General features: G+C 38.9%; 1 long non-coding RNA gene across 1 annotated transcript; it reads right to left on the bottom strand.

Moving 5' to 3' along the window:
* Positions 1 to 12,753: 12,753 nt before the first annotated feature.
* LOC101151154 (uncharacterized) lies at positions 12,754 to 69,742 on the bottom strand. The gene is made up of 4 exons (XR_174202.4): positions 69,576 to 69,742; positions 50,131 to 50,231; positions 15,781 to 16,117; positions 12,754 to 14,198 (listed from the first exon to the last, which is right to left on the bottom strand). It is a non-coding gene; the product is annotated as an uncharacterized lncRNA (long non-coding RNA).
* Positions 69,743 to 72,089: the final 2,347 nt, after the last annotated feature.

Genomic DNA, 72,089 nt, shown 5'->3' with positions numbered 1-72,089 from the left:
TTGGCTGGATATGAAATTCTGGGTTGCAAATTCTTTTCTTTAAGAATATTGAATATTGGCCCCCATTCTCTTCTGGCTTGTAGAGTTTCTGCTGAGAGATCAGCTGTTAGTCTGATGGGCTTCCCTTTGTGGGTAACCTGACCTTTCTCTCTGGCTGTCCTTAGCATTTTTTCCTTCATTTCAACTTTGGTGAATCTGACAATTATGTGTCTTGGAGTTGCTCTTCTCGAGGAGTATCTTTGTGGCGTTCTCTGTATTTCCTGAATTTGAATGTTGGCCTGCCTTGCTGGATTGGGGAAGTTCTCCTGGATAATATCCTGCAGAGTGTTTTCCAACTTGGTTCCATTCTCCGTCACTTTCAGATACACCAATCAGACACAGATTTGGTCTTTTCACATAGTCCCATATTTCTTGGAGGCTTTGTTCATTTCTTTTTATTCTTTTTTCTCTAAACTTCTCTTCTTGCTTCATTTCATTCATTTCATCTTCCATCACTGATATCCTTTCTTCCAGTTGATCGAATCGGCTACTGAGGCTTGTGCATTCATCACGTAGTTCTCGTTCCATGGTTTTCAGCTCCATCAGGTCCTTTAAGGACTTCTCTGCATTGGTTATTCTAGTTAGCCATTCATCTAATTTTTTTTAAAGTTTTTAACTTCTTTGCCATTGGTTCAAACTTCCTCCTGTAGCTCGGAGTAGTTTGATCACCTGAAGTCTTCTTCTCTCAGCTCGTCAAAGTCATTCTCCATCCAGCTTTGTTCCATTGCTGGTGAGGAGCTGCATTCCTTTGAAGGAGGAGAGGTGCTCTGATTTTTAGAGTTTCCAGCTTTTCTGCTCTGTTTTATCCCCATCTTTGTGGTTTTATCTACCTTTGGTCTTTGATGATGGTGACGTACAGATGGGTTTTTGGTGTGGATGTCCTTCCTGTTTGTTAGTTTTCCTTCTAACAGACAGGACCCTCAGCTGCAGGTCTGTTGGAGTTTGCTAGAGGTCCACTCCAGACCCTGTTTGCCTGGGTATCAGCAGCAGTGGCTGCAGAACAGCAGATATTGGTGAACCACAAATGCTGCTGCCTGATTGTTCCTCTGGAAGTTTTGTCTCAGAGGAGTACCTGGCTGTGTGAGGTGTCAGTCCGCCCCTACTGGGGGGTGCCTCCCAGCTAGGCTACTCGGGGGTCAGGGACCCACTTGAGGAGGCAGTCTGCCTGTTCTCAGATCTCAAGCTGTGTGCTGGGAGAACCACTATTCTTTTCAAAGCTGTCAGACAGGGACATTTAAGTCTGCAGAGGTTGCTGCTTTTTGTTTGTCTGTGCCCTGCCCCCAGAAGTGGAGCCTACAGAAGCAGGCAGGCCTCATTGAGCTGTGGTGGGCTCCACCCAGTTCGAGCTTCCAGGCCCTTTGTTTACCTAATCAAGTCTCGGTAATGGTGGGCGCCCCTCCCCCAGCCTCGCTGCCGCCTTGCAGTTTGATCTCAGACTGCTGTGCTAGCAATGAGCGAGACTCCGTGGGCGTAGGACCCTCCGAGCCATGTGCGGGATATAATCTCCTGGTGTGCTGTTTTTTAAGCCCGTTGGGAAAGCGCAGTATTAGGGTGGGAGTGACCCGATTTTCCAGGTGCCATCTGTCACCCCTTTCTTTGACTAGGAAAGGGAATTCCCTGACCCCTTGCGCTTTCTGGGTGAGGCGATGCCTCGCCCTGCTTCGGCTCGCGCACAGTGCGCTGCACCCACTGTCCTGCACCCACTGTCTGGCACACCCCAGTGAGATGAACCTGGTACCTCAGTTGGAAATGCAGAAATCACCCTTCTTCTGCGTCGCTCACGTTGGGAGCTGTAGACCGGAGCTGTTCCCATTCGGCCATCTTGGCTCCTCCCAGCAACAAAGACTTTTTAAAGAGGAAAAAAACACTGGCTAACTTATCTAGATTTTTAAAAACTTAAACATTAGTAAATCAATTAAAGCATTATATTTTTTAAAATGCATCATGATTAAAGGATTTATTCCAAAAAACCAAGTTTGGCTTAACATATCAGAATGTCCAGACAGGGCACGGTGGCTCATGCCTGTAATCCCAGCACTTTGGGAGGCTGAGGTGGGCGGATCACAAGGTCACGGGTTCAAGACCATCCTGGTCTTGGAACCCTGTCACTACTAAAAATACAAAAATTAGCCAGGCGTGGTGGCATGCGCCTGTAATCCCAGCTACTCAGGAGGCTGAGGCAGGAGAATCACTTGAACCTGGGAGGTGGAGGTTGCAGTGAGCAGTGATCGCACCACTGCACTCCAGCCTGGGTGACAGAGTGAGACTCTGTCTCAAAAAAAAAAAAAAGAATGTCCGATGTATCGCACTAAATTATAGATTAAAGGAGAAAAATTATATTATCAAGAAAAAGCAAAATATTAACCAAACGCAAAAATCTGTTCCTGATTGAAAAGAAGGAAAAAACCTTTCCACAAACTAGGAATAGAATGAACATTCTACAGTCTAATAAAGACATCTATGCCTTTATTAGGCATAATGCATAATTAGGCATTAAGAAAACAAAAAGCTTGTGTTTTCTTAATGGCAAAATATTAAATGTTTTCTCCCTAAAATTGGGAACAGGGTAAAAATGTCTGCTCTTATTGTTTTTATTCAACATTATGTTTGGGTTTTGGCTTCCTTGAGCAGGGAGCTTGCTCTTGAGAGAAGTGACTTCAGCTGAGGCATTTCCCGCAGTGTGGACTGAAAGCTGAGGGTTATTTGCTGGCAGTACTCCCAGAACTTGGTAAGAGCTTCACTCCTGAGGGAGAATTTAAGTGCCTCATTACTGTGTCCATTACATATTTTGTTTCTGAATCATCTACATGACCTGTTGAACACAATTATAAAATGAAAAAAATACCCAGAAACAGTGCTAAGAAAGCCCCTCAATAGAAATTGTGGGCAAATGTCCTTTGTAGCTTATGAAGAAGGTTGTCCCCATCAGAGGGAAAAAATATGGCTGCTGAGTTTTAGAACATTTATTTAAAGATAGACTTTTGTCTATTTACTTCTATCAGAAATTATCAGTGTGTCTATGACTCAAACTTCCTCTAAGTTTTTATGTTCATACATTCATATTCTCTGAGTCATTTGTTCAACAGTAAAATCATCTATAAAGTTAGTCTAATCCTAGCAAAATTTCCACCACAGCTTTCTTTTTTGAAACTTTTCAAACTAATCTCAAAGTGTTTGTGGAATAAAAAATTTGCAAAAATAACCAAAAACCTTTTTTAGAAAGAAATATATAAATGGTGTGGGGAAACATGCCTTACCAGGTATCAAAGCACAAAATAATGTTACAGGAATTCAAGAAGTATATATCTGCCCTAAATTTAGCAAAAAGATGAGTGGACCAATATAGAAATTACAAATAAGACTTATGAATATAAGAATTAACATTTTTGACAAGTAGTAAAATGAAGGAATGTTCCATAAATGTTACTAAAATATATCTAATAAATGCATTATTTTCCAACTCTATCAAAATAAAAAGTTCACAAACACTTCACATTTACCTAGAATGGATAACAGTGGATATTGACTATATACATTTACCGGATCACCTAGGCATCCATCAGAGCAACAGAGGGTAGAGGATAAATCCTACAAATATTCAGGGGCCTGTCACATCAATAAAATTTTTAGGGGGCTAGTGGCCTGAAGTATGCCATGATGTTACCTCCTAAGTAGAGGACAGATTCTTGTACTTTGCACCTCCCACCAAGAAGGAATACAACCCTTAATAGACTTGTTCAAGTTCTGGAGATAGTGTATTGCATATCTAAGATATTGGTTCTACCCATTCACTGGGATACATGAAAGGCTTCCAGCTTTGAGTAGGACCTCGAGCAGAGAAAAGCTATGAAATAGGACTAGATTCTGGTGCAAGTGACCCTGCTTTTTAAATTATATAACCAGTAGTCATTATTGCATTAGAGACATCATTAGTGGGGAAAGATGTTGTGCAAAGTTTATGACAAACACTAATGAGAGAGCAAGATTATGCTCCCTGCAGTGGAGAATTATTCAGCTTACAAACGACAGATTCTGCTGTTCCACTGAACTCTAGTAGAGATGGAGAGTTGTTCGTGGGACATCAAGTGGACAAGTGGCCAGAACTACTGATTGTGAGCTGTCAGATCCACAAAATCATAAGATCAGATGGAACCAGAAGCAGGCCATTAAAATGTGCAAGTGCCACATCTGGGAATTCGCATGAACAAAGCCAGAGAGTTCAAAAAGGACACACGAGCAACTAGCCTAGATCTGCATGTCATTGTCATCCACCACTACTGCACCAACTCATATATATGGTCACATAGCAATTACCATGTGACTAGCTCACTATGATCATTTTATGTGTCAACTTGACTGGGCCATGGGATGCACAGATATTTGGTCAAATATCATTCTGAGTCTTTTCATAAGGATGTTTTGGGATGAGATTAATATTTAAATCAATAGATTAAGTAAAGCAGATGATCCTCCACAATGTAAGTGAGCCTCATCCAATCAGCTGAAAGCCTCAATAGAAAAAGACTGACCTCTTCCAAGAAAGAATTCTCCTGCCTGACAGCCTTCTAACTGAGACATGAGCTCTGCAGATTTTGGACTTGCCAGTCTTCAAAATCGTGAGTTGATTCCTTATAACCAATATCTTGAGATATACATAAATCTTTTAAGAAATAGGTAAATAGATTATATAGGTAGATAGATAGATAGATAGATAGATAATAGATAGATAGAGATAATTAATTCAGCTTCTCTGCAGAATGCTGACTAGTAACAGATTTTGGTTCTGAAAGTGGTTCCAGAGGAACAGAATCTGCAGGATGAATTTTCTGAATTGGTTCTAGAGTTTCTGAAATTGGCTCTCTAACCTGGCTAGTTTTAAAGATACTAGTGACTCTATTTCCAGTAGTAAAAAGAGCATTGGTAGTCCCTAGCATGATCTGGACTATCACGAATAATAGAGGTACACAAAATATTACCACTGAATACTCCCAACCAAACACTTATAAGAAGCAAGCATCTAGTGACCATGTATATAATATTTTTGAGCATTGTTGTCAAACTAACAAGTATAATGAGATTGCCTGGTTGTTCCTTGTCATTGAACAAAATGGAGAAAGAAAAGGATGAGTTCAAGCATTCAAGTTTTTTGCATAAATGACATGAAAGCTTCTATATCTGCCCTAAGACATTTATCTCCTGTAGCTGCAGAACTGACGCAACTGAAAACCATACCCAAGCTCTGTATCCTGTGACTGAATTACAATGCAAATTACTTTCCCAGCCTATCATGTATTGTTTTCCTTCTTGATAGGAAGTACATAGTACAATAATCTGCCCTTTATTTTGGAAGTAATGTCCTGGCATGCTCCAGGCCACTAAACCCCTAAACATTTTATTGATGTGATAGGACCCTGAATATTTGTAGGATTTGTCTCCTATTCTCTGATATTCTGAGGGATGTCCAGGTGATGAAGGTAAATATATATAATCAATATCCACTGTTATCCATTCTAGGTAAAGATGAAGTATTTGTGATTCTTCATTTTGCTACTCATTAAAAGTATTACTCATTCATATATGCATGAGTCTGATGTGGAATCTCTATTTTGGTCCACTCATCTATTTGCTTATCTGGAAGCCATAGACATACTTGTTTTGGGTGTTTTGTTTTTTTGGTTTTTTTTTTTTGTTTTTTAAGAGACATGTTCTTTTTATGTTAACCAGACTGGACTCAAACATGTGGCCTCAAGTGATCCTCCTGCTTTGGCCTCCTAAAGTGTTGAGATTACAGACATGAATCACCGCACTCAGCCTGAGACATACTTCTTTAATTCCTGTAACATTATTTCATGCTTTGATACCTGGTAAGCCATATTTGTCAACACCATTTATATATCTCTTTTTTAAAAAGTTTATTTGGTTATTCTGTCCACTGATAGAGTGAAGGTATCGATTAGGAAAGAATGGGATCCTGAAGTTGCAATGGGAATATGTGGGAAGAACCTAATGGAGCGAGGGACAAAAATCCTCCAAATTCTGATGAGTCTTCTTTGTCAGTAGAAGCAGGCTCTCCACCCTCATCTATAGGGATTAACCCTGCATTGTCTGAGGAAAAGGTAATGGCCTCCTCTGACTCCATTGCCTAACAAGGCAATGCTGATTCTCCTCAGGACTTATCCCCAAAACCCCTTTGAATTTTAAACTTATACCTAGACTCAAGTCTCAGCAGGACCCCAATGGTGAGGTACAAAGTGTGACCCTTGAGGTGTGCTACACTCCAAAATAACTACTTGAGTTTTCTAATTTGTACAAACAGAAATCTGGGGAATATATGTGGGAATGAATATTAAGGGTGTGGTATAATGGTGGAAGGAACATAAAGTTGGATGAGGCTAAATTTATTGATATGAGCCCACTAAGTAGAGATTCTGCACTTAATGTTGCAGCTCAGGGAAATAGAAAGGGCTCTAACAGTTTGTGTGGTTGGCTAAAACGTGGACCAAAAGGTGGCCCACAGTGTGTTAGAAATGCTGGACTTGCCTTGGTTTAATGTAGAGAAAGGGATTCAAAGGCCCAGAAAGATTGGAATTTTGGAGTAAATTTGTCATTTAAGGTCTACTCACCCACCCTGGCAGGGTCCAGAAAACATACCTTTCACCACAACTGTGAGAAATACATTTTTGAGAGGAGCTCTAACATTTGAAGAGCTGTACAATCACTCTTCTCTGTAGACCAGATCCTGCAATGGGAACTGCAGCCCCTGAATTGGGAAATCTATTTTTTTTTTAAATTATACTTTAAGTTTTAGGGTACATGTGCACATTGTGCAGGTTAGTTACATATGTATACATGTGCCATGCTGGTGCGCTGCACCCACTAACTCGTCATCTAGCATAACGCCGCATACCTACAACTATCTGATCTTTGACAAACCTGAGAAAAACAAGCAATGGGGAAAGGATTCCCTATTTAATAAATGGTGCTGGGAAAACTGGCTAGCCATATGTAGAAAGCTGAAACTGGATCCCTTCCTTACACCTTATACAAAAATCAATTCAAGATGGATTAAAGATTTAAACGTTAGACCTAAAACCATAAAAACCCTAGAAGAAAACCTAGGCATTACCATTCAGGACATAGGCGTGGGCAAGGACTTCATGTCCAAAACACCAAAAGCAATGGCAACAAAAGACAAAATTGACAAATGGGATCTAATTAAACTAAAGAGCTTCTGCACAGCAAAAGAAACTACCATCAGAGTGAACAGGCAACCTACAACATGGGAGAAAATTTTCACAACCTACTCATCTGACAAAGGGCTAATATCCAGAATCTACAATGAACTCAAACAAATTTACAAGAAAAAAACAAACAACCCCATCAAAAAGTGGGCGAAGGGAAATCTAAATACAACAGTAGTAATTGGATCCCAGGGTGGCAGAAGCCAAGCGGCAGCCCTCAGTAACCACCAAAGGCAAGGTGAGTGTGGTCACCATAATGAAGAGCAGAGACAAAGCAGTAATCATCCTGTGTGATTGACTAAATGATCATGGTGTTCCTACAAGCTAAAGAGATAAGAAGCCTACTAAATTCTTACTTCATCTATGTAAGCAGAAAAGATCTAGGTCAAGTGAACCGAATTCTAAAGTGAATCAAAAAAACAAAGGAGGCACAGGCCCTCAATTAACCCTCTGATGAGCCAATTTACAGATCAAGGACCCCTTGAATAAAGGGGAAGCTGGTTCCCCTTGAGGAAGGACATAGCACACTGCCAAATATTTAGACTGTTAATCTTTCCCCCAAAGAGATCTATAGTCTTTTACAAAGGTAAGTATGTACTGAGGGGAGGGGGAAATCAGACCTTTCAGGGACTACTGGACACTGGCTCTGAACTGACACTAATTCCAGGACCCTTCAAACATCACTGTGTTTCATCAGTCAGAGAAGGGGCTTATGGCGGTCTGCTAATCAATGGAGTTTTAACTCAGGTCTATATCACAGTGGCCTGGTATGCCTCTGAACCTATCCTGTAGTTATTTTCCCAATTCCAGAATGTATAATTGGAGTAGATATACTCATCAGGTGACAGCCTCCCCACATTGGTTCATTGACCTATGGTATAAGGGCTACTACAGTAGAAAGGGCCACTACAGTAGAAAGGGACAGATGGAAGCAACTAAAACTGCCTCTATCTAAGAAAATAGTAACCAAAAGCAATAACACATTCCTGGAGGGATTGCAGAGATCAGTCCACCATTAAGGACTTGAAAGATTCAGGGGTGGTGATTCCCACCATATCCTCATTCAACTCACCTATTTGGCCTTTGTAAGAGACAGATGAATGACAGATCATTGTGAGATTAGTACAGTGACTCTAACTGCAGCTGCTATACCAGGTGTGGTTTCATAACTTGAGCACACCAACATATCCCCTGATACCTTGTATTTTCCTGGTATTTCTTGATACCCATTAGTAAAGACCACCAGAAGCAGTATGCTTTCAGCTGGCAGAGCCTGCAGTACATCTTCACTGTCCCACCTCAGGGATATATCAACTCTTCTTCCCTATATCATAATTTCATTTGCAGGAATCTTTTTTTTTTTTTCCTTTTCAGACAGAGTCTCACCCTGTCACCCAGGCTGGAGTACAGTTGTGCAACCTTGGCTCACTGCAACCTCCACTTCCCAGGTTCAAGCAATTGTTGTGCCTCAGCCTCCCAAGTAGCTGGGATTACAGACGTGCACCACCACACCCAGCTAATTTCCTGTATTTTTAGTAGAGGCAGGTTTTCACTGTATTGGCCAGGCTGATCTTGAACTCCTGGCCTCAAGTGATCAGCCCGACTTGGCCTCCCAAAATGCTGGGATTACAGGCATGAATGACCATGCCCAGCTGTTTCCAAGATTCTTAATCACTCTTCTCTTCCACTCTTCCCTTCCCTTCCCTTCTATTCCACTGATCAAACACATTGATGACTTTATGCTAATGGGGTCTAGCGACCAAGAAGTAGCTACAACTCTAGATATCTTGGTAAGACATTTGAGTGTCAGAGGGAGGGAAATAAATCCAAGAAAAATTCAGGTATCCACCTCAGTGAAGTTTCTAGGGTTCCAGTGGTGTGTGGCAAGTTGAGATAGCCCTTCTAAGGTGAAGGGTATGTTGTTGCAACTGGACACTTATATGACCGGAAAGGTGACAAAACAACTAGTGAGCCTCTTTGAATTCGAAGGCAACATATTTTTCTTTTGACTATGTTACTCTGGCTCGTTTGCTGAGTGACCCAAAAATGCAGCCAGTTTGAAAAGGGTTCAGAACAAGAGAAAGCTCTACAACAGGTCCAGGCTGCCATGCAAGCTGCTCTGGCACTTTAACCATAAGATCCAGCAGATCAAATTTTGCTTGAAGTGTCAGTGACAGATAGGAATGCTGTTTAAAGCCTTTTGCAAGCATCTGCAGCACAAGCCCTTAGGATTTTGGAGCAAAGACCTGCCCATCCTCTGTGGATGACTACTCCTCTTTTGAGAAACAGCTCCTAGCCTGCTACTGGGCCTTGGTGGAGACAGGATGCTTAACCATGAGCCACCAACTTACCATGCAATCTGAGCTCCCCATTATGAACTAGATATTATCTCGCCTACCAAGCCATAAAGTTGGGTGTGCACAGCAGTACTCCATCATCAAATGGAAGTAATATATGTGATGGAGCCCAAGAAGACCCTGAAGGCATAAGTAAATTACATAAAGAAGTGACCCAAATGCCCGTGGCTCCCACTTCTGCTATGCTAACTTCTCTCTCCCAGACTGCACCTAGGGCCTCATGGGGAGTTCCCTATGATCAACTGACAGAAGACCAGAAGACTTGGGCCTGGTTTGCAGATGGTTCTACATGACATGCAGGCACTACTCGAAAGTGGATGGCTACAGTACAACAGGCCCTCTTTGGAACATTCCTGGAGGAAAGTAGTGAAAGGAAATTTTCCCAGGGGGCAGAAATCTGAGCAGTGCACCTGACTGTTCATTGCTTGGAAGGAGAAATAGCCAAATAGTTGATTATATACCAGTTCAAGGGCTGTGACCTATGGTTTGGCTAGATGGCCAGGAACCTAGAAGGAATGTGATTGGAAAATTGTCTTCCCACATAAGCTACCATGACCCCGTAAAGAATCATGCTTGCTTTTGCACCAATGAATCCCCCAACAACCGAAGTAATATCTGATGCATGTTCGGTACTCAAAGAAATATGTGTGAACGTCATGAATCAGTTAATGGACAAACCCACTCTAATCTGGCTTCCTTCCAAATCATGCACATGAAACTGTTCCGTGTTTCCAAATCCAATAGACACATTTCTCTATACATGTTATTCCATTTCCCAATTAGTCCACAATTCACTCTTTGAAACTCTCCTCTTTTGGCTTTCATGAGACCACTCTTTCCAGATTTTTCCCTGGTTCCACTGTGTTTTCTTTTATTAGATACTCTTTATAGGCTCCTCATTGTTTCGATATGATTACATTTTGAGTGGCCCAGAGATGGATCCTGGGCATTCACTCTCCTTAGGCAACCCATGCAATCTATGCCAGGCTTGACATGTTGCTTCAGTATAGAAACTGCCATGAACAAATCAGTTAGAGGGTGGGGACGATTTCTGACTTTTCCATTTCAAATGAAATTTCTGGTTAGATACTTGAGACTTCAGAATAGATGAAATGATTTATTCATGTGCAAGGTAGAATACTGGGAAACCCCATATCAAGTTCATAGTCTTGCCTTAGGGACTTTGTGATATTCTCAAGCTGTAGTTGCCTGCCCTCCTAGCCTGAATATTGTTCTTTTTCTCTGCCCAGTCTTGCCACCCAGTCTTCCTCTGATCTGTCACTTGCCCACTCCCAGTGCCTTTGTTCTCACACTACACCCTCTTTGTACCTCCTATCTGCAAAATCTATTATGTACTTTCTGCAGGCACACACAGGCAGTGTACAGCAACAAGGTAATCATGCGTGAGAAACAGAAGCGCAATTAACATCTGCACATTTTATCACATGGCCACAAATCACCTCCCTGAATGGACTCAACTCGCATTTTTTCTGTCATTCATTCACCACTTCTGCATGCTCCCCTGCAGTAGCCACAGTGCCCTTTATTCAGAGGTTAGCCAAAGAAACCAGACTTGCCTCTGTGATGTACCATGACAGCAATGAAAAAGGAAGACCAACAGAAAACAAATGAGCTATAGTATATCCATTTCTCACACTCTCTTTCTGGCCAATTTAAACACTGCTGGATCTATAAATCAGGACCACATTTTGTAAAGTATATCATCTTAAAACACAGGGAAAAAAATTAAAGGCCAACCCTCCAGACAAAAATATTCAACTAGATGTTTACAGGCAGAGGATTCCACAGGTTTAAGACTCCCAAACATTTTTTCTTGGTAACAGATGTATTTTTCCCTATGCCTAATACCATCTCTCTATTAGTATAGTTAACAAGTGAAGGCAGGAAGAAATAAAAAGACTCTTGAGTAATTAATCTAGTTATTCTTTGTCTAGGTACCTGCCTGAGTAGATGTATCTCTCATAATTAGGAAGCTGATGACTTGGTGAGATGTGCCCTCGCCAATTTAATCAGCTAACACCCTTAGGATTTACAATCTAGAAAATAATGGGTAGTAATTTTTAAATGACCTAAATTATTATTTTATTTACTACACCATTCCTGTTCATGTTTGTTGCAACTTATTCTGAACCACCTTAGCAGAAAGAAATGTAAATTATTTGCAAGTTCTGCTTGTGTCTAGCTCAGCTCCTGAAAACAAGGATATATAGCTCAGGGAGCTGACTTATGCCCTTCCTCCTACTTTAGCACTTAGTACAGAGAAGGATTGTTTTATGATCTGTTTTTCCAGATGGATAATGCAGGGCCAAGCTGCACCATGTTCCTAAGAGAAAGCCGAGAACATAAGTCACACAAGCCCTCAGGAAGAGAAGGAAAGAATGAGTGACAGTAGACCGCAGATGTGAGCAAATTCATGGAGGATGGAAACTGAATGAGGGAATGGTGGCTGGCTTAACTTAATAGAGGAAAGTGCATTCTAAATACCTATCATAAAAGCAACAAAGAGAATAAGCCTATCCACTCCACACGTTGGAACTGCCTGTTTAAAAGTTGATCCCCGGGCCCCATCAAGTCTACAAGCCCCACCTCGAGGACAGAATGGAATCTGTATTCATTGAGGGGCTTTTAATTGACAAATAAAAATTGTATATATTTATCCACGTATAATATGAAGGTTTGAAATATGTATACACTGGGGAATGGCCAAATCAAGCTAACATCTGCATTACCTCACATACTTATTTTTTGTGGTGAGAACACTTAAAATCTACTCTCTTAGTAATCTTCAAGAGTACAATATATTGTTATTAACTATAGTCACAATGTTGTCTAGCAGACCCTTCTCAGAATCTAACAAAATGTTTGGCTAGTAATAGGGGCTCAAAAAGTATTTGTGAGTGAAAAGAGTGAATATATTAATTAATTCGTTAATGTATTCACTGGCAGGTGTATTTACCTAATTCAGTCTTTAAAATAATGTTCTATATTCCAAGTTTTCCTTAGGGAGTTAACCCAATATTATAGCTTGATTGTTTACACAAGACCCATAAAACAAACTATAATAGCAATAGTCAACAAAGAGATGATATTGGCATAATATAATGCTATATTGGTTTTATTGTGCTGCCATAACAAATTACCAAAAATTTAGTATCTTAAAACTACACAAAGTTATTGTCTTTTGGTTCTATAATTCTATATAATTCTATAATGTCTTATGGTTCTATAATATAAGGTCAGAAATTCAAATATGAGTCTCACTGCACTCAAGTTAAGATGTTAGTAGGAAGCCAGATGTGGTGGCACATGCCTGTAATCCCAGCACTTTGGGAAGCCAAGGCGGGAGGATTGCTTGAGCTCAAGAGTTCAAGACCAGCCTGTGCAACATAGTGAGACCTCAATGCTACTAAAAATAAAAAATAAAAACAAAGATGTCAACAGGGCTGAGCTCCTTTCTGGAGGCTCTGGAGGAGAATGTTCCCTTGCTTTTTCCACCTTCCAAAAGCCACCCACCTTCCTTGGCTCCTGGCCCTTCCCTCCATCTTCAAAGTCAAAAACAACTGGTCAAGCCCTTCTTACAGTGCATCTCTCTGAGCCTGTTTTCATCATCACATCTCTCTCTGACCCAGCTAAAAAAGGTTCTTCTCCTTTAAGGACTCATGTGATTAGCTTGGACCCAACCAGATAATCCAAGGTAATCTCCTCATTCCAAGGTCCTTAACCTCAATCACATTTTCAAAGTTCTTTTGATGTGTAAGATGACATATTCACAGATTCCAGGGATTAGGACCTGGACATCTTTTGGGAACTTCATCAATGGGACTAGACTTCCAGTCCAGAACTATTGTGTTGTACCAGGTAAATGTCCTTGTCACCTCTTGGAAAGGTCCAGTTCCCCTGTAGCAATTTCAGTGTCAGTCACGCTGATCTTGGGAGGGAAATTCTCCCACAGCTAAATCATCAAATATCACCTCAGGGTAAGCCCCCAAATATTCCCCTCATAACAAGGCTTAATCTGTCTTCAATCATAATCACCTGACGGATTCTTTCATCCAGATGTGTCAAGCTGACCCATTTTTTTCAAAGAGGTAAAGAAACTAACCATGTAGAACAATACACCTGCTAAAACACACTGAAAATGAAAAAAAAAAGAAAAATGTAAATTAGCTTTCAGAAGAAATCCTTTCAATTCATGCTTCATTGGAATGGTATCTTTCCACTACTAAAGGTCATTTATCAATCCAGTTTTTGTTATAAAGGTTTTCTTTTCAATTTGGTGATGGTTATTTGTCTCACTTCTGCCCTTGGCTTTTCTCTTATCCCACCATGCAGAAGGAGCTGGTGGGCTTTTATTGTTCTGTCTTCCACCATTATTGGAGAATATTACTCTCAATCCCAACATTCCTGGGAGTAAATTCGTCTTCCCTCACAACCTGGTCTTCCTTGCCTTCTATATCTCCACAGCTCCTGCTGCTGTAGGATTGTATTCAGACAAGCCCTGGTTGGTTGAGTTATTGTTACTGTTCCAACATCATGACACCTGCAGTCAAAAGGGGGCCCAAGACATTTATTAATGTGCACCTCTGAAGAAATAGCACCAGAGTGTTTTTCAAATGCCTATAAGCTTTACTTGAGAATTGACTGTTTATTCCAAACTAAGGTTCTTTCTTTGATTCTTCAAGGTTTGAGAGATCATATTAAAGCTCACGTTAGATTGCTCCATGACACATTGTTCTTATCTAGGATATGCTGCTGCTCAACCTTCTATGAAACTGAGTTTTAGCAGCTGTAAACAATTAAGGGGACATTTCCAGGGAGAAGGGGGATGCGTAATTCCAGAATAAAACTTAAATCACTCTATTTGTTATACTAATTTTCCCAGGTAAACAGTATTATGAAATACTGCCAGTTGGAAATTTTCATTTCCCAGCATTGAGAAACATTCAAAATATGGGACAAATCCTCCTACTAGGAAGTTTATTAACAAAGTTTTATTAAGATGTTTAAATAAAATTCCAAATTATCACATAAGTCAAACATTAAGTGACAGTTTACAAGTAGATGCTAAAATTTCCTGGGTAACCTTAGTGCTAAAACCAGTGACTCATTCTTCCTTTCCCTGACAGACACACAAGATCTGGGTCCTCTCAGCTTTCTCCAGACATTGCTGCAAATTATATATTTGTTCCTCTCCCACACTCAGCCACATTCTTCACTTGGTAGCTGTCCCACTCTTTCCATAGAACACCCTCTGGCACTCCATATACTAGACCTTGGAAGTGGCCAGGAAAACCTCCCTCGAGCCCCTCAGCTGCACACTAACTTTCCTCTCCACTAACAGTGACTCTGGCTTCAGTTGCATAGGTTTTGATCTTTTCCCTTCCCAGATACTAGAAGGGCATGGGTCACCTACTGATTTTTGCTTACCATGCTTCCTTTCCACTGGAGGCCCTCATCACTTACATTCCTTTCATTGTAACCATCAGAAAGGCAATTTATTCATAATTTCTTTCACTGGTGGTCACAGTTTTGTTTCTCCTCCTCCACCATCCTGCCCAATAATATGTAATTCTATGCTTTCATCAGTGACTTTCTATCCTGTTTCAATATTTTTTTGATCCACAGTCTCATTTTCCTGTTACATCTCCTACATTCATGGCTGTGAGCTTACGCAGGTATTATGGTAGTATCACATAGCAAATAATGATAGGCACAAAATCCATGCTGAAAAATAGAAAGTTTTAGTTGCTATAATTGCTGCTGGTTGTGCAGAAGGGTAGGCACACAGAAGACTATTTACCTTTACTTCTAAGCAACAACTAGAGCATCTGTAGAGTCAATCAATGTCTTATCTTACTCTTAACTGGCTTGCAATAACAAGACAATATTTCAAATAGTGAATAAGGCAGCTCCTTTTTAGGCCCACTGAAATATGGATCTAAAAAGCTATAAAGCTCATTAATTAATCACAATTATCTTCACCTTTTCTATTCATGCAGCGATTCCTTGTTTGAAGCCTTTAGCATGTGTCGTAAAACCAAAGCCAATTTAAAAATAAAAGCATGTTGTTCATTACTACAAAATTTCTAGGAAATACGTGATTGATAACCTATAGTACTTACCACTGTGCCTAACACAGAGTGAGCTTCTCAATAAATGGCTATTGAATGGATGGATGAGTTAATGTGGGAAGAAGGTAATAAAACTTATTTCCATATACTGTACATGACAGTTCATCAATTACTTCAAAGTCAGAACATATATGCTGTTTCTTGAATGAATGCCCAGCATTTAGAAAAGAAGTAGATAACTGAATGTAGATCAAGGTAAAATCCAGCAGTGATGACACACCTCCATGCCATTTGGCTCCATTTTTCGTCTGCCTGTCACAGCTCCCAACCTTCGTGTCAGAACTCATTCTGTCTTCCTTATTGAAACTATTATTCATAGTCAAGGTATCTGCAACAAAAAACAAACAGGGAAATCAAATGTTTTGCATTCATTCCTCTTGGAGACAGCTCACAAGTCAGTCTTCCTACTTTCACCTCCGCAAACTCTTTACCAATCAGCACCTCTCCCACTGTGCCTTAGAAAATCTTTTCCCACCCTGACTTGGAGAAATACAAATCTCAATGTTGAATGGAATACCAAAGGGCAAAATAAATACAGCTCTGATTCTGTATGGGGTGGCATCATACTTTTTTTGGCTTCATAAATTCTCTCAACTGCAGAGAAGCAGCAGAACCAAAGCTTCACAGACTTGAAATTCTCTGTCTTAACTCAGGTATTGACCCTATTTTAGAGAGGAAAGTCCAGAAGCTTCGGTCAATTTGTCATCATTTGCATTCTTGGGAGAATGGGGGAATCCATTTCGCATAGGCATCCAGGGACTTGAACCTTCTCTGTGGAAATGTGGTGGGTACAGTTTGGGCCAGAATCCCAGGTTCAAACCAGTAAGTCTTACTTTTAGATTCGAAATCTTCCTGTTTATAACAGTAATAAGAAATGATGGGGATGAGTGACAATATCATGTTATATGACCCCCCTCCTTACTTGAAACTGTGTCTGGGTTAGACCTAATCTAGATTTTTAGATGCCTGCAATAGGTTATGCGGAGCTGGTTTTTATAACATTGATTCCACAACACTAATTGCTTCACCAAGCGTCATAAGGATAAGGCCACTTGCTTGCTTCTTTCTCAATCCACAACATGCAACAAGAATGCCCCTGTCCTGTCCTCCAACTAAACTATGTACTCTAATAATGTAAGAAAGATACATAAACATCTCCTATAAAAGGTCAGATGAGATAAAGACAGTTTGTTTCAGTTTAGCTAGAGTCACCATCAGTTTTAGCTCATCTAAGGACTAAAAACCAGAATGCTTTTACAGCCTTTCATCAACAGCAAAGAACAATTTAGTCTGAAGAGACACAATTTACAGATTGTTAACTGCAGTTTCACGTAATCTTTTTGAAAATTTGCAAGATTGTAGCAGAATAAAAGTAAATAACCCTATGATTAAAGTTAAATTGCCAGTGTTTGATTCTAAACGGACCAATGTTCAAAAGCTGCTATGGATCCCATGCTGGAAGGTGAGGTACTCAATGTACAAAGCACTTCCCTCTCCCCTCATCTCACCACCATCACTAAAATACCCAGGATTATGGGTTGGCCTCTGTGGCTATGAGCAAGCCACCAGCCCAACTGCTGCCATGTTCTCTTCTGCAAAGGAACTATCCACAGAGACTAGCACTCAGTGTACTTCAAAAATAAAAGGATAAAGTTAGCCTTAGGATGCCTATCCACATGCCAGGCTGGGAACACCCACACATAAATCATGCTTCCAAATCAGCATTTCACTCCAGTGTCTGCATGCCCTTTAATTGTTCCTGACTTCTATCCTTCAAATCTGGTGCAGCCTCATATGCCTGTGGGTGGTAGAGTTTTTCTATCTCCGCCACAGCCAGAGCCTCTCAGAATATTAGACCAAATCTGGCCAGTGGGTTATTGTTCATGGAAAACAACTATGCGTCTCTGAAGACAAAAATCACAAGCTATTTTCTAATCACTGAATAAATTGAGGAAAAGTAACAGCCTCTCCTAGATAAATGCAAGTCATCTCCCTAACAGCTCTGGGAAATGCTCCATCTCTGTGCAGAACTCAGTCTTTACATGCCACACAGTATGTGATAACCATAGGGAAAATGTAAAAAAAAAAAAAAAAAAAAAAAAGACCACATTCCTCTGGGTTGCTAGTGCCTCCCTCAAAATTCTCTTTCACCTGCTACTCCTAGGTCTCTATGGTCAGCTAATAGTTTTTTAATCCCACTCTTGAATGGCAAACATACAGCTCCCAGCCTTACTTTATGAACTTATATTTACAGATATATTTTGTCTTTCATTGATTTTCTACACACAAGATTCTCAGAAATAAATGCAGTCAAAGAGGTTCTGTAACTTACCTACCGCTCAAAATTAGTCAGTTTTTAATAATGGGGAAATCTACTTCTAAACTCTTCTCTTAAAGTCTACTTCAGAAGAAGCCCTCTGTATTAGTCCTTTCTCACACTGCTATAAAGAACTGCCCAAGAATGGGTAATTTATAAAAGAAAGAGGTTTAATTGACTCATAGTTCTGCAGGGCTGGGGAGACCTCAGGAAACTTACAATCATGGCTGAAGGGGGAGCAAACACATCCTTCTTCACATGGCTGGACAATACACTGAGTGCAAGCAGGGGAAATGCCAGACACTTATAAAACCATCAGATCTTGTGAGACTCACTCACTGTCACAAGAACAGCACAGGGGAAACCACCCCCATGATCCAATTACCTCCACCTGATCCCACCCTTGACATGTGGGGATTATGGGGATTATAATTCCAGATGAGATTTTGTATGGGGACACAGCCAAACCGTATCACCGTCTCTGTCACCAAACCTTCCCTTCTTCACGTACCAACTGGCACACCACCAGGAATTTGAAAAAATACATAGAGTGAGCGAGGGCTGATCCTTGCTGAGAATGAAGATCATAGATCCAGAAGAGAGATTAAACATGCAAACCCAAATTTCCAAGATCATTGGGGTTTCTGCCACAGTATTCTAAAGACGGCACAGGCGGAGCCAGGAAGCTGGGTCCCCTGAAGCTCTAGTTTCTTACTTCCCAAGGATGTCTACTAACTAATTAGAAGTAAAGAGGATAAGGCAGGAGATTGGAGCAGAGAGTCATAGCCAGGAATAGCCAAGGTAGGGCCACCAGCGTGTTTATAGATATCTAAAGCAATGGTTCCAGAAGTAACTGCTGTGTACGTTACCAGAGGCAGGGTCACACCCTGGTGATCACAAAGAATTTTACATTGTTTTGATGCATTTACTCCCATTGTACTCTCTAATTCTAAAGAAACAGAGCATCCAAGGAATATTAAGCACTTTTACCAAAGATATTTTATTTTACTAATACTAGCCCTTTAGAATTTTAATCAGTACTAACACAACTATTTTTACATAAACCAGCCTGGTTTTCTGTAGTATGTTTCTGACAATGGTATAGAAATTTAGCAATAATGTATTTGACCTGGTAGTCTAGGACCCTGGTTTCTCTCAACCCAGACCCTCCCATAGTTATTTGGTTAGCTATCTGTCAGGCAAGTAATAAACAAACCACTCCTTTTATATCTTCACCCATACAATGGGGTGGTTAGATTAGAATAGTCTAAATTCCAGCTAATTCTAAGGTTCTTCCATCATTTGGTACATCTATTGAGCTCTCTAAGTACCTAGCATTATTGGAGACATGGTGGAAACACACACACACACACACACACACACACACACACACACACAAATATATTTTTAAATGCTTCCACCTTCAAGGAGTTTAAAACTTAATTAGTTAATACTCTGGATCAAACTACACTATGATTTCCTTAAGGGCTTGTATTGGGCCTAATTTATTTCTGTCTCCCACAGTGTTTAGAGGAGTGTGTATTAAATAATTAAATAATGCATGAATGAGCAAAAATGCACATGCCTAAAGCCAACACCTGTGGGAGTATAACACTGAAAGTAAGAGAAGATCAAGTTTAGAAAAGGTGTGATTAGCGTCAGAAGAAGGCAGTGAAAAGCAATGCACACCAGCCTCTGAGGATGTGATAATTCCAAAGACAAATGATACAAAAAGCAAGAGTCTCCAGGATGCTGAGAGACTTGTGATTACCGTGCCCTGGGATGTTTTCAGGTTTCCCGCTTTCCATCAGGTAAAACTTCCCAGTAATAATGCAGCCTGACCAGCACCCAAAATAGGATGGAATTTGGATAGCTGAGGAGAAAGTAGAAAATTCTACAAGGAATTATTTAGAAAAGAAATAAATTTAACATGTTTGAGGGTAGAAGTGATCAGACTTACCAATAAATAAATAAGATTTCATGCTAGAGAGTGTATCCATTCATTTGTTCAACAAATATTTATAAATATTTACATAAATATTGAGCACATGCCTTGTGCCAGTTACGGTTCTGGGAACTGGGGAGACAGCAGTGAACAAAACAGACAAAATTCCTGCCTTGATGGAGCTTTCATTCTACTTGGGGGAGACAAAACAAAAGAAAAATATAGAATGTGTCAGGTAGGAATAACTGGTATGGAGAAAAATAAATCAAGGAAGGGGGAAATGCCTGTCAGGAAAGGCCTTAGTGCTGGTTTAAGGAATGGAAAAACTAACTTATACGTGGTCTCACAGCCCTGTATCTCTTCAGCTGTCTCTCCTTTGTCTAATTCAAATCTACCCTGCAGTGGCATAATCCCATTTTTACTCCTCACCTTCCCATTTCATGTGTGATAAGTACAACAGAGACCACGTATTTATCTGAAATTTGTACCAGGCTACTTAACCCAGGTCTCTGACTGGGTTGCACCAAGTCTCTAAATTTGCACCAGGTCTCTGACTTCAATCATTGTCTCCAACTTTGGTGGAGCAGTGAGACAGCTCAATACGAAACTTGAGAAATCCATATGTGTGAGGTGACAGCCGCCTTTATAACACTCTCCATCTCCTTCTTATCGAGCCTACCTCTCTGTAGGCCACTCAGGATCCATGGTCTCCCCTTTAGGCTATGGAAAGCAATAAATGGTTTCATAGTAGAAATAATGTTTGGAGAGTCTCTATCTAGCAGTAGGAAGATAAGGTAAGAGGTTATTGTTTGAGAATGTGAGGTTTTAAAGGTGACAGTAAAAAGGGGAAGGAAGATAAAACAAAGTAAGTAAAGAACTATTTCAAGGAAATTGTATAGGATGAGGTAATAAATGTTTTTAGGGACTTAAACGATTTCAGTATTACACAGATAAAACTGGGAGAAACTTAGGGAGGTTTTAAAGGAAGATAAATTCAGGCTTGGACACAATGATTTCTGAATGATTTCATAACAACGAAGGCATCTAAGAAGGCAGCTAAAAATAGTGTTTGAACGCAGGTGAAAATTGGGGGCTGGAGAAATAGAGGCAAGCATTATCTACAGAGAAGTAGGAGTTGGGATCATAAACTAAACCTATTCTCCAGGGAAGAAAGAAAGCATAGAAAGATAGTAACATAATACTTAGGGCCAGCTTAAGAAGCTCCTTCAGAGGCTGCATGACCTTGTAGCAATATTTTAAGCAGCACTCAAAGCTTCTAGCATAGGCATCTTGGTATGGTGAAAGGAGCCAACTCATAGCACGTACTTTCTCCTGTGTGCAGAAATTTAAAAACTAAATAAGTTTTCATGTCTTGTTCTGTTTTCATCCATATGTTTATTGTACTTCGCACTTCCCTGCTGAGGTGATTTTTTATTTTTCTTTTTGGCCCTCCTCCATCACTTCAAACTACAATGCTCCCCCTATTTCTGAAACTCCCACAACCCTGTTTAGCCTTCCACCTATGACAATGGTCAGTCTCCCACAGGCCTTTGGTTGATTTCTCTCTCTCACCTTTTTTTTTTTTTTTTTTTTTTTTTGTAGTCAGTCTCACTATATTACCCAGTATGGTCTCAAACTCCTAACCTCAGGCAATCATCCCACCTTGGCCTCCCAAAGCACTGGGATTACAGGCATGAGCGACCACACCCAGCCAACTTTGGTTGATTTCTAAATGCCCTTCCTGGCTCACATTTTCCTGTGATGAAACTGAAACTTGTTATTACTGATGACAAGCAACTGACTCTTTACCAATGAATACAGCCAAAAAGCTGTGAGACACTATCTCTGGGTCAGGCTTGATCTCTGCAAGCACAGTTGTCAGGGCTGGGAGAAAATATTATCTCCTCAGAAGCATCAACATCACCACTTCAACACTAGAGACAAAAGGGGTACCACTATGAGAACACCACCCTTTGAAAAATGACCCACCTTGGCACCTGTGCTCAACTAGGAGTCAAAACCAGACTCTTACTTTAGTCACTAGCCAGACAACACTCTAAGTCTCTAGAAACTACAGCATCATGTACAATAAATTACCTTTTTCCTTATGGGACCCATTTCTGTGTTTCTGGGTATGTGTGTGTGTGTGTGTGTGTGCATGTGTGTGTGTTTAAGGATTCTTTAATTTTTCTCAACTCAGAGGCTGTGTAGGTATACTATCTCATCTAGTTTATAGTTTATCGCTGCCTATCTGTCTCAACATATAAAATATGTTCATGCTGTGTTTTAGAACATTAATTATTTTCTCCTCTAGGGAAGCAAACAGTCTTGAACACAGGGAACTTCAACAAACATTCAAGCATTCAATAACTGGCCAGTGTATAAAGTACTTAAAATTTTTAAAATATTCAAAAATATTTTTAAATGTTAACTGAGAAATTTTTTAATTAAACTAACTGAGTACACACTTCTGCATTTCAAGTCCAGAATGAATATATGGCTTGTTCAGCCCACTTCTGCCTTCTCATGAACAGCAAAATCTAGACAAAAGTCATGACTAAATGACTCTTCTGTGGTTACTCTGGCTTCACAGCCAGAAGAAAAGTCAATTGCTATGTAACCACAGGGCTTATCTCTTTGTTCATTAAAAGTGCTGTAAATAACAGTTTCTGTGATAGTAGTTTTAATTAACAAAAATTAACAAATTAATTTTAATTTTAATTTGCTGTGGCTCACTCCTGTAATCCCAGCACTTTGGGAAGCTGAGGTGAGCAGATCACTTGAGGTCAGGAGTCCAAGACCAGCCTGACCAACATGGTGAGAAACCTCGTTCCTACTAAAAATATAAAAATTAGCCAGGCGTGGTGGCACATGCTTGTAATCCCAGCTACTTGGGAGGCTGAGGCAAGAGAATTGCTTGAACCCAAGAGGCGGAGTTTGCAGTGAACCGAGATTGTGCCACTGCACTCCAGCCTGGGCAACAGAGCGAGACTCTGTCTCAAAAAAAAAATTAATTAAAAAAATTCACGGCATTTAGTTAACAAAACCCAAATTGAATAGACCATGTAAATATCTGATCAGTCTTTTGGCAATTTGCTTATAATACACAGACTAATCATGAAACGAGAAATTCTGCAGTTGCCCTAGATTTCATACAGATGGAGAGCAGAAGACCTAGACACAGCCAGGCCCAGCAAGAAATAATATGATGCCACCTGACCTCAGGAGAGTACATTGAAGTTCTCCTCCCCATCCACCCCTCAATTTTATCTTCCTCTTACTCACCTCTAGCGAATTACCTTGCTTCCTAGTTCACCAAGGTAGTTAAACCCATGTTAAGATTCTCCATCTGCCATTTCATTTCTCTAGCTTGGCCCTATACTCATCCTACTAGTCTTTCTGCCTGCAGTTCTCCCAACTTCATAGCACTCCAATTTTCTATTCCGACCTGATCTACCTTCCTAAATCCCACTTTCCATCATGTCACTCCTCTGCTCAAAGGCCTTCAAAGAATCTACATGGCCCTCAGTATGGCCCTCTAAAACTTGATGCTGGCTACCTCCAACATAAATGTTTTCAGCCCAGATCATTCCTTTCTATATTCTACACTCTGCATAGACTGTCCTTTCTTCCTCATTATTCCAAGACCTCTAGAAAATGGAAACTGGAGCAAAGATTACAGGGTATTCCTTTATTTGGGGAAGTACAATCCTGGGACAACAAGAGTGAAGGAGAAGGACAATGAGACAGGGAAAGACATCAAGCAATGTGAGATAATGCATAACAATGGCCTCTTCTTCACAATGAGCTGGAAGAGTCTCAGCCACTCCCTTGGAAGTCACCTGCTCAGCTACCCAGCATGTCTCTAGACAGACTGACCAGAGAAGCTGTGTCTCACATTAGTCTATTAGAGGAAGAAAGGGAAAGAGTGTGGTTAGCCCTCCATATCCTTGAGTTCTTCATCTGTGAATTCAACCAACTGTAGATCAAAAATATTTTTTAATTGCATCTGTACTAAACATGTACACTTTTTCTTGTCATTATTCTCTAAACAACACAGTATGACAACTATTTACTTAGCATTTATATCATATTAAGTATTGTAAGCAACCAGAGAGATTTAAAGTATATGGGAAGATGTGTACAGGTTATATGCTAATATTATGCCATTTTATACTGGGGCATTGAGCATTCATGGATTTTGGTATCCAAGGGAGGTCCAGGAACAAATCCCCCATGGATACCAAGGGATGACAATACTTATCTGCCAAAATTTTTCTAGCTCCTGTTTTTCTCTGTCCAAAGTCAACTTTCCCACATTTCTAGATTGTATTCTCTGGACTCTTTGGAAGCTGCTTCGGAAGCCACAGCTCATGCGTAGCCTGTGTGATACAATATACAAATCTCAAAGTGGTGGAAGAGGCCGGAGACTCCAGGCAAGAAACTGGTCTGTCTCAGGTGCTAGACACTCATGGACCCGTCATGAGGTTGTGTCATGAGGCGCAGCAGCAGCAGCAGCAGCAGCTAAGGCAGAGCAAATGGGTGGAAGAGGTTAAGGTTCTAGAGACAGATCAGCCAAGAGAATCTGCAGAACTGTATATGTTCAATATGCCTTCTACTCATCTAGCCAAACAGCCCAGCCATAATGTTTGCCCACTGGAGCTTTTTGTTCTTGAATTCTTTGTTTGGGATACTGTTAGATTGTGATTGTGAAGGTTAATTAAGTGTGTGTGTGTGTGTGTGTGTGTGTGTGTGTGTGTGTGTGTGTGTTGTCTCCCCAATTAAATTATAAGCTCATTAATAGCAGGTACCAAGCCTACATTCCCACGTATACCCATCTCTCAACTAGCATAGTATGAATGCATAAATGTCATCCCATCAGTAGTTGTTTGGTGAGGGAAAGACTGGAATATCCTGGAGAACAGTGGATCTAAGAGTCACTTTAACCCAAGTATACACAAGAATGGCCCCTTTTGGCTCCACAAAAGTATAGTTTGCACTTTGGAAAAAATCCTAAAGGACACCTAAATCATTCCCTCATCTCACCCTGTGTTTTCATTTCCTGAACAGTGAAAAATTAAAATGATATAGGTTCCAAAACTACTCAGAATAAATTGGCTCTTGTTTTTTTAAAAAGAGAGAAAATGAACTCTTTTTCTATCCAAGAGGAAATTAATAAGAATTAGGTGTTTGTTCATCATTCAAATTTTACCTTTTTCTGTAAACAAATATATATTTCGATTCAAAACCATGCAACATGATAAAATGGTTAAGACCACAGACTCTGGAGATAGTCTCTGGTTCAAATCTCAGCTCAGCCACTTACCAGCTGTTAAGAGTAACTTAACTTCTCTGTGCTGTCATTTACTCACAGATAAAATGAAGATAACAGCACCTACCACAAAGGGTTATTATGAACATAAAATGAATAGGCATATGTAATGCCTGAAACATGGCAAGCCGTATATTAAATGTTTGCTTAATAAATAAACGAGGTAATGGGACTTGAAAAGGAAAGACAGGAACAAGCAAAATTATATACTGTTAAGAACTAGAAGGGATTTTGGAAGGCAGCTATTCTAACTTTCTTTTGTATTCCTTGATATCTCTCTGTCTTTAAGGATTATTATTAATTCCTTCCCCTACAATATTGCAGCATTTGACTTGTATATAAATCTCCTTGTTCTGGTTGGTTTAATATGTGATTGCAAATTCTTTGAGACCAGAGACTCTAATAGTAAATAGCACATTCCTGATCATATATAAGTGTGGAAATTCTAGTGAATAAATAAAGCAAAAGGTATGAAGAGGTGGAGTTAAAAAGCTCAGCTTAAGTTTAAAAAGTAAGTTACTAACTAGATAATATTTAGCCTGCACTCCAAGAAAAGCATTTTATTGACTCATTGAAAAATATGTGCGTCCCACCCAACAGGCTGATCTTTTTATTTCCCCATTCTTCTGTCACCACAGCAGGTGTGGCTTATCATTCTGGACTCATCTTGACTGTTCTATTTGCCCGGTTACCTCTGCTTCTTTCTCTCTGTCTCTTAGAACTCACCTCACTGGGTCCTTACCACCTGGCTCTATTTCCTAGCTTTACAGCTGCTCTAGAGAGATCACAGAATGGCCCAGGGCAAACCCCAAACCAAACACGTTCCAGCTTTTATTGCAACTAACATTTTGCTATCCCTAACCAGAGACCTGGAAGTGTCTCTTCCAAAGGAGGAGATGTACCTTGGGGGTCACATACTGGCCCCATTACTACTTTCTGCAGTTCCTTCCATGGTATTCCTCGTCACCACAACCCCTACCCAGTTAACCACTTAAGGATCCAAATATAAAATTATAAATGTAATATGAGGATGTTTCAATACACCACCTTTATAAAGAGATCACTTACTCAATTCCATTTGGGTTGACCTAATATCTGTAGCCATTGGGCCACATCAGCCTTAGAAAGAAATCATGGTGCCATGTTTCATACAGAGGCATTTTATTTCAAACCCACCCCCAAGTTTTCCTGGAACTTAAGTCCTATCAGATTCTGTATCTTCTCTGGAGTTCTGGGTTTCAACATTCTATTGTGTATGGATTTGTACCATGGGTTGGAAGAAGAGGGAAACCTTTTCTCATCCACTGTGACATTTGCTATATCAAAGGAAGCTAATGGGAGGACGTCTTCCAGAGAAGAGCTTTGAACTAAGCCTCTGAGATATGCATTTATCATGACTTTCTGGAAGAAAATGAGGAGCAACTTTCTCAAAGCAAAGTGCACATCTTACTAGAGAACATGGGATTAGGGAAGATGAATTTCTACTCTCTTGTTCACTATACCCTGTGTCCGTAGGATTTCCTGCTAAAATATTTGTGATAACTTAACCTCAATGCACAGGTTAGGCAATATGACCACTAGGTCCTTTGAGAATATAAAATATAATAAAATTTTAGAGGGACCTTAAGATGGTGGATTCTAATTTTTTGACTTAAAGTAAGGAAACATGGCCAAGAGAGGTAAAATTAGATGGTCACAAAGCTCATTAAAATCAGAATTTAGGATTTGAATCCAGACCTCCTAATTATATTGACACTGGGTTCTAGTGCAATGATACATAGTAATAAAAGTAACCTGAGAAATTATAACATTTTATAAACTATTAACACAACTAATCAATGCTTAATAGCAGCAATGTTTATTATTTTATTACAAATTATTCTCTGTGTAACTCTAGTGTGTTAAGCTCTTTGGGCCATCAGACAAGGCTCAGGTGTGTCTGAGCTAACAGGAACAATTAACAGTTTGTTTATTCTTTCCTTCCCATGAGTTGCATTTTATAAACTTATAACAAGGTTAATCATACTACAGAGAAGAGGTGAGTTTGTATCTTGCCTTCCCTGGGCAATATAACAAACCTTATAAGTGGGGAGCTAAATGATAAGAACTCATCAACATAAAGAAGGAAACAACAGACACTGGGGTTTACTTGAGGGTGGAAGGTGGGAGGAGGGAGAGAAGCACAAAAAATAACTATTGGGAACTAGGTTTAATACCTGGGTGATGAAATAACCTGTACAGCAAACCCCTGTGACACGACTTTACCTATATAACAAACCTTCATGTGTACTCCTGAACCTAAAATAAGAACTTTTTTAAACTGCATCAGTGACACATAAAGATAGAAAACCAATTAAAATGCTGGCATACTTTTACATACATTGGATGATTATAGGTAGCCACAGAGATGAGATTCCCAGGTATAAAGGGACATGTTGTTTAAGTGGGAATGTTCCTGGCATTTTTCCTGCCTTTTCCCATTTACATGGGGTCCTGGCTTCTGCCAACCCTGCGCTCGGAGAATCTCTCTGCCATAGCCAGACTCACCCTGTCTTTTGTAATACAGAATCAGAAGGAAATGGTGAGGGAGATGCAACACAAAGGACGCAGGAAAAGTTCTCCACCGTTGGAAAAGAGAAGCACCACAAGGTGCAAAAGAAGAGGATGAGAAATGAAAGAGAACAGTAAGAGGGGTGGCTCTGAGCGGTGTATCTTCTTCCAGAACTTAAGAAATACAAATTCAGTATTTGTATTTAAGTAATTCTAAAGTATTTTAGAATTAGTTCTTGCTTGCTGGACTATGTTTTATTAATCAAGCATCACTCTGAAGTAAGGCCATGTGGGCAATTACGAGAAATATAGTTTAAGTTATCTTCAGTTTTAAATTCTCTTAAATTTATATTCTATTTTTATTGTTCCTGCCTTTGCTTTTTGAGAAAATGGTCCTTTTATTAACACATAAAAGTTCTAGATCTTATTGTATAATAGCTTGTAGAAATCATTCTCGTAATACATAGTCTTTCACATGCACGCGAATGTTCATTGCAGCACTGTTCACAATAGCAAAGACATGGAATCAACCTAAATGCTCATCTATGACAGATTGGATAAAGGAAATGTGGTATATATACACCATGGAATACTATGCAGCCAAAAAAAGAATGAGATCATGTCTTTTGCAGGAACATGGATGGACTGGAGGATATTATCCTTAGAAAACTGACACAGGGACAGAAAACCAAATACTGCATGTTCTCACTTACAAGTGGGAGCTGAATGATGAGAATTCATGAACACAAAGGAGGGAGCAACAGACACTGGGGTCTACTTGAGGGTAGAGGGTGGAGGGTGGGAGGAGGGAGAGGAACAGAAAAAATAACTATAGGGCACTAGGTTTAATACCTGGGCGATGAAATAACCTGTACAACAAACCCCTGTTTACCTATATAACAAACCTACATATGTACCCTTGAACCCAAAATAAAAGTTAATAAAAAAACTGCATCAGTGGACATAAAGATAGAAAACCAGTAAAAAGGTGGCACACTTTTACATGTATTGGATGATTATAAAACACATAAATACTGCAATAAATGTGAAACTTTACCTTTAAAAATAAAATAAACCATTAAACTATTAAAATATATATAATAAATATATATTTAAAATATATATAATAAATATATATTTAAAATATATATAATAAATATATATTTAAAATATATATGTTTATAATAATATATAATGTGTAAATATTTATATAAATGTGATTTATAAATTTAATTTATATTTAATTTATAGTAAGTATATTAATATGAAATACATAATACTTGTAATATTGTATATTAATATATATTTTTTTGATATGGAGTCTCACTCTGTTGCCAGGCTGGAGTGCAGTGGCACAATCTCGGCTCACTGCAACCTCCGCCTCCCAGGTTCAAACGATTCTCCTGCCTCAGCCTCCTGAGTAGCTGGGACTATAGGCACGCACAACCACACCCAGCTAATTTTTATACTTTTAGTAGAGACGGGGTTTCGACATGTTGGCCAGGATGGTCTCGATCTCTTGACCTCGTGGTCCACCCACCTCAGCCTTCCAAAGTGCTGGGATTACAGGCGTGAGCTGCCTCACCCAGCCTAATATAATTTTTGTATATAGTCTTCAAACTATTCAGTCTCAGTTGATAAAATACTCACACTTTTAAGATTTCCTAGGAAATTAAATATTATTAATTATGTAAAAACATTTAATTCATTTAGAGGTTTATATCAGAATTATTTATAATAGCATAAAAGCAGGAAACAATTTAATACTGAATAATAGTGGAATAAAAAATTACACAAGCATTAAACATTATATAATAAATGCTTATTAAAAATGTAATAGCACTGGGAAAGCTTAAAATATAGGGTTATATACAAAGGAAAGGATTCAGAACACGGGCACATCAATCCTGTCCAGCAGATTCAGTGGGCTTGATGTAGAGTCCAATATCTATTTTTATATAAGCTCCAAGGTGCAACTCTGCAGATCAGCATAGAAGCTGTGTAGGGAAAACCTTCAGACACAAATTATGAGCTTCCACCAACACTTCTATCCTCTCCAAGACACAATAAGAAAGAAGTTCCCACACATCTCACCACCTCTGAAGAACCAGAAAAGGACAGAAAGAATGAAGAAGGAAAGAAAGGACGAAGGAAGAAAAGAGGGAGGAGAAAGGGAGAGACATGGAAGGAGAGAGAGAGAAGATGACAAAATAAGTTCAAATATGTTAGAAATCACAATAAATTTCAAGGCACTAAATTTACCTATTAAGGTGCTCAAGTTAGGAAGAAAGCATGAAACTATGCTAGTTTTAGATGTAAAAGAAAATGACAAAATGTTAAAAAATACAGATGTAAAAAGATACAGTGTGCAAATCCTAAGCGAAAGAAAGCAAATGTGGCAATGTTAATAGCCAATGTCTAATCAAGACAAAGGAAAAAAATCTATTTAGAAAGTTTTGTGTTCTTTACATAGTTTTGAAATATATCAATCAAAATTCACAAGAATTATAAGAAAATTATAAATCGGTAAACAATGGGAGACTTTTTACACTTTTCTCAGAATGTATATATCTTAGAAAATTTAATTAAAATGGAGCATAGAAAAGTCTGTTCCTTTCTGCTATGAACTACAGCGAGTTGAAAAATATCCAAAGAAAGATTCTCTTCACAGCAGTAATGAAACTATAAAATGCCTAGGAATAAAATTAATAAGAAATGTGTAAGACCTAAATAAAGAAACTTAAAGATGAGCAAAATCACCACATAACTGGATAGGAGGACACAGAGTACACTAATATAAATTTTCTCCAGTGAAATTAAACGAAAATCAGATAAATTCTGGTGTAGCTATACTATGGAACAATTTGCTATTCGTTTGTTTAAAACAAAATAAAAGAAGTAAAATTCTTACTTGCTAAGAGGCATTAAAGAGTTAGGCATTTAAAAGAAATTAAAAACATTAGAAAGAATTATGGGAGGATATAATTACAATATTAGAGTAGTAAAACTCTTCATAAAACCTAAAATTCATTTTTAATTGACTAATTATACAACTATGTAAAAATTTAAACCTTCTGCATTATTTTTTTTTAAAAACACCAAAAACAAAAACAAGATAAGCAACCAACCAACAAACTGGAAGAAAATATTAGCGATACAGATAAATCAAAAGAAAAAACGCTTAATAACCAGAATATAAAAGAGGGTATGCGAATTAACAAGACACCGACCATTCTTATATCAAAGGATACAAATTGGTGATTCACAGAAGAGGAAATACAAATAATTATATCAACAAAAAGAGTAACATTTAGTGAGCACTTAATATAAACCAGAAACCTTTCTAAGAACTTTGCAATTGTTATCTCATAAAGTCTTCATAACATCCCTTGAGGCACAGAGAGGTTAAGTAACCTGCCCACCAGTAATTGTTTAGACGGAAGTCACCAAGTGGCAGTTGGAGTCTGCAACCAAACACTATTACTCCAGAAGCTTTGCTCTTACTGACTACCTTTTTCAATAAATGAATACATGAAAATACACTTGACATCACTAGTATCAGGGAAATGAAAATTAAAACAGGAGTTAAGTTTTTAACTATCAGAGTGGCAAAAATTAAGTAAACTGATAATTTTGGAAACAGATACCCTTTATGCTTTGTCTGGGACATGATCTGCTGCAGCCTATTCATGGAGCAATTTGACATTATCTATCAAAGTATAATGTGCTCATAACTTTTGAAACAAGTTTTCCACTTTTGTGCATTTTCTAAAAAGATGTTTGCAAACTTGCACAAGACTGTTCAGTTCTTGGAAACAGATGCCCTTTGGAAAAATACCTAAAGAGATGTCTGAAAATTTGCACAAGAACGTTCAGTGCAGCTCTGTTTGTGAAACTGAAAAACTGGAAATAAGTTAAATGTCCATCAGTAAGGAGAATGCTTAAATAAACAATGGTGTAGCCATTCTGTGGAAGACCAAGAAGGTGTGAAAAAGAAGAACACAATTTCTATGCACTGTCATGGGAAGACAAGTTGCTCCCATACATTGCTGGAGGGAAGTAAATTGATACAGCCTCCATACCTCCATGCAGGGCAATTTGGCAGTATCTGTTGTAGGGATGGCAAAATTTAACCTCCATCCTCTTAGTGTCCCTGCTGGGCCCGGTAATTAAATTTACGTAAGATAGATTAACAGAAGAAAAGCACACAGATTTATTTATTTAAGTTTGACATGGCATGGGGAGCCCTCCCTCAGAAGGAAATGAAGACCCAAAGAAGTAGTTAGTCAGTTGCTTATATATTAAATTAGGCAAAAAACAGTAATTTGTAAAGAAGGAATTAAATTGTGTTGGTAGGCTTAAAAGATGAGTTAAGCCTTGTTAAAAAAAAAAAAAAACGTTGTACAGAATTCTCTTGGTCTCAACTTCTCAGCTTTTGAGGATCTTTTTCATGGGAAATTTCATCTGTTGCTTTTAAGAAACAGCAGAGTATTCTTTTTGCCCCTACTGTTTTTCAAGTGCCTTTAACCCAAATAGTCAATATACCAGAGTGACATATTTTTAATTCTTTCACTGTCAAGATTATAAATGCACACAATTGATCCAGAAATGCCACTTCCAGAAATTTATTCTATAAATGTTCTCTAGTATGCATGAAATGCCCTATATACAAAGCTCTTTATTGCCACAATTTTTTAATAGTAAAATATTGAAAACAAACTAAATCAGTAGGTGACAGGTTAAATAAAGGATGAGAAATTCACAAAATGCAATACTACACAATGCTATTTATAAAATGCGTTACTATCAACTGTCTGACATACTATACTACTACAACTATTAAAAGAAAAAGAGGAGGCTTTTTATCTGCTAGTATGGGATAATCGTCAAGACACATTAAGTTTAAAAAGAACAAGGTGCAAATAAATATGTATAGTATGCTACAGTTTGTTTTTTGAAAGCAGGGGTTTACAGACTTGTATATGCAAAGAATAACTGTAGGCAGTCACACGAGAAACTGGTAACACTGGTTGACTCCAAGGAAAACTACATGATTGAGACACTGAAGTAGTAAGTGAGAGACTTTTCACTTCTTTTCAATCTTTTGGATTTATATATATATATAGCATGTAATTATTTAATGTGTACATAAAATATGTGTATAAAATATTTAATATGCAATATTTACATGTATTAAATATGTGATATGTATATAAAATACACATTTTTTAAATAAAGCAAGCTGCAGAACAATACATGCAATGTGAGCTCTAGTAATATTAAAAACTATATTTTATTATTTTGTTATGTATGTATTCATGTACATATGTGTATAGAAAAGGTTCCAACAGTATCCCTGTGGGGGAGTGGAAAGGCAGAAAGAGGATTTTAATCTTTTTACCATTTATGGCTTAATATTGTAAAAATTTTTATAAAGAAAACACACACATATATATACATATCACATATATATGTATGTATATATGTATGTATGTATGTAGTCTCATAAAAGAAGTTAAAAAAAAACTTTCAAAAACATGAATGGGAATAAGAAATCCTTAGTTCTCATTCCTGCTCTAGGAATGGACCTTGGGCAAATCACTTAACCCCCTACAGCCTCAATTCCCTCATGTATAAAGTGAAAGAGTTGGACTCAGTGATACTTGAAGCCATTCCTGCTTGATAGTCCAAGAATTGAATCTATTAATTCATAACACAATACAATGGTAAATGAATTATTAGCCAGCCTTGAAATTTTAAGCAAGAGCATGATGTGCTACCAATTTAAAGAGGAACTATGTTTTAGTAGAAAACTCTCGAAAAATTTTTTAGAATCAGGAGAATGAAACTAATAGTAGGGTTTCAGGGGTAGAGAAGGTTTTCTTTAGAAACCCTTTCTGAAGTCCCTCCATCACAGACACCTAATTTTAAAGCTGGTCTTAGCTACACTCCAATCATGATAGTGTTACATGACCACATAAGGTCATGGCGAAATTCACAAAGGCCTTCACAGCTCTGAACACATTAATCAAATTGTCCCACCAGCTTTCCAGAATATTGTGTAATACTAACGTCCTTTTCTAGCTTATCTTTCAACTAATTTTTACTCTTTTTTGTTGACCAGGGCTGTTACTCATTTTTCTCCCTAAAGTCAGGAGATAAACACAATTTTAGATCTTTCAACCACAGATTTTAAACTCTGCCCTATATGAAAACTAGTTTAGCTCATCCTATAGTTATATTGCTGTTGAAATATGGAAAGAATATGTACCAGCATGATTTCAAAAGTTAGCTAAGCAGGACTTTTTTCGTTTTGTTTTATTTTACTTATAATGTTGTTTTATTTTAGATTCAGGGGTACATGTACAGGTTTATTAAAAGGGCATTTTGCGTGATGCTGAGGTTTTGGTCATGATTGATCCCATCACCCAAGTAGTAAGCATAGTACCCAATAGTTAGTTTTTCAACACTTGCCCCATTCCCTCTCTCCCCACTATTAGAAATCTCCCATGTTTGTTGTTCCCACTTTTATGTCCATGAGCATCCAATGTTTACCTCCCATTTGTAAGTGAGAATATGTGATATTTGGTTTTCTGTTTCTGTATTAATTCACTTAGGATAATGGCCTCCAGCTGCATGCATGTTTCTGCAAAGGACATATTTTCACTTTTTTTGTGGCTGTGTAGTATTTCTATTTTTTGTGGCTAGTGTATATGTGCCACATTTTATTTATTCAGTCCACTATTGATGGATATTTTGGTTGGTTCCATGTCTTTGCTATTGTGAATGGTGCTGCAATGAATATGCAAGTGTATGTGTCTTTTTGGTAGAACAATTTATTTTCTTTTCGATATATACCCAGTCATGGGATTGCTAAGTGGAATGGTAGTTCTAAGTTCTTTGAGAAATCTCCAAATGGCTTTCTACAGTGGCTGAACTAATTTACATTCCCTCAGGCAGTATATAAGCATTCTCATTTCTCCACAGCTTAACTAATATTTGTTGTTTTTTGAATTTTTATTAATAGCCATTCTGACTGGTGTGAGATGGTATCTCACTGTGGTTTTAATTTGCATTTCTCTAATGATTAGTGATGCTGAGCATTTTTTCATGTTTGCTGGCCATATGTATGTCTTGGTTTGAGAAGTATCTGTTTATGTTCTTTCCCCATTTTTTTTTAATTTTTAGTTCTGGGGTACATGTGCAGGATGTGCAGGTTTGTTACATAGGTAAACATGTACCATAGTGGTTTACTGTACCTGTTAACCCATCACCTAGGTGTAAAGCCCAGCATGCATTAGCTATTTTTTCTAATACTGTCCCTCCCCCACCCAACCCCCAACAGGCCACAGTGTATGTTGTTCCCCTCCCTGGGTCCATGTGATCTTATTGTTCAGCTCCCACTTATAAGTGAGAACATGGAGAACATGCAGTGTTTGGTTTTCTGTTCCTGTGTTAGTTTGCCGGGGATAATGGCTTCCAGCTTCATCCATGTCCCTGCAAAGGACATGAACTCATTCCTTTTTATGGCTGTATAGTGTTCCATGGTATATATATGCACCACATTTTCTTTATCCACTCTATCAGTGATGGGCATTTGAGTTGAGCCCGTGTCTCTTCTATTGTGAATAGTGCTGCAATGAACATACGTGTGCAGGTATCTTTGTAACAGAATGATTTATATTCCTTTGGGTGTATACTCAGTAATGGGATTGCTGGGTCAAATGGTGTTTCTGGTTCTAGATCTTTGAGGAATCACCACACTGTCTCCCGCAATGGTTGAACTAATTTACATTCCCACCAACAGTGTAAAAGCGTTCCTGTTTCTCCACAACCTCACCAGCATCTGTTGTTTCTTGACTTTTTAATAATGTCCATTCTGACTGGCGTGAGATGGTATCTCATTGTGATTTTGATTTGCATTTCTCTAATGATCAGTGATGTTGAGCTTTTTTTCATGTTTGTTGGCTATGTGAATGTCTTCTTTTGAGAAGTGTCTGTTTATGTAGCAGGACTTTTTTAATATCAAGTAGTTCATGGGTCAGAATTGAAGAGTAGAAAAGAAAAGAAGGGGTCACATCAAAGGGAGACTTAGAAATCTTTCTGGCTCACAGTCTCAAAACATCTTTTTCTGGCATCACCACTATTATAAATTTTGTGAATGCCTGTTCTAGGTCAGAAAAGAAACTATAATAAACCTTGACCCTAAAAGTTGTGTAAGATTTTTTTGAGGTTCTGGTCCTACAGGAGCCGACTCTCCTATGCATAAATGTCGAAGCCTATCTAGAAGGATTGTAGATAAAAGAGCACTAGTTTCAATGTTAAAAGTCCTCCATTCAAGTTCTGGGTCTCATTCACTAGCCGTGTGACCTTAGGCCAGGCACTTATTCTCTTACGGCCACAGCTTTGTTTTGTTTCATCCTCCAGGATATCAGCTCACATTTCTCTGCACTCCTTACAGGGCATACAGTGTTAAGCAGGGACTCAGCAAGTATTCACTCATGAGTCTAACCCCATGGACCTAGCATATTCTCATGGCTAGGACTTCTATGCAGAGATTTAACGGATCCAGATGAATTCTAGGTTACAATCCAACTCTCTTCCTACCATGGGTCAGGATAGGAGTTAAAATTCAGTCCCTGGAGTTAGAAACCCCTGGGTTCTAATTCTGGCTTGCCATTTTTTAGTTCTCTGACCTTAGACAAGTTATTGCTTTCCCTCTCTGAGCCACCAGTAATACTGGTACCTACTTTATATATGGTTATTATGAGAATTAAATAACACGATGCTTGTAACATATACAAAATACAGCACATGGGCTGGGCCCGGTGGCTCACACCTGTAATCCCAGCACTTTGGGAGGCCGAGGTGGGCAGATCACTTGAGGTCAGGAGTTTGAAACCAGCCTGCCCAACATGGTGAAACCACATCTCTACTAAAAATACAAAAATTAGCTGGGTGTGGTGGCACACACCTGTAATCCCAGCTACTCAAGAGGCTGAGGCAGGAGAATTGCTTGAACCCAGGAGGCAGAGGTTGCAGTGAGCCAAGATCGTCCACCGCATTCCAACCTGGGCTACAAAGTGAGACTCCGTATTAAAAAAAAAAAAAAAAAAAAAAAAAGTACAGCACATGGTAAATGCTTGAAAAAGTTTAATTACCAATATTGTTGCTGCCCTTGAAATAAACATAATGGTCATATCCATCTTTTCTCTGGCTACAGGCAAAGCACTTCTTGCAATTAGCCTCCTCGGCAATGGCATGTTATGGAAACAGTATCTGAGTTAAGTTCTAAACTTTCTCTGGTGAGCTTTTCAGTATGAAAGCCAAGTTCCAACTTGTACCTATCTATCTGTCATCTTCCAGAAGCATTTGTCATGCAATTTTTGTTACACCAAATGCAATAAATAGTGCTTGAATAGAAGCATAATAAGTAAAAGCATATCAGCAAATTTTTTATTCTAATTGCTGTTTTTCTTTCAATCCCAATTTAGATGCCACTCTCTTCTGTGAATCCTACTTCCATCTCCCTGCCTTTCATGCCCCATGCCCTGAAGTTACTCACTCATTTTCTCTTTTCTGTACCTTTGGCATGTTTTCATTGTAGTAAGTAGGATTGTGTGTTGTCAAATATTGATGCCTGTTTCCTCTTCTAGATTGTACATGCCTCAGGGGCAGATTCTAGGTCTGATTCATCTTTCATCTCCTACTGCCACAATGCCTAGAACACACTTTTAAAAGTGTTTGTGGAATAGATTAGAAATAAATTGAATTTTGAGGTTCAATACGAGAAATATCTGGAAAAATTATCCCCAAAATGGCTACAAAACAGCCTACAGAGAAATCCAGAGGAAAAAAAGTACAGAAACAAGATTGGGGGATTGGTGTAGATATAATATAGCAAGTAGAACATTCTGGGTTTGTAAATCAATCCCTGCTCTATTTTGGTTTCCTCTTCTGTGATCACATGTCTGCTTGTGAATAAGTCAAAGTGGAAACGACCTTAGACTATGAATTTAGAGACCTGGGTTTAGTCCCAGCTCTGCTATCAACTGCCAATGTCACTTCCTGTCTCTAAGTCTGTGTCAGACATAATGGATCCTAAGGTCTCTTCAAACTTCTCTTCACACAAGCACAGTATCTGGATCCATTGCCATTAACCTCATTCTACAGCTAGGACAATTGAGACACAAAGACCACAACCAACTCATTCAAGAATTTTACAGCAACTGGCACCTATAGCTAGTGATTGAAGATGGATGGAAAGACTCCCCGTCTGGAGCCCAGCCCTGCAGAGTCACCCTACACCTGGTGGGACAAGGGAGTTATAGGAAAAAGCAAAGCTTCTCTGTCCTCCACCAAGAACAGGAAGTTCCCACATCTGTGGGAGCCAACTAATTGCATAGTATCAGCTTTCAGTACAATCGCAGCTCCTGGATTCCTGGTAGACATGCAAGAATGTCTTAATTAATGTCCCTGTGCAGGGATGTCTTAATCAATGTTAAGCAATTGGCAGAAATTGCTCAAGCCCCACCTATCAAAACAGGAGTCTTGTGTAGGTCTTCCTATTTTCCCCAGTCACTGGAGCTTCACTGGTGTCTGACAACTAGATCCAGGACCAAGTCCAAAGTTGAGAACCTGATTGGCCACTTGACTTAAACACCCCATTCAAACAGAATACTTGAAAACCTTGAAAAAGAATAATCTGAGGCAGAGGTGGGCGGATCACCTGAGGTCAGGAGTGTGAGACCATCCTGGCCAACATGGCAAAACCCCATCTCTACTAAAAATACAAAAATTAGGCCAGGCGTGGTGGCTCACACCAGTAATCCCAGCACTTCGGGAGGCCAAGGTGGGCAGATGAGAAGGTCAGGAATTCAAAACCAGCTTGGCCAACATGGTGAAACCCCATCTCAACTAAAAATACAAAAATTAGCTGGGTGTGGTGGTGCACACCTGTAATGCCAGCTACTCAGGAGGCTGAGGCAGGAGAATTGATTGAACTGGGACCTGCAAGGCAGAGGTTGCAGTGAGCCGAGATTCCACCACTGCACTCCAGCCTGGCAACAGAGCGAGACTCTGTCTCAAAAAAGTAAATAAATAAAAATAGCAAGATAGCCGAATAGGAACACCTCTGGTCTACAGCTCCCAGCAAGATTGATGCAGAAGACTGGTGATTTCTGCATTTCCAACTGAGGTACCTGGTTCATCTCACTGGGACTGGTTGGACAATGGGTGCAGCTCACAGAGGGCAAGATGAAGCAGGGCAGGGCGTCACTTCACCCAGGAGGCACAAGGGGTTGGGGGTTTTCCCTTTCCTAACCAAGGGAAGCTGTGAGTGACTGTACCTGGAGGAACAGTACACTCCTGCCCAAATACTGCGCTTTTGCCATGGTCTTCGCAACTGGTAGACCAGGAGATTCCCTCCCATGCCTAGTTCAGTGGGTCCCACGGCCACAGAGCCTTGTTCGCTGCTAGCGCAGCAGTCTGACATCAATCTGGGATGCTGGAGCTTGGCAGGGGGAGGGGCATCCACTATTGCTGGGGCCTGAGGCGGTTCTATGCTCACAGTGTACACAAAGCAGCAGAGAAGCTTGAACTGGGTGGAGCCCACCACAGCTCAGCAAAGCCTACTGCCTCTCTAGATTCCACCTCTGGGGGCAGGGCATATCTGAACAAAAGGCAGCACAGCTTCTGCAGACTTAAATGTCCCTGCCTGACAGCTCTGAAGAGAGAAGTGGTTCTCCCAGCATGGTGTTCGAGCTCTGATAACAGACAGACTGCCTCCTCAAGTGGGTCCCTGACCCCCGTGTAGCCTGACTGGGAGACAACTCCCAGTAGGGACAAACAGACACCTCATACAGGTGGGTGCCCCTCTGGGACAAAGCTTCCAGAGGAAGGATCAGGCAGCAATATTTGCTGTTCTGCAGCGTCCGCTGGTGGTACACAGGCAAACAGGATCTGGAGTGGACCTCCAGCAAACTCCAATAGATCTGCAGCTGAGGTGCCTGCCTGTTGGAAGGAAAACTAACAAACAGAAAGGAATAGCATCAACATCAGCAAAAAAGACATCCACACCAAAACCCCATCCATAGGTCACCAACATCAAAGACCAAAGGTAGATAAAACCATGAAGATGGGGAGAAACCAGAGCAGAAAGGCTGAAAATTCAAAAACCAGAACGCCTCTTCTCCTCCAAAGAAACACAACTCCTTGCCAGCAAGGGAACAACATGGGCTGAGAATGAGTTTGATGAGTTGACAGAAATAGGTTTCAGAAGGTCGGTAATAACAAACTTCTTCAAGCTAAAGAAGCATGTTCTCACCTATCACAGGAAGCTAAAAACACTGAAAAATGGTTAGACGAATGGCTAACTAGAAGAACCAATGTTGAGAAAAGCTTAAATGACCTGATAGAGCTAAAAACCACAGTATGAAAACTTTGTGAAGCACACACAAGCTTTAATAGCCAATTCCAACAAGAGGAAGAAAGGATGTCAGTGGTTGAAGATCAAGTTACTGAAATAAACAGAGAAGACAAGATTAGAGAAAAAAAGAGTGAAAAGAAACAAACGAAGCCTCCAAGAAATATGGGACTCTGTGAAAAGACCAAATCTACGTTTGATTGGTGTACCTGGAAGTGATGGGGAGAATGGAACCAAGTTAGAAGACACTCTTCAGGATATTATCCAGGAGAATTTCCCCAACCTAGCAAGGCAGGCCAACATTCAAATTCAGGAAATATAGAGAACACCACAAAGATACTCCTCGAGAAGAGCAACCCCAAGAGACATAATTGTCAGATTCACCAAGGTTGAAATGAAGGAAAAAATGTTAAGGGCAGCCAGAGAGAAAAGTCCGGTTACCCACAAAGGGAAGCCCATCAGACTAACAGCAGATCTCTCTGCAGAAACCCTAAAAGCCAGAAAAGAGTGGGGGCGAACATCCAACATTCTTAAAGGATTTTCACCGCAAAATTTCATATCCATCCAAACTAAGTTTCATAAGTGAAGGAGAAATAAAATCCTTTACAGACAAGCAAATGCTGAGAGATTTTGTCACCACCAGGCCTGCCTTACAAGAGCTCCTGAAGGAAGCACTGAACATGGAAAGGACAAGCAGTACCAGCCACTAAAAACACATGCCAAATTGTAAAGACCATTGACACTATGAAGAAACTGCATCAATTAACAGGCAAAATAACCAGCTAACATCATAATGACAGGATCAAATTCACACATAACAATATTAACCTTAAATGTAAATGGGCTGAATGCCTCCAATTAAAAGAAACAGACTGGCAAATTGGATAAAGAGTCAAGACCCACTGGTGTGTTGCATTCAGGAGACCCATCTCACTTGCAAAGACACACATAGGCTCAAAATAAAAGGGTGGAGGAAGATCTACCAAGCAAATGGAAAGCAAAAAAAAAAAAAAAGCAGAGGTTGCAATCCTGGTCTCTGATAAAACAGACTTTAAACCAACAAAGATCAAAAGAAACAAAGAAGGGCATTACATAATGGTAAAGGGGTCAATTCAACAAAAAGAGCTAACTATCCTAAATATATATTCATCCATTACAGGAGCACCCAGATTCATAAAGCAAGTTCTTAGAGACCTACAAAGAGACTTAGAGTCCTACACAATAATAATGGGAGACTTTAACACCCCACTGTCAATATAGACAGATCAATGAGACAAACAATTAACAAGGATATCCAGGACTTGAACTCAGCTCTGGACCAAGCAGACCTAATAGACATTTACAGAACTCTCCACCCCAAATCAACAGAAAATACATTCTTCTCAGCACCACATTGCACTTATTCTAAAATTGACCAAATAATTGGAAGTAAAACACTCCTCAGCAAATGTAAAAGAACAGGAATTATAACAAAGTGTGTCTCAGACCACAGTGCAATCAAATTAGAAATCAGGATTAAGAAACTCACTCAAAACCACACAACTACATGGAAACAGACCAACCTGCTCCTGAATGACTACTGGGTAAATAACGAAATGAAAGCAGAAATAAAGATGTTCTTTGAAACCAATGAGAACAAAGACACAATGTACCAGAATCTCTGGGACACATTTAAAGCAGTGTGAAGAGGGAAATTTATAGCACTAAATGTCCACAAGAGAAAGCAGGAAAGATCTAATATTGACACCCTAACATCACAATTAAAAGAACTAGAGAAGCAAGAGCAAACAAATTCAAAAGCTAGCAGAAGACATGAAATAACTAAGATCAGAGCAGAACTGAAGGAGATAGAGACACAAAAACCCTTTAAAAAATCAATGAATCCAGGAGCTGGTTTTTTGAAAAGATCAACAAAATTGATAGACCGCTAGCAAGACTAATAAAGAAGAAAAGACAGAAGAATCAAATAGACGCAATACAAAATGATGAGGATATCACCACTGATCCCACAGAAATACAAACTACCATCAGAGAATACTATAAACATCTCTATGCAAATAAACTAGAAAATCTAAAAGAAATGGATAAATTCCTCGACACATACACCCTCCCAAGACTAAACCAGGAAGAAGTTGAATCTCTGAACAGACCAATAACAGGTTCTGAAATTGAGGCAGTAATTAATAGCCTACCAACCAAAAAAATCCAGGACCAGACGGATTCACAGCCAAATTCTATCAGAGGTACAAAGAGGAGCTGGCCCCATTCCTTCTGAAACTATTCCAATCAATAGAAAAAGAGGGAATCCTCCCTAACTCATTTTATGAAGCCAGCATCATCATGATACCAAAGCCTGGCAAAGGCAAAACAAAAAAAAAAGAGAATTTTAGGCCAATATCCCTGATGAACATCGATGTGAAAATCCTCAATAAAATACAGGCAAACCAAACCCAGCAGCACATCCAAAAGCTTATCCACCACAAACAAGTCGGCTTCATCCCTGGGATGCAAGGCTGGTTCAACATATGCAAATCAATAAACATAACCTATCACATAAACAGAACCAAAGACAAAAACCGCATGATTACCTCAATAGATACAGAAAAGGCCTTTGACAAAATTCAACAGCCTTTCATGCTAAAAACTCTCAATAAACTAGGTATTCATGGAATGTATCTCAAAATAATAAGAGCTATTTATGACAAACCCACAGCCAATATCATACTGAATGGGCAAGAACTGGAAGCATTCCCTTTGAAAACCAGCACAAGACAAGGATGCCCTCTCTCATCACTCCTATTCAACATAGTATTGGAAGTTCTGGCCAGGGCAATCAAGCAAGAGAAAGAAATAAAGGGATCCAACCAAAATGCCCATCAATGATAGGCTGGATAAAGAATATATGGCACATATACACCCTGGAATACTATGCAGCCATAAAAAAGGATGAGTTCATGTCCTTTGCAGAGACATGGATGAAGCTGGAAACCATCATTCTCAGCAAAATATCACAAGGACAGAAAACCAAACACCACGTTTTCACTCATAAGTGGGAGCTGAGCAATGAGAACACATGGACACAAGGAGGGGAACATCATACACCAGGGCCTGTCGTAGGGTGGGGGGCTGGGGGAGGGATAGAATTAGGAGAAATACCTAATGTAAATGACGAGTTGATGGGTGCAGCAAACCAGCTTGGCACGTGTATACCCATGTAACAAACCTGCACGTTGTGCACATGTACCCTAGAACCTAAAGTATAATAAAAAATAAAAATAAAAACAAATTACTCGGGCATGGTGGACGTGCCTGTAATCCCAGCTACCCAGGGGGCTAAGGCAGGAGAATCACTTGAACCCAGGAGGCAGAGGTTGCAGTAAGCCAAGATCACGCCACTGCACTCCAGCCTGGGCAACAGAGCAAGACTCCATCTCCAAAAAATAAAAAAGAAATAATCTGAAAGTGTGAGCTGTGTGCACCCATTTTAGAGTAAGAAAGCCATTCGACCTCTAGAAGTAAGGTAAAAACCTAGAGATGAATCATAATTTAGTTTAGCTTAAACATTTGTAATGTAAGAAGTTTTATCTAACTCAAGTTTTTGAGTTCTTAAAGAGAGCCTGGAAGCCTAATACACTGTATATATATTTGTTATATTTACCCTTTTAAACTATACTTACTCAGTGGTTTTTAGTATATTCAAAGAGTTGTGCAATCATTACTACTATCTAATTTCAGAACATTTTCATTACCCGAAAAAGAAACCCCACCCTCATTAAGTCACTTCCCTATTCTGGAAATTTCATATAAATGGAATCATACCATATTGGCTTTTTGTATCTGGCTTTTTTTCTAGGGTACTTTCTAGCTCTACAACTCTGGACAACAGGATCTAATAAAAAAGGAGAAGCCCATCTTGAAGACATCATCTTTCTTTTTCAGAAGTTCCTAAAAATACACTGTGAAATACTAAGAATGTAGAACTCATGGACTAAGATCTGGTCTAGGCTATAGACTCCCTAGCCCATTGGGAGGGATATTCCTCAAATTCCCCAGACTGATTACCATGTGGCCTAAGTCTGAAGATCACCCTAAAGACAGAGCATGGTATCATGGGAAATTCAAGAGCATCAGAGCCTCACAAACCCAAACCCTGGCACAGCCACTCACTAGCTTCAGGGTGACCTTGAGCAATCTTTTTTTTTTTTTCTAAGACAGGAAAAAGAATAATCTGAGGCCGAGGTGGGAGGATCACCTGAGGTCAGGAGTGTGAGACCAGCCCGGCCAACATGGCAAAACCCCATCTTTACTAAAAATACAAAAATTAAGCCAGGCGTGGTGTTGCACAGGCTGGAGTACAGTGGTGCGATCTCAATTCACTGCAATGTCCACCTCCCGGGTTCAAGCAATTCTCCTGCCTCAGCCTCTTGAGTAGCTGAGATTACAGGCATGCGCCACCATGCCTGGCTAATTTTTGTATTTTCAGTAGAGATGGGGTTTCACCATGTTGGCCAGGCTGGTCTTGAACTCCTGACCTCAGGTGATCCTCCCACCTCGGCCTCCCAAAGTGCTGGGATTACAGGTGTGAGCCACTGTGTCCGGACAGCCTTGAGCAATCTATTTAACCTCTTTCATTTTTCACTTTCCTCTTCTGCAAAATGAGGATGACAGCAATACCTTCTTTGCTTGGTTGTTATGAAGACTGGAAAAAAAGATACACAAAGTACCTAATGCCTGGCAGAGACAGGGCCCTCAATAAATTATTATTATTATTATTATTATTATTAAAATTACACAACTATTATTATTCTTCTTCTCTTAAGTGCTTTTACTTATCGCCCATGACAAGTGAACAAAGAACTGTTCACCTGAACAAATAATTATGTTGGTCATGGTCTTTGCCTTCTCGGAAATGACAGACTATGGTAAATATAAAATATACCTCTTTTCGCAATCTAAGATTACCTGTCCCTGTTATACTTTAATCTCACCACTTAATGTTGGAGAGGAATATAATGAAGAGTATGCTGTGTTCTTTGTGCACATGTTTAATCTACAATACTGGACTGGAAACTTGTGTCAGCTCAACTCTTCTACGAACAAGATGCCAAGACAAAATTAGTCATGCGGGAGATTTCTTGGGAGAAACGCCTGTGAAGGATTTGGGGAGGGGCAACCAGCATGGGCAGGGAGGGCCTTCAGACTAGGAGGGAAGGAGGAGGACTGGGTAGTAGGAGTCAGACGGCATTGCAGCACTGAGTCTCAGCCAGGCCGACCAGGAGGCCTCAAGCAAAGACTCCTCATTAGAGGAGTCCCATGCCAGCCAGAAATAGCCTGACCATGGTACCATACAACTACCACATGCAGTTACTAGCTAGAAGAATCCCCAGAAGTGTGTGACTTGGCAGCGTGAATGCAGGGGCAGAGCCAGAGGGGCCGCAGCTGGAAACTGTCAGCTAACTACCCTCCTCATGAGCTTCTCACGCAAGTGGATTTGAGCAGTGCACGCCCGCAGCCTCTAGAGAACTCCCTGAAGACAATAATTTTGTTGGTATTATTGCTTGTACCTAGTAAGTTCTCAACAATTGTTTGTCGAAAACTGAATACGTGATGGTTTTTAGCAACCAGCAGGAAGAACAACCCATTTGCTAAATCCAGGTGGATTAGGTCTCATAATTCCTGAAGAAAGAAAATGTCTTCCATCATTTGAAGTAAATGACAAGGCTCAGAAAATACTCCTGTGGCATAGCAGATCCCAGCCTCCAAACAATAAGTGGGTTGGGGGTACTGAGGTGATGAGCTGACAGCAACAGAAAGAAGTGTCAGGCAAAAGTGGCCTGAATTAAACCCACCATTGACTTCATTATGCACTTAATTTCACTTGTATAGACATAGCCACAGGATGAAGTAACCAACAGTGGGTATGACCTCAAAGGTAAAAGCAAGGTGGTACAAAAACTGCTTCTGAAACAGATGACAGAGTGGGGAGAGCCTCAGGAGCTCGGGGTGGAGGGAAGATTTCAATCGTGGAGGTACACTTGCCCAAAGCAAGCACCCAGCAACTGGAAATCAGGTCACCGCAGCACTCACTGGAGGCTTGAAAAGGATAACTAACTCCAGTTTTCAAAGAATTAAAATAGCTATGGGTGAGGCAAGAGGAAGAAATGACTCACAAATCTGGAGGTAAAATGAGATCTCTGAGCTAATGACCACAAATAAAGGAGGGCAGAGAGAAGAAGCAGTGTTCTTGTCAAGTTCATTTCTCATTTTCATAATAGACAGCTATCTACTTCAATTAAAAATGATTTATTGAACACCTGCTATGCACAAAATGAAAGAAGCAAGGTTTCACAAACCTTCACATGTCCAAGCAGCATGACTGAGCTCCTCCCAATGCCAGGTATATACGGTGGAGTCTGCAGAAATGAAGAAAATCATTCCCAGTGACTACCCTAAATCCCACCAAGGAGACAAATCCAAAAAACAATTAAAATACAATAACATAGTACATTGTGAATCACGCAGTGATAGAGGCAGGTCTAAGTGTTATGAAAACACTCTAAGTGGGGCAATCATTTAACTCATCATTAAACCAGAATGCTTTGAAAATAGAAGGGGGCATTATCAATAATTATACTGTGACAATGGGCATAAACTGGGACTGTTCCTGGACAAACCAGGGTGAATATCATCCTAGTTGTAAGGAACAAAACTGGGGAGAGGCCAGGCATGGTAGCTAATGCCTGTAATCCCAGCACTTTAGAAGGCCAGGGTTGGGGGACTGCTTGAGCCCAGGAGTTTGAGACTAGCCTGGGCAACACGGTGAGACCCTGTCTCTATTATTTAAAAGAAATAATGTTTTTCTAAAGTGGGAAGAAAAGGATAAAGAGGAGAATTAAGGAGGAAGAAAACTGGAATTAAGAGGTCAAGTTGTTAAAGAGGAAAGGGATTAGATGGGCATGGCAGAGTAAGAAAAAGAAATAGCCCAAAGGAGTGACTAGAATTTGAAAGCTGAATTTCAAAAATAAAATCATTTGATTTTACTACTCTGAGGCTCAAGGTAGTTAAATGACAAAGCTGAGATTTGAACCCCTGCTTGTGAACTCCAAAGTCTGTATTATATAATTAGTGGCACAAGCACAATTAGTACTTAGAATGTCTAATTTCTAAGTCAGTGCTACTTTTACTGCACTCTACAGAGTAAGTGAGCTTGTACTGGGTTGAAGAGCATCCCCCAAAATTTATGTCCACATGGAACCTCAGAATGTGACCTTGTTTGGTAATAAGATCTTGAAGATGTAATCAAGTTAGGATGAGGTCATGCTGGATTAGGGTGGGCCCCAATCCAATAACTGGTATTCTTATAAGAAGAAGAAAATGAGAACACAGACACACAATGAGAATGCCATGTGAAGAGACATAGAGATGCACAGGGAAGAATGCCCTATAAAGATGAGGGCAAAGATTGGAATAACATGTCTACAAGCCAAGATATGGCAAGGATTGCTGGCAACCACTAGAAGAAGCTAGGAAGATAGGAAGAGGCAAGAAAATATTCTGCCATTGAATCTTAGGAGGAAATATGGCCCTGCCACCTTTATTTCAGAATTCTAGCCTCCAGAGCTGTGAGACAATAAATTTCTGTTGTTTAAGACACCAAGCTTATGGTACTTCATTCCGGCAGCCCTAGTAAACTACCATAGAACTAGAGAAAAAAAGAGCAGGAGACAGAGCAGGAAGGGTGAGACAGAAGGGAGGTTTTAGGGGGGCCAGGAGCAAAGAAAAAGGTGATGTCACCAAGACCCCAAAAACCAAAAACTGTTTCTTTGATTCCATGATGACACCTCCCCTTATCTCCAACCTCACCATTCTCACCACTACTCTCTCTTGCTTTTAAGGATCCCATAAGATTGTTGGTCAGTTATACCCAAGTAAAAAGAAAACTGTAGTGCAAGCAAAGAAAGAGTTGACATGAGCTGCTGATAGGAATTAAACCCACACCACTGTGGATGTCAGCTATGAACAATGAGTCACAGCTTCAACTAGGAAAGTTGATTTTGATAAATTGAGGATAGCTATGGTAATCTCTAATCACTAAAATAGTAAGACGGTGTGTAAGTATCAAGCTGATAGGAGGAGAAGTTGAATAATGAAAACATTAGATGAATATAAAACCAAAAGTTAAGAAAGAACAAAAGGGGAGCGAAGAAAATAAAGATTATCAGTGATTGCATCAAATAGAAATGAAATAAATGATTCAATTAAAAGAGAAATTATTGTATTATTAAAAAAAGAAAACAAAACTTGCTATATACTTACTAGAGACATGTCTAAAATAAGAGGATATAGAAAGGTTGGAAATAAAAAGATAGAAAAAGATATGTCAAGCAAACACTAAAACATAAAACTATCTGTGATTCTCTCTGATACAGACCTCAGACAAATATTTAGGAACACATAGTGTATTCATTCATTTTCTGTTGCTTATAATGAAATACTTGAAACTTGATAATTTATCAAGAAAAGGAATTTATTTCTTGCAGTTCTTGAGACTGGGAAGCCCAAGGTCAAGGGGACATATCTGGTAAAAGCCTTCTTGTTGGTGAAGACTTTCTACACAATCCCAAGGTAGTGCAGAGCATCACACAGACAGGGGGCTGAGCATACTAAGATGCTAGCTCAGGTCTCTCTCTTATAAACCACAAGTTCCCCTCCAATGATAACCCATTAATCCATTAACTCATTAATTCATTAATCAATTAATCCATGAATGAATTAATCCATTCATGAGGGGAGAGTCCTCATGATCCAATCACATCTTAAAGGCTGCACCACTCAATATTCCTACATTAGGGATTAAATTGAGCATGAGTTTTGGAGGTGACAAATATTCAAACCGTAGCACATAGTTCATTTGGAAAGTGATCACACGAAGCTCTAATAGGAGAACTGGGAAGGGGAAAGGGTGATAAAAGGAAGAGAAAGAAGCCAATGCCGGGTATTAGTGAGCAGGTTATCAAAAAGGACACCTGGGAGTCAGCCCTGCTGAGGACCTCTGAGAGATAATACAGAATATCCCTCACAGTGGCCCCACCCAATAGATGACGAAGCTGAGTTATTTATCCTCCAGTTTCCATCTGTCACTGGATGAGGACTGCTACTGGTGTTTCAACTTCCCAGAACCTTTAGCCTCCCTTCCCTGCACACGAACCAAGCTTACCAGAGAAAGCTCTCAAATGGAGTACTGGTGATGGCAGTAGGAAAACCATCAGTGTGCACAGCAATGGCAAGTGACAGGAAAATATGAGCAGAATATTAAGAGGGTCTGCTACATAGTTAAAATAGATTTTAAGGGGAAAATCATTACTAGTGGTAAAGAGGGATATTTTACTTTTTAATTTATATAAATGTATGGGGTGCGAGTGCAATTTTATTGCATGCAGAGATTGCATAATGGTCAAGTCAGAGCTTTTAGGGCATCCATCACTCAAATAATGTACTTTGTACCCATTAAGTAATTTCTCATCCTCCACCTCTCTGTCATTCCTTTGCTCTTCTTAGTCTCCATTGTCTATCTCCCACTTTGCAGGTTGTCTGTTCACTCTGTTTCTTACTTTCTTTGCTCTGCAGAAGAGTTTTAGTTTCATTAAGTCCCATTTGTCTATTTTTGTTTACTGTGCTTTTGAAGTCTTAGTCAGAAATTCTTTTTCTAGGCCAATGTCCAGAACAGTTTTCCCTAGATTTTCTTCTAGTATTTTTACAGTTTCAAGTCTTACAGTTAAGTCTTTAATCTTGAATCGCTTTTGTGTATTGTGAGAGATAGGCATCCAGTTTCATTCTTCTGTCTGTGGCAATCAGATTTTCCCCATGCCATTTACTGAAAAGGGTGCAAGAGGGATACTTTAAAAAGATAAAAGTTTCAGTCCATAGACATATATAACAAATATAATTCATATACCCTTAGTAACATAGCATCAAAATATATAAGGCAAAAAAATGACCGAACTAAAAGAGAAAATGGACAAATCCACCATCTTAGTAGAATCTTAGCAATATCTTACTAAAGATATTGAAGATCTGAACAGCACAACAAATAATTTGATTTAACTGACACACAGAGGACACCTAAGAACTTCAGAATACACATTCTTTTCAAGTATAAACAGATATTTACAAAAATTGAAAGCCATAAGCAAGTCTTACACATTTCTAAGTTTAATAGTATTCATAAAAATGTTTTCTAACCACAGTTCAAGCTAGAATTAATAACTAACAGATAAGTGAAAATCTCACCCACCTGGAAGTTTAAAATATACTTCTAAATAACCTACAGATTAGTGAAAAAAACATAGTGGAAATTAGAAAGCATTTTGAACTAATGATAATGAAAACATGACACATTAAATTTATTATGTGTAATTAAAGTTGTGCTTAAAGAGAAATTTATAACCATAAATGAATATTAGAAAAGGATTCAGACTTGACTACTTGCCAGCTGTGTCATCTTGAGTAAAATCGTATCTTCTGCTGAACTTCGTTTCCTACTAACACAGCAGAGGTGCCAATAACTACTTCAGAGAGATTTTTTGTGAAGATAGGATGATTTCGAATGTAAAGCTTTTAACCCAGTAGAAGATCTATTAACCATTTGATAAATGTGACTATTCCCAGCCAGGGGTCCCTTCCAGGTTTAAGCAAGCTGTTGCATAGGAAGTCCAGAAGTTCCCAAGTTCTGCATTCAGTGACCTCTAGGATGAGAAAGTCAATGCAATAAGCCTTCAGCCTCTGGATTTGAGCTCTTTACACTGTTGATTTGCAGATCAGGCTGTTGTGGGTATGCTGTGACATAGTGAAGAAACAGGGAAGAAAAGGAGGATGCCTCTCAGTAAGACCCGAGGCATTTCCATCCACACCACTTAAACACACTCCATACCAGCACAAACACCAACATAAAGTAATAAGATTGTTTTGGTTACTTTGCAATGTTACTCTCCCCCCGACCTTCCCCACGTCCTTCCACACATTCCCTTAAGCTTTGAGACCTTTTATAAGAACTTGGTGTCCTATGTTGCTTTCCTCTGCCCTCATTGTTCTATTGCTTTGTCCATCTTACTTGATTTTTTTCTGATGAAACAGAGTAGGGAGTTTACCTCAAGGATAATTTATCCCACCCATTCCTTTGCCTTTTGTGTTTTGTTTTGTTTTGTTTGTTTTTGAGTCGGAGTCTTACTCTGTCACCCAGGCTGGAGTGCACTGGCATGATCATGGCTCACTGCAGCCTCAAACCCCTAGGCCCAAGCAATCCTCCTGCCTCAACTTCCCAAACAGCTGGGCTTACAGGGGTGAGCTACTGTGCCCGGCCCATTCCTTTGATTTTTGTATATGTGGGAAATGAATATCAGAAAGGTCAACTTGGCTCAAAGTATTTGACAGAACGTAGTCTAGAATCCAGTTCCAAGTTCATTACCATTTCCTCAACTGCATGTTGCCTCTCCAGTAGCTCTCTGGTCTCTGAATTATCTTCTACAGAGAATAGAATTCCTACTTAATAGACATCTTTGACCCATGGTGTATTAGATTCCTATGGCTGCTCTAACAAACTGCTAATAGATTGGTGGCTTAAAACAGCACAGATATATTTTATTATAGTTCTGGAGTCCAGAACTCTAAAATCAGTTTCACTGGAATGAAATGAAGATGTAGGTAGAGCTCCCTGAAGTCTCAAGGAAAGAATCCCTTGCATTGCCTTTTCCTGTTTCTAGTAGCCACCTGCATTCTTTGGCTCTGGCCCTTTCCTTCATCCTCAAAGCCAGCAGCATAGCATGTTCTCTCTGTGACTCTGTTTCCTTCTGCTTCTGTCACATGGCCTTCTGTCTTCTGTCTTCTGTATTAAATCTCTCTTCACTTCCTTCTCTTTATTTATTTTATTTTATTTTATTTTATTTGAGACAGAGTCTCGCTGGCTGGAATACAGTGGCATGATCTCAGCTCACTGCAACCTCCACCTCCCAGGTTCAAGCAATTCTCCTGCCTCAGCCTCCCAAGTAGCTGAGATTACAGGCACCCACCACCACACCAGGCTAATTTGTGTATTTTTAGTAGAGACGGGTTTTCATCATGTTGGCCAGACTGGTCTTGAACTCCTGACCTCAGGTGATCTGCCCACCTCAACCTCCCAAAATGCTGGGATTACAGGCATGAGCCACCACACCCAACCTCCACTTCCTTCTTATAAGGACACATGTAAGTGCATTTAATGTTCACTCATATAATCCAGGATAATCTCCCCATCTCAAGATTTTTGACTTAATCACATCTACAAAATCTCTCTTGCCATGTAGGTTAACATTCACAGGTTCCAGGGATTAGGACCTGGATATCATGGGGAAGAGAGGGGAGAGGCCATTATTCAGCCTACTATACATGGTAACTGGTTTAATGAAATGGATAGAAATGGCTTCCAAAATTATGACCTGCATAAAAGCACTCCAATACAAACTGAAAAGGTGGGGTTAAAGAAGTTGTCAGAGAAAACCTAATATCTGGAGTATAATGAAATGCTTAGAAAATATCTTTGATTTTGTTTGAATCCTAGCTCAACAAATCAACTATACAAATACATTTTTAAGACAAGCAGGGACATTTAAATGTAGACTGGATATACTAGAGGTTACCCAAGAATCACTGTTAATATTGTTAGATGTGATAATTATGGTTATGTAAGAAAATGTTTCTTTTTAAGAGGTGCATAATGAAGCATGTAGAGGTGTAATGACATCAGGTCATGAGAAAATTTGCTTTAAAATACTTCAGCAAAAAGTGAAATAAACCAGGCACAGAAAGACAAATACTATGTGATCTCATTTATGTGTGGAATCTAACAAGTATTGAACTCGTACAAGTAGAGAGTAGAATGGTGGTTACCAGAGAGTGGCTGGGAGAGGCAATAGGGAGCTGTTGATCAAAAGGGTATAAAGTGTCAGACAGACAGGAGGAATAGGTTTTAAGATCTATTGCAGAGCAGGGTGACTATAGTCAACAATAATATGTATTTCAAAATAACAGCATAAACTTCAAATGTCTCACCATAAAAAATGATACATAATTGAGGTGACGGATATGTTAATTTACTTGATTTAATCATTTCACGTTTTATACATATATCAAAATACCACATTGTACCTGATAAATATTTATAATTATGATTTGTCAATCAAAATAATATGAATAAAAAAGACCAGCAAAAATGTAGATTTAGTAATAAAGCAAGTATGGCAAAATATTACTAATTATTGAACATGGGTGACAGGAATCGCAAAGTTCCTTTCTCTGCTATTTTAATATTAAATTAAATATTTAATTATTTTAAATTATTGATTTTATTTTAATAATTTTTTATCTCTATTGTTCTGTACATTTGAAACTTTTCAAGGGAAAATTAAAAGTATTAAAGCCTCCATTTTAGAATATAAATTGCCTGTCCCAATCCCCAACACTCAGCATCTGACCAGTTGCTCTATAGGAAAGATAAATTAGAAGTTAGGAAAACTGCCTGCCAGAATCAAAGAGGAGTGATGAGCCTATGTGTTTAATGTCTGATGGGCTGAGTGCTTGGTAAACATTGCAAAAGAAATCTCAGGGTTTTGACAATAGATCCCCATAGGAACATGTTTGTATGTGAGTATTGATTATGTTTCTGTTTCTCAAACCCCTTTCTCCCTGTTTCTTTATGGGATTATAATATCCAACATAAGGCTCCTTTCCCCAGTGAGGTTGGAATATGAAGGGAATATGAAGGGAAATCAATATAATCCTGTCTTCTCACTGGCTTTCCAATCTATGACATATAATATCTGCACATCTTGACCAGACACACAAGACCCTTTGTGATCTGGACCCTCCCAAAGATGAAGATCGATTTGCTCCAAGAAGAAAATTAAGCTCCAGGAAATGGAGGATAAATACAAACGAATGTGTGTTTAAACACCAGTCCAACAAAGAATTACATAACAAATAGGAATTTGGAGTCAGGCTTTGGATAATAGGATAGCAACTCTGTTTGCAGTTCTTAACACTCCCAGAGCCACTTCAAGGAACTACCCAGAATTTAATTGCAAATTCATACTCTGAATTGAAAGATAATTGATTAGGTGATTGGCATGGCATTAAGATAGATAGATAGACAGACAGACAGACAGATAGATGGATAATCTAGATATATAGGGAAACCTTCTTTTCTAAACCAAACATCATGGTCTCTTCTTTTACAACAGGACATAATATCTCAAGTGGTAAGTGCCATAGAAACTTCAGGACACATGGATGTCATCGCAAATATTTTCCTCTCATCAATGGAACAAAACTATACAAATAGATATTTTAGTATAAAGTAAGGGGCCTCCCAGATTGCAAAACTGATTTTCTTGCTTGCAAAAATAGCTTTACTTCTCACTCCCATTCACCATCAATCCGTCACCTTACAACAAGCTTTTGCCTATTCTTAAAAGCATAATTGGATTTGGGAGATAAAAGTTTATGCAATAAATAAATATATATACAAGATCCTATGTACATCCAAATTGTTTATTTGAAGTGATTATCCAACTGTCACTTATTCCAAGTGCTTGGCTTATTCCCAGAACTCCTCTTTAGTTGGGCAAGCACTATGTCTTCCGTACTTGCACTTTATTTCTTCTTGCTCAAAGTAAACTGATGTAAAGTTAAGATTTTATTAAGGTACTTGGATTGTTTTCCCTCTTCTCTGAACAACTATATATTCATTATCTACTACCTTCAACTAGAAATTATTATACATTGACCTCAATTATTCTCTATTTCCCTGGAGATTTTTCTCTTTTTTAAAATCATTTCAACTTTTATTTTAGATTCAGGGTGTACACGTGCAGATTTGTTACCTGGGTATATTGTGTCATGCTGAGGTTTGGGGTACTATTGATTCAGTCACCCAAATACCAAGCACAGTACTCAGTTTTTCAGCCCTTGCCCTCCTCCTTTACTCCCCCAAGACTTTTTTCAATTTTTTTTTTAAGACTAGTCAAGTGCAGCAGTGAGAAGCCAGGAAATAGCAGAACAAGGAGTTTGATCTGTAACTGACTGTGAACAGTGTAGATAACTCACTCCCTTTGGACCAGCTCCAAGACTTTTCTTTACAAAATAAACAAACAAAAAGTATGTTTCTGAAGGATGTTGAATTTGGCAATGATTTCTTGGATACTATACCAAAAATACAGACAACAAAAGAAGAAATAGATAAATTGGACTCCATCAAAATTAAAAACTTTCATGCATCAAGGCATACTATCAAGAGATTAAAAAGACAACCCACAGGATGGGAGAAAACATTCGTAAGTCATATATCTGACTACAGATTAATATCCAGAATATATAAAGAACTCCTACAACTCTGCAATGAAAATAAAAACAATCCAATTCAGGAAGGAACAAAGGATTTGAATAAACATTTCTCCAAAGAAGACACACAAATGGCCAACAAGCACATAAAAAGATGTCAATTTCCCTAGTCATTAGGGAAATGCAAGTCAAAACCACAATGAGATATTACTTTACATCCATTAGGATGGTGATTTTTTATGGAAAATACTGCAAGAAGTGCATTTACTAAAATACAAGCTGTGTTGGCAAGGATGTGTAGAAACTGGAACTCATGTGCATCACTGGTGGGAAAGTAAAATGGCACAGCCACTATAGAAAACGTATGACATTTCCTCAAAAAGTTAAAAATAAAATTACCATATGATCCAGCAATTCCACTTGCAGGTTTATGCCCAAAAAAATTGAAAGCAGGGACTCAGATACTTGTATACCCATATTCATAGCAGCACTATTCACAATAGCCAAAAGTTAGAAAAAACCTAAGTGTCTATCATCAGATAAATGGATAAACAAATGTGGCAAACACATACAATAGAATACTAGCCTTAAAAAGGAAGGAAATTCTGGCCTGGTGCAGTGAAATCCCAGCAATTTGGGAGGCCGAGGCGGGCAGATCGCTTGAGTTCAGGAGTTCAAGACCAGCCTGGGCAAGACGGTGAAACCCCGTCTCTACCAAAAATACAAAAAAATTAGCCAGGCATGGTGGCACATGCCTGTAGTCCCAGCTACTCAGGAGGCTGAGGTGTGAGGATCACCTGAGCTTGGGAAGTTGAGGCTGCAGTGAGCCAAGATCATGTCACTGCACTCCAGCCTGAGTGACAGAGTAAGACCCCATCTCAACAAAAAGGAAATTCTGATACATGCTGCAACATGGATAAACTTTAAAAACATTATGCTAAGTGAAATAAGCCATACACAAAAAAACAAATATTGTATTATTCCACTAATAAGAAATACCTAGAACAGGCAAATTCATGGAGACAGAAAGCGTTACCAGGTGCTAAGAGAAGAATGAAGACATTATGTAATGGGTACAGAGTTTCTGTTTGTGATAATAAAAAATTTCTGGAAATGGATAGTGATGGTTGCACAACACTGTAAATGTACTTAATGCCACTGAACTGTACAATTAAATCATTAAAATAATCATTTCTGTGTTATGTAAATTTTACCATGATTTAAAAAATAATTTTTAAAAGTATATTTCTTAAGGACTTGGCTAGCCAGCAACAACTCTAGTATTCTACACAAAGCCTAGGAATGACAGGCACACAGTGGGTATTTTAAATATATTTGCTCAATAATTGATCAGCTGGTATGTTTCTTGGTTGCCAGGATCATTATTTACATGAACAGGGAAGGGAATGGAAGACAAGCAAAGAAAAGAATATTAGTATCTACTATGTCCCAAACACTGTTAGAGGCTTAAGATACTCTAATTCACTTAATCCTTAAAGACATAAAATTCAAAAAGAACTTCACATCACGATCAGGACTTCAACTGGGTATCCTGCTTTGTTCACTTACTGTCAGTATTTTTACATGTCGTGTCATCTTCATGTTTATCAAGAAGTCAACATGTGATATGATTTTGAGTAGATGTGGGTCAGGTAGATGTCAGGTAGCTTCTGTAGGGCAAGCTGAAGCCTGTTGGTGACTACAACCACGGGGTTGACCCTGAGGTCCCATGAGACAGCTCTACAACACTGGACTTGGGACTCTCTTCAAAGATGCCCTACTGGCGCTAGACAGGTGAGCAATGGGGGAGAGTCCTCATCAGTGGAGCCCCAAGTACGTTTAATTGTTCACTTTTATAGTCAAGATTTGTCCCTGGCCTCCAGCCCTTCTTTTGGAGGTTGGGGTCTAGGGGGAAGAAGGAACAATGAGGACTTATCAAAGGTAGATGCTTGGTTGGGAAAAACTGCTACTGAGCCTATATTTATATTAGATTTGGAAATATGAAAATAAATGCCCACATTTTTTGGGTTTTGTTTGTCTAGCATAATGGGAAAAACCCAAACTGCCTTTCGGCTGTTCTTCTGACTGTATGATTCCAGTTTCTGAGACTTTTACCTATAAGTCAACTTGAAATGAAAACAAAGGCATTGGAAAGAGGCCCAAAGGACTTGAGGTCAAATCCCAGCTCCACGACTTACCAGGTATATGATCTTAGCAAGTTATTTAAGGTTTTTTTTGTTGTTGTTATTGTTGTTGTTTTGAGACACAGTCTCGCTCTGTCGCCAGGCTGGAGTGCAGTGGCGCAATCTCTGCTCACTGCAACCTCTGACTCCCTGGTTCAAGCGATTCTCCTGCCTCAGCCTCTCGAGTAGCTGGGATTACAGGCATGCACCACCATGACAAGCTAATTTTTGGACTTTCAGTAGAGATGGCATTTCACCATGTTGGCCAGGATGGTCTTGATCTCCTGACCTTGTGATCCGCCTGCACTGGCCTCCCAAAGTGCTGGGATTACAGGCATAAGCCACCGCACCTGGCCGTTATTTCATGTCTTTAGATACCAATTTTATCATCTATAAAATGGCAGCTTGCCATCATGTAGCGCCATGTAGCACAGTCCTAGAAGCAGCCTGCCTAGATACAAATTCTGGCTCTCCCACCTACCAGCTGTGAGATCTTGATCAACCTTCTTACTCTTTCTAGGCCTTAGTTTCCTAAGCTAAAAAATGAGGATAATAAAAATATTTAACTAATGTGTTTAACGAGGATTAAATGAGTTAATGCTTGTGAAGCCCTTAGAATGAAATCTGGTACCTAAGAGGAGCTGAATAAAAATTAACTTTTAATATTATCATATCAGTGTTTAACTTTCTCTTTTAAAAAAGATAGCCCCAGAGATTTAAAAACATTCAAGAAATATGACCTTCCATAAAGTTTGCTTCCAGTCCAGTGACTGCATGTTTTAAACACAAGCAATACACCACAGTTTTGCTTTAGATGGTTGGAGCTATATAATAGAAAATGTAAAAATTTAATGTAAATTCTTTAGTAGAAACTTTAAAGGAGGAATAATTTTCTATGGTGCTGGTTATCCAGGAATCCTTGGAGCACTCCTGCTGCCAAATAGAACAAAAAATAAGCTTTGAAAACACACAGCTTAAATGCCTTAATTCTTTGGAAAGTTTCTCTTTATTTAATTCCCAAGCTCCAATAATAAAGAAATATTGCTTCAGGAAAGAATAGAGAAGCCACACGGTTATGATCTGTTGACATGTTTGTCATAGGATGCAATGTCTGAAATACAGCACTGCAGGTCTGACTGGTTCTATTGTCTGGAATAAAATGGCAAGGAATGGGAGCCAATGCCACAGGATATCAGGGATTGAGCAATGAAGGGAAGCTCTATCTTCAATCCTAGGTTTTTCTTCCTTTCTCCCTGCTCCGCTCCCCTACCCCTGCCCCACTCCCCTACCCTGCCCTGCTCCCCTACCCCTGCCCTGCTCCTGCCCTGGTTTTTAAAACTACAATCTTAATAAAATTCCAGGTGAAATGAAAGAAAGAGCTAAAGTACCATGTGGATTAGATAAATTGGTCTTGATTCTTGATATGTTCCTTCAGTTGACAAATTACAACAGCTGAATTGAGTCCACTAATAGATTCAGAGGTTTCTATGTGTGGCTTCAAAGAAAACATAATTGGTAAATCCACCAGTTTGGTCAGGTTGGGTAGGCTGCTTTGGGTACATATCTACCATAAGACATATGTACAAAGCCCAGAAATTACACTTAGGGAAAATCTCCCAAGATTACTACTTTATTGACAGATTATTATTGGATCCCCTGAGCATTAACTCAGAACTGTTTCCAACTTAAAATATTGAAGCCCCATCTTGAAATGATAAGTTCAGGTCTAAATTTAAAGGAATATGGGTTCAATCTCTCCATTCACCTCTTTGTGTTCTCACTTCAATTGGCACTTTCATTTACCCATGACGCATTCCACCCTCACCAGATCTTTTTCTTCCAGCACAACTCAGACAAAACCACTTATTAACAGAGTAGAAGCAGTCAGAGCCAACAAGGCAGGAAGAAGTGGTTCAGGGCTAGGAGCAGATGATTCATCGACATAAGTGGACACACTTAAGTCCTTGTTAAATTTTCTCATGATTTCTCCCATGCAGAGTTACAAGGAACCAGTGAAAATACTTTTGTCAAACTGAAAATGTAAGTTACTGAGAAGGTCATTTGATCTTGTGGCTTATGAAAGGAAAGACTTGGGAGTGTGGAGGCACGTTAATGGTAGCTGACACTACCATTGGCAAAATCAGCTCACCTCCAACTGACTCAGATTGGGCCAAGAAGATTTGACAATTGTATCATATAGGAATTTATAAAAAGTTGGTTAATGGGTTTAAAATGCTAAGTTGACTAAGGTGTCCTCAGACACACTGAGCCTTCCTGCAATGCCCTCTTAATATAAAGTTTTCCAGATACCTGCTCTGATTATCCCAGCTAAATTGCTTTCTAATCAGAACTCATAATACTTTATTAAAACAACTAATGTTTCTCTTATCTATTTATTTTCTAGTTATTTGTTTCTTTTCCTTGAGGGCAGGAGCTATATCTTACTTTTCTTTAATTTTTCATAGATTTTTATGTAGAGTAGGCACCCAAAATATTGAATGAATGGCTTTAATTTTCCTGTCATGTCTTATTATATTGAAAGATCTCTAATCATTTTTAATGCTGAGGAAGTATTGGCAAGAATCCAAATTTCTCTTAAATTTTATTTTTAGTGCTTTTACATTCCCACTTACATTGTAATTAGGCTAATTATCAAAAGCTTGATTTCAACAGGGCAGGATGGCTCACACCTGTAATCCTAACACTTTAGGAGGCTGAGGTAGGCAGATCACTTGAACCTAGGAGTTTGAGACCAGCCTGGGCAACATGGCAAAACACTGTCTCTACAAAAATTACAAAAATTAGCCAGGCTTTATGGCATAGGCCTGTAGTCCCAGCTACTCCCGAGGCTGAGGTGGGAGGATCTGTTGAGTCCAGGAGGTTGAGGCTGCAGTGGGCCCTGGTGGCACCACTACACTCCAGCCTGGGTGACAGAGCAAGACTCTGTCTCAGGTTAAAAAAAAAAATGATTTCCCAGAGTATACAACTGCCAAAAGGAGGAAGACAGACCAGAAGAATGCTGAATGAGTGGCAAGAATAAATAATTTTGGAATTAAAACTCTTCCCTAGCTATATTAGGTCATGTTCCCCAGAAGAGAGACTATAGTGGGGATTTGCATGAGGATTTTATTGGAGAGTGATCTCAGGAGTATCTGTAAGGGGCTGAAGAAAAAAAGGATTGAGCAGAAGGAGAGACTGAACCATTATGTAGAAACAACAGTGGTTTCAGCTGATGTCAGTGGGGGCTGGAATAGCCCTTCAGAGTTGTTCCAAATGGAGGCGAAGAAGCCTGGAACATTTTGCGTATCACATAGTCATGGGTGCAGGCTGCTTCTGAGCAAGGAGCATAGGTGTATTCATCTGTTTTCACACTGTTGATAAAGACATACCTGAGACTAGGCAATTTACAAAAGAAAGAGATTTAGTGGACTCACAGTTCCATGTGGCTGGGGAGGCCTCATAATCATGGCTGAAGGTGATAGGCATGTCTCACATGGTGGCAGACAAGAGAAGAGTGCTTGTGTAGGGAAACTCCCCTTTATAAAACCATCAGATCTCATGAGACTTATTCACTACCACGAGAATAGCACGGGAAAGACCTGCCCACACGATTCAATTACGTCCCACTGGGTCCCTCCCACAACAGGTGGGAATTGTGGGAGCTAAAATTCAAGATGAGATTTGAGTGGGGACACAGCTAAATCATACCAATAGTCTTGGGCAAGGAAGCTGAGGACAATCCCTAGAGTGGGACTTGGGTAAAAGCTATCGGCAACAGGTAACACTCTAAGGGTGCTGAAAGAATGAGTACCTCAGTCTTGAAGTGGAGGACCTGGGTGGCACACCATAGTATCCCCTCCACAATCTAACCCAAAAAGTAAATAATCCACACATATGGCCAATGAAGTGAATATATATATAAATAAGTCAACAATGCTATTTAACCAAGAAAGTCAAGTCACTAAGTCTTGAATATTTTTTACATTACTTGGGGAAGTTATTGGGGAAATTATGTATCTAAAATACAATTTCTATCATTTATTCTGCCAAATGCCTAGCTATATTGGAGAAATCACTCAACATATTGATTTAAATAAAACTAAGAAGGCTTGGATCCATTGCTTTCCCCAAGGAGGCTGACAGAAACATACTCAGCCTCATGATAACACTAGCTGCCTCTCTAGTATCGCTAATACTAGAATGAGGTAAAATAGTGCTACGGTTAACAGTATTATAGTTAGCAGGTCCTAGCTGTGCCTGGCACACACTAAATTCCCTTTAATGACAGTATGGAATTTTAACATTAATATAAAGACCTAGTAACACTGATTGGTTTACAGCCATTCTTAAGTACAAATGCCTATCCCTCAAAAAATGCCATTATCTGGGCCTGATATGGAGTTACTACTTACACAAAAGATTTTACATATTTATCCCATGAAGAATGAGTTTGTTTGAATGCACTGATGAGAAACTAGTAGGACTTCCCAAAATTAGATACCCAAACATGCTTGAATGAGTTCAAGTTCGTGTAGCAACCATGATTCTAAAAGTCAGAGTGGCCCACCATAAGAACTGTTAGCATAAGTCCCAAGATGATAAAAATAATGGTTCTATAATATGAAGACTATCTTACAAATGGAAATACTATCAGTCGGAAGTTAGGCAGAAGTAATACCACGGAGGCGCTATATGCTGCTATAAAGACACATGCACACGTATGTTTATTGCGGCACTATTCACAATAGCAAAGACTTGCAACCAACCCAAATGTCCAACAATGATAGACTGGATTAAGAAAATGTGGCACATATACACCATGGAATACTATGCAGCCATAAAAAATGATGAGTTCATGTCCTTTGTAGGGACATGGATGAAATTGGAAATCATCATTCTCAGTAAACTATCGCAAGAACAAAAAACCAGACACCGCATATTCTCACTCAAAGATGGGAATTGAACAATGAGATCACATGGACACAGGAAGGGGAATATCACACTCTGGGGACTGTGGTGGGGTGGGGGGAGGGGGGAGGGATAGCATTGGGGGATATACCTAATGCTAGATGACGAGTTAGTGGGTGCAGCGCACCAGCATGGCACATGTATACATATGTAACTAACCTGCACAATGTGCACATGTACCCTAAAACTTAAAGTATAATAATAAAAAAAAAAAGTAGTTAACGGGAACCCTTAAGTCAGACTCTCCAGAAAAAAAAAAAAAAAACCCACTACCACATTTTTGCTATATACACTCTTAGGACAAGTCAATTAACTTTCCTGAGCCTCAGTTTTCTCATTTGCAATTAGTAATAGTACCAGCCTCATTCAGATTGTGCTGCTATTACACAGGATTGTACATGGAAAGTGCTTAGCAGAATGTTTTCTATATTTATATACACAAGCAACCAGTAAATACCAAAGAGTAGTAATGAATATATACGAAAATATTGTAAATTCTGAAAAAAAAAATGTTCAAGCAAGATAGTTCGGAACTATATTCAGTGAAGTATGTTCTTTTGGAAGAGATCCATAAAAAACCATCTTTTGAAAGTTTAAGTTATAAAACTTCCCACGGCCCCATAGTATTGTGAAACAATGGTCAGGCTCAATTGTTCTAGTTCAGCATATTCTTGTATCATGATTTTAAACTTTTGGCCCATAATCCCTCTAAAAGATTTTTTAAAAACCAATGTAACTCTTTGCATATTTAAGTTACTTTTTTATTATAGGATTTTTTACTTTATTTCTTATTATTAGGAAAGAGGAATGTATACATTTCATGAAATGAATGTGGTCTAATGGGAATAAATCATCATAATATAATTTGATGAGGCCGGGCACGGTGGCTCACACCTGTAATCCCAGCACTGCGGGAAGCTGAGGCGGGCAGATCACCGGAGGTAAGGAGTTCAAGACCAGCTTGGCCAACATGGTGAAACCCCGCCTCTACAAAAATGCAAAAAAAAATTAGCCAGGCATGATGGTGGGTGTCTGTAATCCCAGCTACTTGGGAGGCTGAGGCAGGAGAATCGCTTGAACCCAGGAGGCGGAGGTTGCAGTGAGCTGAGATTGCTGCATTGCACTCCAGCCTGGGTGACAGAGCAAGACTTCATATAAAAAAAAAAAATGATGAAATAGGTTTTAACTATCTTATTAAGTAATGTGTAATTACTAATCTTTAAACACATCTCAGAAACAGCCATTGCCGTTTTAAGAAGTTAGTTGGAAATTTAGTATTATACATTTGACTAGTTCTCCACAGTTTTCAAAGAAAACTTTATACTCTTATCTCTTCTGATAAGCTTGATCTCTGAACTATCTTAGGCAGGCCTACTACTACTTTTGAATCTTGGTGGCCTTTATAGAGACATGGAAGGGAAGATGGCAAAAATTCAGCCAAAATTAAGTTGTCCTGAAGCTGACTCTCATTTCTCATGAGAACAACTCTAGGAAGTTGTAGGAAAAGGCTTCAATATTTTCCCATATGTTTTGACTTTCTGTATTTAACTCAGCCAACCACTGAGAGAGCTCTTTTCTTTGAGGGAACTTCTTTCAGTTCTTAAGAAAGTAGAAGGATGATAATTTCCCACATGGTTGATGGACTGAAAATACTATCAGTGCATTTACAGCTTTCTTCAACAGGAGAGAGAGAAAAGGGCAGAGAGAGACAAAGATAACTGCTAAAAAGGAAAAGGGCAATTTTTATTTTCCATAAGATCATTGGTTCTTGGGTTGTAGGGGAAATATTGACAGAATCTGAAACCTAATTGATTGTTATCAAAAGATTGTGCAGATAGCTCAAAAACTGTTAGGCAACATTCACACCCACCTATTTTCCTGAACTAATATCCTGGAAAAAGCTGAAATTTACCTCTTCAAAATCAATGAAGGGAAAAGATCACAGAATTATTTAGCTAGAAACATTTATTAAATATCTAGTTCATTATTTTATTTTTAGATGCCTAGAAAATGTGAAAACATAAGAAGTATCTTTAAACATATCTTTTAAAATCTATTTATTATCATTGTGAATAAATAAAAACAAGTGATATATAACGCAGAAAGTAAATGGGAAATAAAAAGAGTCTCCTCTGATGCACTCTTCATACTAACGTACAAATTAAGGATATTTTTTCTACAGCCAGGTTGCGAAGTGTTGGTACAGCAGAAACTCATTGTTACAAAAATGTGAGGCACATTATTTACCATAAGAAGTTAACTCTGATGTGTTAGGATGTTGTCATCCAACTAAATGAAATTATGACATTCTAGAATGTCTATGTGTAGTTTAATTACTTCAGAGCCCAAGTTAATGAAACCAAAGCCTTGGTTCCATAAATTTAACCCCCATATTGTTCAGTTATTTGAGCCCTGTTCTGTTATATGGCTAAAGCCTGCTCCCCTGATCTTGACCATGCTTTTTAAAGATGTATATAAGGGTTACAGAAATAATCCAGCAAGAAAGTACAGGTCATCCTACAGAAACTCATTCACCACAGCCAGAAAAGCACCTCAAAGTACATATGCTGCTAATGGAAGGACATACTAAAGGATAAGATCACAGAATAGTAGGCTTAGGAGGGATCTTTGAGATCATCTAGTAGGAGCCTTCAGTTTACACATAAAAAAAAAGCTTAGAATTTCAGAAATTATATAATCTGTCCAAGGTAAGTGGGTGGCAGAGCTTGAAATAAAACTTGATTATTCTGAGCAACATATTCAACTGTAAAATTAATATAACATTCCTTGGCCTACTCATCTCATAGGGTGGTTGTGAAGTTTAAAATGAAGTGATATCCATCTATATAATATTTTAAAGCCATCTAAACATTGCAATTAAACATAAGCCAGTATTATTTAGGAAGCAGTATGGTATATTGTAAAGAAAACCTGAATTTAAGTCCTAGTTTAACCACGTATAGGATGATTTGGCCAAGTCACAAAATATCTCTGAGCCTGAGTGTCTTTATCTTCAAAAAAGAGAAAATAATGTACTATTTCACCAACCTTACATGGTTGTAAAGATCAATGAGGCACATAATACATGGTAAAAGTCATAATAAGCTGAAAAGTGCTATGGCAATGAAACCCAAACATAACTAATGCTTCATGTGGCTCAATTACACAGAGTGTTATTAAAAAAAAAAAAAAAAAAGCAGTCCAGAAAAAAAAAAAAACACATCCATGCTCACACACATTGTTATTGTCTGGTGTTTGATTTTTTTCTATTTTAGCCATCCTAATGGATGAGAGTGTTATAGTGGTTTTGATTTGCATTTCCTTAATGTCTAACAATGTTAAGTGTCTTTTCATGTCCTGAGTCACCATTCGTAACTCTTTGGAGAAACGTCTATGCAATTTATCTCCCAATTTTAAATTGAATTATTTGTCTTTTATTGTTAATTGTAAAAGTTCTTTATATATTCTGAATGCAAATTCCTTATTAGAGATATGCTTTCTAAATATTTTCTCTTTCCATTTGTTGTCTTTTTACATTCTTGATGTTATTTGAAGCACAAAACTTTAAATTTTGATGACATCCCACTTACTTTTTTTTTCTTCTGTAGAAGAAAAAATTTTGTGCTCATTCAAATATATATGCCCAATACAGAGAAGTTTAAAGTTAGTCCAGGAACAAGAGGCTACCTGCCCTAAAGCTGTCCTAGCCAAACTGAATCTTGACTGGACATAAAGTACAGATCAGAACCCTGCCCTACGGGAATTCATTGATTTCTATGCTTTTCCACCATCCCACCCCTCCACTCCCATCAAACTCCATCCCTAGTTTTTGTCAAAGTTTCTTTTGGAAGATTCCAGTATTATCTCAACTGAACTAAAAGTAAGCAAGGCTCCAACTCTGCCAAGGTAGGTTGGAAAATCAGTATGCAGTATGCTGTCAATAATCAGATGTCTTTGTGGTATGCCTTGAATTAAAAAGCTCAGAAAGGCCAGTATAGAAAGTATGGACCCAGAATGGGCAGAACTGGAGAGACTCATGACTATTCTTAACCTCTTGGATAAACACCAAAATGGCAACAAGAAGTGAGAGCTAAAAGTTCCAAGTCAGAAAAGCACAAAAAGTAGATACAAGAACCCAAAAAGACATAGTAGTCAGTGCATATTTTGCAAAGGAGCAGATTTTTCTTCATGTCTCAGAGGGTATTAAAGGAGTGTTATCCACCAATATTTCTTTTCCAAAGTAGCTGCAGGTTAGCATCATATCCAGCTAAAGTGAGATTAGGGACATCTTAGCATTCTGACTACCATAAAATGTAACTAGACTAAACTAGAAGGTTTTAGTTCCAATTCCCTAATTATAGAAGAGTATCTGATTGATCCAGGCCAATCAAGTTATCACCTCTGCTCCAATCACAGTGGACCACATCATATAGTATAAACACGACTCTTACAGTAAGAAAACCTGAAAACATATCTACGAGAATAGGTTATGGTAACATCACTACCTGGCAGGAAGAGTGCTAGTCTATCAGGTTACATAATCTCTGGGCAATTCCACAGAGACTTTACAGTTGGGTTTCTTTTAATGAGTCTGTCTCATCTGTCTCATTAAGATCAATGGTGTAGTTATTAATAAAAACATGGCCATGGCCACGCCTATAGTCCCTGCTACTCAGGAGAAAGGCAGGATTGTTTAAGCCCAGGAGTTCGAGGCCAGCCTGGGCAACAGAGACAGACCACATCTAAAATAAATAAATAAATAAATAAATAAATAAATAAATAAAATAAAAAAGTTGGGATTTTATCTGTCAATGTAAAAATAAAATACAATTTTAAAAAAAAACAGTGAGTTTTTTTTAACTTTTGCATGGACACACACCCAATTCCCATAGATCAGTTAAATTATCACTGCAGTTTATGAGACCAGATACTTTTTGTTACAAATACATACTTATGCTTAATTCTCTAAACACAGTGAATTCTTCCATAACACAAAATAAGCCCAAATTCTGAGGTTTTTTTAATGTTGTAAAGTTATACTGCATTTAACTTTTTTATGTGAATAGTTTCAAATTACATTTTCAACTGGGAGCATGGATCAGTGGTTAAAAACAGGAAGTTTGATGAGCAAACTTGAAACCAGTGAAAATACAGAAGATAATGAGGGAAATTCAGAAAAATCTGAAATTGGCGACAGATGTGACAGTTATGGAGCAGTTCCTAAGTTTTCCCACATGAACCTGGTAGTGGAAAGCAAGATTGCAATATCCTGCCAAACATGCCAAACAAGCAGTAAATCAGCAGAAGGCAATCATAGGCTGTTCTCACATGCTGATTGAAAGTGATTTTCTTAGTATTTTGGATATTTAATAAAAGTTTTGTGATTCTTGTTAATCCTGGAATAATAATTGTATGAGACCATGATGCTAGCAGAATTATTTAAAAACCAACCATGCAAATTTTAACAAAGAGCATCAGAATTCAATGAAAAGCCCAGTTTAAGAGGCCAAAAAGAAATTTCTTGAAGTTTTCCTCAAAGATAATTTCTGAATCTTCTTAGAAAGCGAAGCCTATATACTTGTAGAAACTAAAGTGAAACAGAGAAAGGAAAGCTTTAAAGGCATCATTTCAAATAATTCCTTTTAAGAGTTCAAAAAGCATCAACAACTGTTCAGGAGAATAAAGTTAACCAGATTTTTTTTATCTTGCATTTAAATTAAAACATCAATATTAATTTAACCTTTTTCTTGGTCTTTGCTTGCTAAACTTATAATGGTGTATTTGATGATAAAATGATGAGTAAACAAATTTTCCCTGAGTTATGGGTATATATTCAATCTCAGACACACAAAGCTGTTGGAGGGATGACAATCACGGCCCAAGCCCTCACAAAACCTGAATGCCAAGCAACTTAAGCAGAATTCACCAAAACCACACCATCTCAGAGACTGCCTTCTGATTTTCAAAGTGTGTTTAATGGAGCAGTAAATGCTCTATGTTATGCTTAAAAATGTGTTTTGAATACTATTCTTTTTAGACAAGTTTATAATGAAATGAAACTTTTTCAACCATATAGATGTGTGCTGTCTTAACCAGAAGAAACGACTGGTCAGGGTTAAACTGCTATTTTTCATCTTAAAGAACTTTTTTAATCGGACTTCATTTGGCTACTCAAAGGCCTTCTTGGATGATATCCAAGTTCTTACTTATGATTTAAGTTTGTGAAATAAGTGGCTTCTGTAAGGGTAAGATATGACTACAAACCGTCCAAGATTTGTGTTAGTTCGACTTAACAATGGTGTGAAAGCAACATGCGTTCAGTAGAAACCATACTTCAAGTACCTATGCAATCATTCTGTTTTTCACTTTCAGTGCAGTAGTCAATAAAGTACATGTAATATTCAATACTTTATTATAAAATAGGCTTTGTGTTAGATTATTTTGCCCCACTGTAGGCTAATGTAAGTGTTCAGAGCATGAGTAAGGTAGGCCAGGCTAATCGATAATGTTCAGTCAGTTAGGTGTATTAAATGCATTTTCAACTCATGTTATTTCAAGTTTGCTATGGGTTTATCGGGACTTAACTCCTTCATAAGTTGAGGCACATCTGTATTATTAAATCCTAGTCAAGCCAAGCCAACACCATCAGTCCCAGCAACACTGAGTGACCTGCCCCAGGCATTTTCTGAGGTGCTTACCTTACTCTTACATCCCACCTTGAAAGAATCAGACTCTGAGAAGTCTTGTCACAAACCTGTGGTCCATCAATTAACAAGCTTTTATTGAACACCATTCTGTACTCAGCACTTACATTCACGAAACTTTAAACTCCTCTGTGTACTTAGTCTGTTTTATCTCTGCTTCTGTCAGAATGAGTGCCGTTACATGAGGGATCCCAGGATCCCACCAGCCTGCCTGACATATCGGGTTTCAGGGCGCCCCTGTGATGACTTACAGCCCAGTCTTTTCAGTACATTGTCATTTCCTCTCTTTACCACATCTCATTCTTTCCAGGGCGTTTCCTCTATTTTCAAATACAGGGCAGTGTGCCAACATATCTTCTGTTTTGGAATAGTAATCATTACACTATGCCGAGAATTTAAAAAGTATTAGAATGGAGACTGCTTTTAAATCCCCCTCACTCTGTCAGCATAATCCTAGCTATTGCTGCTTCTCTTGGGACACGTACTTATTTCTATTTCTTACTTTTCTGACCGAATTTCAATAACTACCTCATAACCCAAGGAAGCTGCCCTTTTTTCTTATTATTCCTCTTATCTTTTCTCTTTCTCTTCTCATAAACAGTGGTTCTGTTGTCTGTAAGACTTTCACTTTCAAGCATGGGTCTGTATATCAAAGTTAAATTATTTTAATTGAACCAAAAGGTTTTCAGGGCCTGCAAGACTAGCTACTTAAAAATACAGATATATTAATTAGACACAGGCTCAAAACCTTATTGTTTCATGAAGGGAGGAATGGGTAAGTGTGAACAAGTAAATAAACAACCACTAAAATGAGAACTAAGGTGAACATGAAAGGTGCAAAGTCTTTTGGGGGCCAAAGCAGAGAGAAATCCCATATGTTTAAAGAATCAGGGAAAGCATCATGGTAGAAATAGATTTCAAAGATTGAGACTGCATCGTCGTCAATCCTAGACCCAGGAGGAAAGGTAATAGAATAGAAAAGTAAGGACATGTTGAAGGAACAGTGAATGGTACCACTTGGCCAAAACAGACCTCACATGTAAGAAAGTCATGGCACATATGTCTCTAAGATAACTTGGTCCACATCTTTTCCTACTTCATTTTCTTGGAAATGATAAATAAGTGAAGTCTTCTGAGCAGAAGAGTGTCCTAATCAGAGCACACATGAGGAAGACAAACCAACCAGCAGTGAGTGCGGTGAATCCAAATGTCTGAAGCAGGAGCAAGAGCCATGTCGGGAGCCGCAACAATTGTCCAGACAAGAAGCAACACAGTCCTGAACTGAGCAGGCCACAACGGAAGGAAGAAAGGAGGAAAAAAACATGGAATGAGCATCTGCATTTCAGGAACTGCATGAGGTCCTTGATGCATATTATTCCATTTAATGGAAAAGAAAAGTGAGTATGAGAGGCATAACCACGATTAGAGAAAAGAATGAGATCAGTATTTATTTAGGACTTCACATAAAATGTGCAGCTCTCATCCAATCCTCTCAATTGGCTATGTAGGGAATGTTATATTCCCTGCTTTATACATAAGGATATCAAGACTCTGGTGAGCTTAACTAACTGGCTCAAGACCAAAAGGGTAGTAAGTAGCAAAACCATGATCTGAACTCAGACTTATCTGACTGCAAAATAGATGCTCTTCCCACCCTGTGTACCACAAAGCCTATAGAATCTTCCTTACTCCATAATTTAGTAGGCACAGGGTGTGAGAAGTAAGGACGAATAAAAAATTACTTGTGAGTTGTGAAAGATGATTCATTAATAGTGGTGTCATTTATAAAAACAAAATAGAGACAATCAGTTGGAGTTTGGAGTTTGATGAACATAAGTTAATGGGCTTCATTTTAGATACACTGAGTTTAAAATCCTGGCTGGTTACCTAAGTAAGAAAGTCTTAACAGCAATTGGAAATTGCTAGATTTTAGAATCATCAGGAGAAAGATTTTGAGATGAAGGGAAAAAAGATTGAAGAAATTCATGTGTAAAGCAATGTGAGTAGATGAGAAGTCACATGAGGCAAAGAATGTGGAGAAGATTTTATTTTATTTATGGAGCAGTAGAAAGAAAAAGCAGCTAGTGAAGGAGGTGGAAGAGAAGTTTCCAGAAAGATAAAAGAACCAGCAGGCTATGGTATCACAGAGGCTATAGAAGGAGAACATTCAACAAACTGAAATTTCTGCAGAGACAACAGGGAGAATGAGGACTGAGACAAGTCCATTAGATTTGTTGGATATGAAACTGAACTCTCAGTGATTTTCCAGAAGGTGGTTTCATAGAGGGGTAAAGGTAGAAACCATATTACAAGGGGTTAAGAAGTGAATGTATAAGCAGGAAGTGAAAGCAGAATTTGTATTCTTTTAGAAGAAGTGTGGTAATAAACGGAAGAAAGATAAGGCAGTAACCTGCTACAGCAGCAGGGTCAGAGGGGGGTTATTTTAGGATACAGAGGGCTGGCCATATTTGTGGCAGAGGAGGAGAGATTGGAGATTGAAGATGGAAG

The sequence above is a fragment of the Gorilla gorilla genome, chromosome 2, assembly GCF_029281585.2.
Source record: "Gorilla gorilla gorilla isolate KB3781 chromosome 2, NHGRI_mGorGor1-v2.1_pri, whole genome shotgun sequence".
NCBI lineage: Eukaryota > Metazoa > Chordata > Mammalia > Primates > Hominidae > Gorilla > Gorilla gorilla.
This window is presented reverse-complemented; position numbering and strand designations above follow the sequence as displayed.